The 72,089-nt window shown below is 28.2% G+C and overlaps 4 protein-coding genes and 2 pseudogenes across 4 annotated transcripts; 2 read left to right on the top strand and 4 right to left on the bottom strand.

The window, feature by feature from the left end:
• The first annotated feature begins 12,345 nt into the window (after positions 1-12,345).
• LOC112681503 (tubulin glycylase 3A-like) lies at positions 12,346-30,712 on the top strand. The gene is made up of 9 exons (XM_025551757.1): positions 12,346-12,603; positions 14,552-14,690; positions 14,983-15,203; positions 20,649-20,846; positions 22,637-22,831; positions 25,751-25,964; positions 26,074-26,164; positions 29,458-29,885; positions 30,333-30,712. The coding sequence occupies exons 1-9, from the start codon at positions 12,346-12,348 to the stop codon at positions 30,503-30,505; spliced, it is 1,917 nt and encodes a 638-aa protein (XP_025407542.1). The 3' UTR covers positions 30,506-30,712.
• An 818-nt stretch (positions 30,713-31,530) lies between these two features.
• On the bottom strand, positions 31,531-40,430 carry LOC112681427 (33 kDa inner dynein arm light chain, axonemal-like). Its single transcript, XM_025551685.1, has 7 exons — positions 40,006-40,430; positions 39,707-39,847; positions 38,939-39,047; positions 33,244-33,520; positions 32,749-32,894; positions 32,098-32,295; positions 31,531-31,706 (listed from the first exon to the last, which is right to left on the bottom strand). The coding sequence occupies exons 3-7, from the start codon at positions 39,038-39,040 to the stop codon at positions 31,659-31,661; spliced, it is 771 nt and encodes a 256-aa protein (XP_025407470.1). The 5' UTR covers positions 39,041-39,047; positions 39,707-39,847; positions 40,006-40,430; the 3' UTR covers positions 31,531-31,658.
• On the top strand, positions 35,615-38,149 carry LOC112681418. The gene is made up of 3 exons (XM_025551677.1): positions 35,615-36,240; positions 36,323-37,971; positions 38,062-38,149. Exons 1-3 carry the CDS (start codon positions 35,712-35,714, stop codon positions 38,128-38,130), a joined length of 2,247 nt encoding a protein of 748 aa, XP_025407462.1. The 5' UTR covers positions 35,615-35,711; the 3' UTR covers positions 38,131-38,149.
• A 1,689-nt stretch (positions 40,431-42,119) lies between the features above and the next one.
• On the bottom strand, positions 42,120-44,034 carry LOC112681628 (annotated as a pseudogene).
• Positions 44,035-46,615: 2,581 nt separating this feature from the next.
• On the bottom strand, positions 46,616-47,636 carry LOC112681675 (annotated as a pseudogene).
• A 35-nt stretch (positions 47,637-47,671) lies between these two features.
• LOC112681540 lies at positions 47,672-50,990 on the bottom strand. The gene is made up of 3 exons (XM_025551790.1): positions 50,725-50,990; positions 49,507-49,626; positions 47,672-48,233 (listed from the first exon to the last, which is right to left on the bottom strand). Exons 1-3 carry the CDS (start codon positions 50,912-50,914, stop codon positions 48,181-48,183), a joined length of 363 nt encoding a protein of 120 aa, XP_025407575.1. The 5' UTR covers positions 50,915-50,990; the 3' UTR covers positions 47,672-48,180.
• Between the last annotated feature and the right edge of the window lie 21,099 nt (positions 50,991-72,089).

Here is a 72,089-nt window from a genome sequence, read left to right as displayed (position 1 = left end):
GAATATACATAAAAAAAAAAAAATGAATCAACTTCAGTTTTCTTTTTGTTGAGTTATTAATTTATTATTAAATTTAATTAAAAATAATTGTTTGATTTGGCATAAGTGGTTTAGTATTAAGAATGTAGGAAAATTGTCTTTCAATCTAACATTATTCTAATTGTTATTTAAAAATTATTTATTTTTATGTTATATACATATACATGTATAGTATATTTATGATTTCTCGCCTATATCATTGTTACCAAGTTAATTCCAGTACTATAATAGTAATAATATTATGTTTGTGTGTGTTAAAAATATTAAGTTAGCATGTGATATAATTTGTGTTGGGTGTGGAAAAATTATACTACTTATGTTATAATATTGTATTTTGCAGTTATCATATTAATATTATTATAAATTATTATTATTATATTATTATCTGACTACAGACTAGATTTTTATTATTATTCTTAGACTGTTGCTATACTATTAGCCTAGTGTTACTTAGTCAAATATTTAATATATAATTTATGTTATTTAAAGATTACGATATAAATTTTCCCATTGAGCTTTTTAGTTGTTTAAAGTTATGTACTTGTTGACAAAAGCATACTATGCACACTCTCATGTCAGATTTATAGATATGTTAATTATTTTGTTAAGTTATTTATTTATCAGTTGTACACCTATAGCTTTATTATCGTGTGAATTGTTAAGCATATACTACATGTATACATACATGTATTATTAATATTATTATTATTATTATTATTATTATTATTATTATTGTTGTTATTATTATATTATAAATTTGTGTTACATATTTTATTTTATAAGTGAACTATGTTCAGTCTCTGGTAAAATTGACGCAACACGATTTTAGTTGGAATTCATCAATATTATAACTGCACTTTTCATAATCAATTAAATTGCATTTTAAAATATTAAAACCATTTAATTTAATAGCCATGACTTGACATATATTAATTGCTTGTTTTATTTTTTGCACTGTAAACCACTATAAATTCAATAACACAAAACAAATTTTTAATTTTTAACAAGCAAAAACATTTTGAAAAATTATAATTATTAATGTGCATGAAAAATATTCGCAAAATGATTTGTAGTTTTTTTTTATTAAGAAATTAAAAAAGCAACAGAATTTTAATTGAAATTATTTAATTGCTATACTACTAATATTGATATGTTTGTTGCTACTTTTTTACCAGAGACTATTAGTTTCACAAATATATTATAATATATAAGTAGTACAACTATAAAATATGTTTTTTATTACTATTAATTTTATTATATTTGAAGTCTAGTCGAGTCTTTAAGTGGCGCGCCTTTTTTTAATTCCACTCATTATATTATGATCCCACAGCGATATGTTACTGTTACCTTTTAATTGTTTTATATCGTCGCCATCTGTGATATTGAAACATCCATTTTATGTTTACCCTTTCCCACCACCCCCTATTTTTTAATACCAACATTTATTACATTTAAATTAAATTTTAATGCATAAAAAATGCTTTATACAGTTTTGGACATTTTTTATATTTTAAATCAAATATGTTATGTAACTGTCCAGTAAGTGACTGAATAAATTTAAACCACCTCTTTTGACCAACTGTTATATAATATGCATAATTGCTATTTATTTGTTAATACGCTACTCTAAATGTCATGCTGTACATTTTTGTTATGATTCACTGTTATAATGAAAATAATTTTTTTTTTGTCATTTATTTGTTACCAATATAAATATAATATAGTCATTTTAATACCTTTATATACATATAGTATCCGTTTGTAATATTAAGATTTGTGTACCTTATATTAAGAGTGAGAATAAGACCCACAATGTATTCGAACAAAGTAAAATATACATTTTGACTTATAGTATCATATTATGTATTTCAAATTAATATTGAATATAAATCCTGACCTTATCAATCCTAATTGAATATTTAACAGAAAATAGGTTGAACTATTTTTCTCTAAAAAAAAAAAAATTAAAATTCCTTTTTGCTCTACAAATAAATATAATTTTCCTCTAATTATATTTTTCAGTGATTATTTATTTGTGGACTAAAATTTTGAAAATAAAACTTTGAATGAAACTAGTTGCTAGTGATTGGTCGTTCCTGTAGTAATAGTATGGTACAAATATTTTGATCTGCGATTTGTAGGCCACTGAGTACAATATATAATTATATTAGTTTTGAAATTTCTATCAGTATTGGCTTGTTTAATATAAAAGAATAATCAATTTTTCACACTTAACTTTATATTGTATATAATCTGTTAATAGTTGCATTAATATGGTTCATTGAATATCCAAAAATAGTACAAGTTGTATTTCAATTATGTTTTATTTCATTGACAACAATTTTACTTTGAAATATGTTTTATTGGGCTGTCATGAATTCTCTGGAAACCATTCAAGTTTAAATTTAAGTAATTAAATAGATTTGATCTTATAAGAATGGAAATTACAAACCAAAATTATTTTAGCAGTATCAGACAATATAAATAACATAAAAATAAATAAATATTGGGGCAGAAAAACCAAAGAAAGTACTTCAGGGCATTAGTACTGGATGGAATTTAATATAATCTAATGATTGAATGTTTTATTGAACTTTAAAGTTCTATTTGTGGTACTCATGGATTTTTAGATTATTTTCCCAAAAAACTAACAGTAGATGAATGAAAAATAATAAAAGAGCTTTGCCTAGTATTAAACCTTTTTGAAGAAACAAAAACTGTAAGTTGAGATAAATATATGATTGCATCTATTGTTATAGTACAATCACAAGGACTTATAAATGTACGAGATGAATTACATAAGCAAAATTATGATCCTAGGGTTAACAATGTTCTAAAAAAATGTCTCTAGGGTAAACAAGATAAATATCGCTGGAGTGATATTGCAAACATAAGAATTCTAATCCACGGTAAATTTCTCGACCCACAGTTCAAAAATGTTTGTTACATTTACATAAAATCAACAAATAAAAATTAACATCACTGAAATCACTAATACTATAATATCATCTCATAAATCAGATATATAAGCAGATGACAATAAGACATTTTCCATAAATGATAGAGTTCAATAGATTCAAGTTGTTAAAATTCAACTAGCAGAAACTAACACATCAAAGGCTATCATTGGAGTACAAAGATATTTAGAAGATGGGCTGCAACAGCGAAATACTAATACACGAAAATGGTTGGAGGATAATAAATATAACTATCCACATTTGAGTTAGGTTGCCAAGAAAACACTATGCTGTCTTGGAACATCAGTACCTTGCGAACGTGTTTTCTTAAAGGCTGGGTTATTGACCAATGACTGTCGTGATAGACTCAACAGCGAAAAAGTGGTAATGCTTCTTTTTTTTTTTTTTTATACCAAAATATGTAAAAAAAAAAAATAATAATTTTATATACATAACATATTTATTTTATAACTGTATTTCTTTTCATTACCAAATATTTATGACGATGACAACAATATAGTATTTATAAATATTAAACAATTATTTATTGTTACTTATACAATAATAATTAATTTCAGTGTACTCACATTTTGAATATAGTTTAATCGTTTATATCCCATTGCTTCATCCTATTGGGTTATTACATTAGGTACATCCAATAAAACATTCATAATATTGTTTTATTAGTCATAAGTTAATATTGTATCAATTATCCGTATTACACTAGTGACATTCAATCATCGTTTTGTTTCGATGGCCGAGATTGATTTTTGTCTTTCACTGATAATGCTGCATACTTGTCATAGTGCGGTATACTCGACATTACCAGCGCGCCCTCTCGTCGGCCGCCTCGGCAGCGCGATCACCTCTTCGTCGTCTCACCACCCGGTGGGTCGCGTACACACATCCGTACAGCGCTACGTCGACGCATTTTTCACACCTTGCGCAACCAAGCCCATTCCCCGGAATCGGAGCCGCGCTCACGGCGATTAAAGGACAACACAGTTGGCCAAACATCAGGGGTGCATTCAGTGGCGCACACTCGTTCTTACCGGCATGGGTCGAACGTATTATATTAATACCAACCATCCACCCATTACCCATAAACATTAGCAAAGCGACTTCAATAGAGGTAATTTTGGAGCTTGAGGTAGAGGACCTAGCATTTTAAGGCATTGAGTCCAATCAAGTTTCACGTGTTCAAAATTGAAATAACTTTTAGAAAATTGCAAATATTTTTAACCACCCAATTTTTTTCGGGGGAGTCCACTGACCCCCTTGACCCATAAGGTGTGCGCCACTGATTGTATTGGTACACCGTATACCCGTCTGCAGATTTTCGATTTTTGGCGTAAACCTAATGCAAAACATCATTTTACGGGTATACGGCTCCTAAAATAACTGGTAAACCAGATAGAACTTATAATTTATTAATTTAATAGTTCATTGGAAAAATTTTTTATGAACTATGAAGTTTGAATGAAATATTTATATGTTGAAGATTACAGTGTACGGTGTACGGTTTACGGTTTAATTACAGTTTATTGTATTTCAAGTTCAATTTAGAAAATAATATTTTGAAAAATAAATGTTATTAAGTACATAGGCGCAAATAGAGTAAAAAATCCGGGGGGGGAGGGCTACAGCCATCCTACCAAAACTTAAAATAACCTATAGATTATCCACACTCTTATATACCATATTAATATATTTTAGATTCTGAACAAAGTTTGATTTACTGCAATGCATAGGCGTGTTCACGGGGGTGGTAGGGTATGCACTTGCACTCCCCGCGAGATGAAGCGGCCACTGCCGCAAACCCTTACAAACTTTTTGTAAAATCAACGTGAATCCGCATAATTATCTATTATAATGCATATGTATACAATAACACGGATATCCTGTTATCATTTACCTATATCACTATCACGAATATATATAACAAATATATAATGGTCGCCTAGGTTAAATATCTAGTCGAATACATTAAGATAGCTGAATGGATGTGTTTAAAAGGTTTCTTACAAAAAGTCTTGGAGTTGTTTTATTTTTTTGCATACGATCCCTGAGTATACTCATTTAACGAAAGAACGGTTAAACTATACTCGGACAACCTTATTGAATTCGTAAGAATTATTATGGTTTGGGTTGCACCCTCTGCGAAAAAAGTCTTGACACGCCTATGTTGCAATGTGTCTTTTTTTTGTATGTAACACTATTATAAGTTAAGTGTGCTGTATGCAGTATGCCATGTATAACATGGAGTATTTAGAGGGGGCTAAGCCCGTAGTTGCGCCTATGATTAAATATAATATAGAGTATGGACTTCCAGCTTATGGTTCATAAACCTGCACCGAGTAATTTATAACGCGTGGTAAATTCTATATCTTGTGATATTGTATTTTATAGTCTTATTAGAAGTTATAAACATGTATGGGTTTAATTACATTTATTCGAGTTTACCGAGAAAAAAAAAATGTCAAACGAAGCGAGAACATATTTTTATGATTAATATACATATTTTATTAATGCGTATACCTATAGATATATTTTTATCAATACATCACTACCAAACATAGATTGTCAAGTTCGACAACGGTCTTAACTCTGCTCGGTTTGTCACAGGACCAAAATACACTGACATGTTATATCACCGATTATATCTCACCGTACCAGAGTGACGTTTCGGACATGTTCACGTAGACGCGGTCGGACGGTTGCGAGTACATCCTTATAGCCATCAGTCGATATACACGTCAAGGTTGTACCCAATGGAGGGGGGTCCGGGTCCAGACCCCCCCCTATTGAAATTCTACATACTCAACGGTTTAGTAGTAAATAGTATAATAATAGTATATAGTGTATTTTAAATTCCTAATATCTTCAATATACAAAATTTATAGATTATATAATATATCTATAACGTATAATGTATTAACAGTAATTTGTTGGTATTGAGTTAAACTATAATTATAATTAGAAAACAGATAAAATAAAAATTTTAGACCTCCCCCCCATAAACATTTCTGGGTACGCTCCTGGTACACGTACCCGCCCTCAAATATGTCAGCTCACGCTGTCACCGAGAAACTAGTGCCACGACCAGACCAGACTTCAACGTTTACTTACACCTAGACAAACTTATGATTTGCCACCCCATAAATGGAAATATACATCAAATATTATTTTTACATAAATAATAATAAAATAGACTTAATTCCGAGTTCATTATATTTATTTAAGTAAAATTAACAATTTATTAGATTAATGCATTTGTAAACAAATAAACCACTAGGTACTTATTTAAATAATACAAAACAGTTTTTGAGTCTTATTTTTTACTATACATAATTTGATATGAGTAGGTACTAGGAAACGTAATATTTTTTTAAAAATTATACATGGTTTAAAAATATTAAATGCCACCCTAGGTGTGGGTCTATGTCACCCCTTGAGCCGGTTCTGGTCACAAAGTTTTTCGTGTTTTGGCATTACAGACATTGTGACCAAGGAAGACAGTTTTTAATCGGAACTTTTCTCTTAACACGGTCAAATTTACGGTTTCCGCCAGTGCATTTTGTAACTAGTTAACTAGGCGACACAAATATCGCCCAGTGATTATACTCTGTCGTCAATATTTTGAAAGATTGGACGAAATAATGCGAAAAAAACGTGTAATACTATAATCGTACTATGGTATTACATTGACTATTTTGAGAAAACATTTTTTGTCGTCCAGTGAAAATTCCTTATAAAATGCACTGATTTCCGCCATATCCATACTTCTCCTTATCACCCGCAAGCGAATGGCCTCACCGAGTGAATGCATCGGTCATTGAAAACCGCATTGACCACCAACAGTGCAGCAAAGTAGGATAGAATGATATTCAACGCTACAGAAATACTTTTAATAATGTAGATAAATAGAAAAAATATTTTATTATATATTTATTTAATAAATTTGAAATAATATCTTACTTTACTTAGTGACTATATGTTTATTCATAAATATTAATTATATTAATTAACAAAATTATAAAAATTAATTTTATTCTGTTTCAAAATTACTTGTCTCATCATCGTTTATACTTGAAAAATTTTCTTTTAAAATTAAAAGAGATTTTACTTCATCAGGCAAAGTTGAAAATGTTTTTTTTTCAACATTTCGCATTGAAGATATGTACGGATCGGATAACACGAAAAAAAAAGTATTACCTATATGTTCATTTGTGTTTATCCTTGAATTTTTCCGTGTATGATGTTTTCTATAATTCTTGTAGTTTTTATTCTGAACTTCGTGTGCCTCATCTGATAATTGAATAATATTAATGGCTGCGGCAAATAAAGACAAACTAATTTTATATTATTAAAAAGCTTAGAACTTCCTTATTAGTAGGTTATTTAACGAGGATCGTAATTGTGACTATAATTGATAAATGTTATAGTAAAATCTATATAATTAGATTAAAGTATCTTTGTTAAGTTATTTATTACATATATATCTACTTTTTTACCGTGGCTAATCAGTAATCACTGCTAATCATAAATTTTGGCCTGGTGGTGGGAAAAAATTGGCCTTTTTAATTGTTTGCACACCCTTAAAAAAAACTGAAATGGTGCCGTTGTAGTGCGGTAGATTCTCCACTAGCAGCCCACTCTTCGGCCGCCACGGCAGCACGATCACCTCCGTACGTTGCCCGTGGTGGCACAATGACAGCCGCTAGCTCTCTTTCATGCGAACCTCCGCCAAAACCGGTTGAACCGTTCGCGACTTGTGGTAAAAAAACGCTCGTTGTTGTCGGCCAAGCACACTGTTGTCGGGCCATTGTTTTATTTTATTATAACTAACTTATACTAGTGTTTGTCTTTCGCGATTTGTTCAATAAATCCTATTAACGGTTATTTATATTCCACATCGTGTGTTCTTCTTTTTATACCTCAAACATTGATTAAATATACTTGTATATTTAATCAATGCCTCAAAGAATTTCGGGAAGATTTGGTGGTAATCTCGCAACAAATTACAGATTAGTCATATATATATATATATATATTTGTATATAATCTATGGCAGCAGTTCCCAAAATTTTTTGATTTACGTATCCCTAAAACAAAAACATTTATTCAAGTTTTCCACGGAGAAATAGGTAACATAACATTTTTTTTATTATTTTTATAAAAGCAAATTAATGTCGATATTAAAATAAATATATGATAGCATATTACAGTGGTTCCTAAACTATGCACCGCAGTGCCCTAAGAACACCACGACCACTATCTAAGGGCTCCATAGTCTACGGTTCATAACAAATAGTTTAAAGTGCTTAAAATTGATTTTTCCTTATTGTTTTCGTAAAAACTTTATAGCAAATAATGTAATATTTTTTATTGTGTAATCGGATAATGTCATTTTAACCATATAATATTTATATATAATAATTATAATCATTATAACAATAATTTTTAGTTATCTATTTTTTAAGTTTAAAAGTGCATTAATTTATAACTAAGTAAAATTTTATTAAAATTAATAAAATCGGTTATCAATAAATTTTTTTTTTTGTTCTTTCTTTAATGTTATTCACAGCCAGAGCACCGTGGTTTGATTGTGTTCAAAAAAAGGCACCGCGGAAAAAAAAGTTTGGGAACCGCTGGTATAATATACAATATAAATATTTGACTTGGGCTTTCCATAATAAATGGTTCCGCCTCCTTAGAAAGTCACGCCTCACACTTTAGGAATCACTGTCTTATGATAATATCTGATAAAATTATTTTCATGAACAGTTACTGAAAAGCTGGGCTTACACGACGCGAATCTGATGCGCGAGGCTTGATGCGTGAGTGTAGATTCGGCATATTTCGCCCTGTCTGATCTTGCCTCAGGTAATAAGCAAGTCAAGCGAGGATGCCTCGTGGCAAAACGGAAGCTTAGTCGGTATTTGGATGCGCGTCAAAGAAGATTCGATTCACATCGTGTGAATTACTTTTTTGAACGTCTTGCCTAGCACGTAGCGCCATGGATCAAAATCAATGTTTTCAATTTATTGAGTTGCTTCATTGTTGCCTCGCATAAACTGGGGCTCCCCTGAATCACATGTTTTCGTGCATAGATACGTATCGTGTAAACATTTAGGTGAATTAGATGTCTCGCGAATCTTGCCTCGCGCATCAGATTCGCGCTGTGTAAACCCGGCTTAATACAAACATCGCAAACAACTTTTTTAGGATTTTGAACAACAAACTTAATAGACTTAATAGTAAATAATAAAGAAATAATAAGAAGTTTACAAACTACGAGTATATTACTGTTTACAGTAGACAATGTACTACGAATTTATTTTTTGAATTGTAAACTGTGAGATTACAGGTACTGAAACATTTCACAACAGTTCACCAAAGAGAATAGTTAATTTGAACTATTCGTTTACCAACTTAATATCTAAGATTATAATATAATATTGAATGTTGTAGTAAAACCATTGAGATAAAGAATACTCTGAAGCGCGAAATCCTAAACAGAAAACAAACTGCTGCACAGTAGTCTGAAACATCAATTTAGACCCCATGTTTGAAATGTGAATTTTTTAATTTTTTTTTTTTATGATGTATAAATATACATTCCTAAGGAACCTTAATACGGAATTTGAAGTTCTTATGTATATATAAATCAACGGGACTTACATAGTTTTTTTTTTACATTTTTTATGGTATTTTACGCTATTTTATTGAAATATTTATTCTTTATCATGTATTTTTTTCTCGATTCAATATTTATTTTTTAAATGTTTTAATACAATTAATTTAAAGTTCAATTTCTTCAAAATAAATGACAAATATAGTTATGCACATTTAAAATTATTTTTATTGTTTTTAATTTTGATAGACTGCTATCTGTGGGTGAATGTTTCAACCATTTAATGCTTTGTTGGAGATTGTTTGGTAATTAATTTGTTTTTTTGACCACCATTTTTTTCAAATGATGGCCAGTTTGGTATTTTTAGGTTCCATCTTTTGTTTTTGTTTTTACTTGTGTCTCCCTTCAATGGGATAAAGTTTATTTTGATAGGTCTATGGTCACTGCTTAATAAATTATATAAACGGGGTAGTACTTTCCACTATAATCTATGTAATATGGATGGGGGACAGAGGGTTAGATCTAGGCAGGATAGGTTTCTATTTGCTACGGTCAGTGGTGTATATAGAAATAGTTTTCACTATGGGCTAATTTTTTTATGAATACATAATTTTTTAAAAATAGTGTATAAAATAGTGTATAGTGTATTACCACTAGTTGAGCATGATTCTTTATCACTTTATCAGCTATTTATTATAAAAGTACGAACAAGAAATTAGTCATTATATAATATTTTATTATAATAATATTTTTATTTTTAGGCTTTAAATCATAATTAAATAATCATATGACGTATAAAAATTAAAAACAGTATTTGAAAGACCTAAAATGTTTTCACCTAAATTTTCACTATAGGCCATGGCCCATATGTCCCCCTATATACGCCACTAACTACGTGTATGTGAGTGGGTCTTGAATCATTTAATAACACTAAATTATTTATTTCCAGCAGTTTTTCGATTGTTTTACCTCTGAGGTCATTTTTGTCGGAGCCTCATAAAATGGGTTGTGTGCATTGAAGTCGCTGAGTATTATTAATGGTGTGAGAAGTTGTTGAATGATTTGCTCGATGTTGGCATCGATGCATTTTTTTGGTTTGGAAGATATATAATACAAATTTTAAATTTTTCTTTAGGATTAATTTGAACAGCTAATTCGAGTTCTATTTTTTTTTAAAGAATCATTTGAGCTTCCATTGGATAATATTTAAGTTCGTGCCTGTCATCATGAAATTATAGATGTGTTTTTTGTTTTGATTTGATAGTTGGTATTATTTCTCTGGTGCCAGATGTGGTTCAGATTCCACTTCTAATGCTTTAAATAATTCGTTTGTTATTCGGGTAATGTTGTTTTTTGTTTGAGATTTGTTGATAGAAGGTCTTTGTTTTTTATATTTTAAGAATGTCGATTCCTGTTATTCCGTGTTCGTAAATGGTGTCTAGCGGGTTTTCTTGAGTAGAAATATTTTCTATTATGTGCTTAAGTTAAAAGGAATTGCTGTTGACGTGTTTACTACTTTCTAATATGTGTTTAATAGGTTCAAAGTGTTCGTCTAAAAAACGTCTATGTAAATTTGAGCGGGAGATATGAGCTGATGTGTTGGTTTCCATAGATGTGTTTTGTGTGTTTTTTTTATTTGTTGGAGTATGTACAGATGGGTTCGTTGTTTTTTATTTTTTTTTTTTATTTTTTTTTTTTTTATTCAATAAAAATAACAATAAAATTTGGTTGTTAGAATTATGGATGTGTATTGAATTAGTGGGATGGGTAGTGTTTTGTTTGTTGGACTTGTTGGGTCCGCTGATGATATTGTTAGTAAGGCTCGACATTTTTAAGGTTGGATTCGCTGTGTTATTGTTCTGGTCTTTGTATCTTTCCTCGGATATTGTATCTGTAGTTAAACTGGTGCTTGATTGACCATTATTAATTAGGTCAATGGATATATTTTCTGTGGATGATGATGTGTTGGTTTCATTTTTTGCGTTTGATGGTTGTGTTATTTCCAATTTATTTATGTTCATTTTTTTGCAAATTAAAGACGTGTGCTCAGTGGGTTTGCAATTGAAGCATGTTGTACGATCGTCTGTGAAAAAAATTCGGTGCTGTGAATCATTATCGTTAATTAATAGTGATCCTGGTATTTTTGGTGGGTCTTCGTGTTTTATAAACATTTGTCTCCGAAAACTTAATATGTAATCGTAACCTTCGTTGGCGATTCCAGCTTTGAGGCAGCTTAATTGGAATATCGGGGTTATGTTAGATTTTTTTTTAAGTGATCGAGAATATTTTTATTGGAAATAGATGGGTGTTACGTTAAATATTACTATCCTTTTTGCTGGGTTTATAAGTCTGCGAATCTGAATAATCTGAATAAAATCATAATGTAACTGCAATTATCATATTACGTTTCGTAATATTATTGTCGTGGTAACGCAGTCATTGAACTATACAAATCTCCAAAACACGCAAACGTGATATACTAGATTAGCATATATTTTAACTGTTACTAGAATACTAAAATTTATAACACGGTCACTGTTGTTAGAATCAAACACAAACCCTCAGATAAAATACTATCAAAACGTCATGCCTGACCGCAAAATTGAAACGAATAATGCAAATACGACACATGGAAAGGGACGAATGTACGAAACCGAACGACACGGAGAGAAATTCATAGCGCCCGCATTGCGCGTGTGGCGCCATACGAAGATGGCAAAGGACTCGGTTCCCGGGGCGTCTAAGGACTTGGTTCCAAGGAAGGCAAATAAGACGGCTCAGAAGGTGGCACAGGACTCGGTTCCAAATGCAGTCGAGAGAGAAACGGCTAACATTGGAAATTACCTGCATATGATACGAGAACAGTTGACAAAAGAATGTCAGTCGTACGAAATCGCGTCAAACAGCGACATCATTAACGATTCTGCGACGGTGGCTACGATGAACCAACGAGTACTGGACGCGATAAAGGTATGACTATATAAATATGATTAGGATATAAATTGAATAGTAATAAATAATTTAAAATTAGTTACTAAAATCAAAATTAAAAAAATATGAAAGAATAACTCAAATATGACAAATATGACAATAAAACACTGTATGCAGAGGTGTGGCTATTTAATAACCAGACTATCAATTTAGCGATAAATTGTGTATAGATAAGGGAATAATGTTAGTATATTTATAATCCATAAATATCACTGCATTGAACAATACTAATTTGGTTAGATTTCGTTTCATAGCCTACGCGTGAGCGTCGTTTATATTTACTTCTTACGTAATGGATGTTGAAATAATGTTGGGCATAAAAAATAAACAACGAATTAATTTAAAATTTTCCAGCTCACAGTGCCTTTTCTGTCAAGTTATTTCTAGTTAAAAATTTAACACTCTCATATTTAACAGATACGAAAAAAAAAAATTTCGGGTAAATTAAATCGTGTTCTTTCAAAGGAGAGCTGGAAACATTTACAAGACATTAACAACATACTGTTTGGGGTTTCATCAAATATTGATTATCTTGGGTTTTATTTAAACGAAATAGCTTGAATGAAGTATGTTCCAATCACTGGAACAGTGAATATAAGTGTTTGTTTTCGATGTATAAAAATATTTTGTCTGATATTAGAGATTCACAACTGAAAAACTTTTAAAATTTACGTTACATTGACGTGTACATAACGAACTATAAATATGTATAGAGATACAATACTTATAATAATAATAATAATAGTATTTTCACTAACGGAAATTAATTAAAAGCCTACAACAACTAATTCCGAGTAACTCAGTAACCCTATATTATAAATAATGATTTATTATATACTTGATGTACATGGCATATTTGTACAACAGCCGTTATCATTCAATGGATAACGCTCTTAAAATAGCGAACTGATCGATAAACGTCCTGTATATATACGATACGAATTTTTTTTCGAAACGGCCGGTGTTCACCTGCACGACTATATTGAGGACATTATAGCAATAGTTATAGAAAGAAATAACATTAATTTTAGATTTTAGTCAGTCTTGTGGATAGTTATATTTTGGGCTCTAACGCAAATGTGCGATTTTATCGTATAATCATTTAAAACACTTACACGGTATTGATTGTTATTTAAGCGCAAACTAATCATCGTGCGAAATCGTTTCGTTGTATGCAATTAATTAATTTAACTTCATCAAATCGTTTAAAATCGGAAACACAAACACTTTTATCAGCAGTATTTAAATTGCTATCGAATAGCGCGGTACATTTTATAAGTGGACCGAAAATCTTTCCTTATTGGTTTGGCATCAAGGTACCCATTATTATTCCGTTGCTACGCTAGAACGATGCAACGTTTGCGAATTTTCCATAGTTATAATAACGCCTATACGTATATTGTGAATATTTATCGGGAAAATTAAACTTCGTAGGTACATTTTACCTTATAACAATCATTACTTATACAAATGTGAGTAACATTAATTGCAGATAATATCACATGTTGCGATGAGCCTACTTGAAACAATATTTCATTATATTGTACGAATTAATCTCGAAATAATAAATGTTATTATGTATATACAGTAAACTACTGAAATCAATTTTGCGATTTTCATGTTTAAAATATCAAGATAAATTCGTTGACAATTTGACCGTAGGTCACTCTTTCAATAACGATGCGAAGTCAAAAATTGTTAGCAGTTTTATAGAAACTCAAAGATACATTCAATTTATGTTTAAACGCTATAACTACTACGAAATATGTATATATATATATATGTGAATGTATATATAAGAAATATGTATATATATATATATATGCCAATAAGTCCGCACTCATATTTTTATACGTATTTATATTATAACTTTATGCGTGCAATGGATTTAATGTGATTTAAAATGTACGAATGAAATATTTCATAGGCGAAAAAAATATTTTCGGTACAAGGATATTATCCAATCGTTTCGGAAGAAATGAAAAAAAGAGGTTGGATTGAAAAAAAGGACCCGGGATTGAATCCACTAGATTATAAATATTTCATTACTTTAATGTCGGCAACGAGTAAGTATAATAATAAACATTGCAGTTAACATTTCAGTTTTCGACAAAACGAAACACGAGTAAAACGTTCTGTAATCCTTTCGACGAGGTCGGTAAACGGTGGTTCGGAGCATATTGCGTACAGTTTTTTTTTCTGGGCACAACCATTCTAATGTTTAAGTTTTTTTAAATTTTTTCATTCGACAAACAAACAAACAAACAAACAAACGTTTCGTCGATGGAGTTAAAAAAAATGTAGCGCATTGAAATCAATAGTTAAACAATGATCGGTCGACGAACGATTTCTGTGCAGATTACTGCGGGACGTTCGATATCTCATCGCCGCCGTCGTTGAGCGGGATGTCCGTGAGTGCCTTGGTCGAGGAAATTTTAGCCAACGATCGCGCGTGGCCGTTGGTTAGGGACGTGGTTCCAAGCTACGTGTTCACCACGAAAAGCAGTGCCGAACAGAATGAGGTCGTCGACGGTGCCACGGCTTTGAGCCAACTGGGTCGTTTGAGGTTTGGCAACAAAGTATGTACACGCGCTCGTGTTATCGCGCGGGCGGTGATCGAGAAAATATATAAAACAAAAATATTGGTGAAACGGTGTATCGGGGCTACCGACACCCGAATCTTAAATGAATACACGGGATACTCTATTACATTATTTATTGAATATTAACAAACATTATACAAATTAATAAGGGGATATTCCGGGCCGCGCGGCTGGCTTGAGCAAGCGGCCGCACAGTGGTTTGAAATGTATATTTAGCTTACATAAAATTATTTTTTGCGTTATAACTATAGTTATTATAGTTATAACCAGTGGCACCCAGACAGGTTACCAAGGGGTGCAATTACTTGTGGTCTCGTCGGGGGTGGGTTGGGGGATATATAATTGAACAACTTGGATACCAAACATTATGGAGTATGGCAAGCCAATAACATTATTATTATAACACAAACATTATATCTATACGGCACTGGGTGTAGACATTTTAATTGTAATAAATCTTAATTTGCCATATAATGTTTTTTTTGATCATTAGCAGTACAATTAATTTGCAGTAGTACAAATGAGAACATAAACAGATCACTGTCTGTTACCGATTGTGATGTAGAAAAATTAATCCTATAGTGAGCCTGGCCACTACTCCCATCACATCTCCATTTACACAACAATTCATATTTGCCTATTATTATATTAATATCATTTAATGTTGGCATTTTAAAAAGGCGCTCAACAGTGTGATTCAACAAATCCTGGAGAAGTATTTCTGCGCTATTTCCTGTATGATAATATTTTTCGGATAACATTGTTTTTTAGCAATAAGAACTTTTTCATATGGTGGATAAATATTAGACTTCCGATTTTTAGAACCAATTCTAATGCTAAAATATTGTTTTTTTGTTAAGCGATTACCAATAAGAAATGCTATGGCTTCATTAGCTGTGTAATGAACGGAAACAGATATATTATTACTTTGTAATGACTTTCAAATTTTCTTAGCATGTTTAGGAGTTGATGTAATCTCTTTTTTAATTAATACTACACTTCTATTTCCAGATTTAAACAATTTAGATGTCACAGCATATTTTAATTTCGGAGAAGTATAAGTTTTTACAATATCCTGTACTTTTGTTTTTTTTTACTCTTTCAGAACAAGAATTGAAATCTTTTTTCGGACGCCCAGCATGATTACTATATATTTGAAACTCATAAATATGTAGAATAAATTATCTTTAGAGCCAAATGGAATGTTTTTTCATAAAAATTTAAATCTATTGCATTGAGATCATTTTCAATTTAAATCTACTGCATAAGGATGTATTAATTCTGAAATTCGGTCTTTGTATTCTAAATCCTATTGTTGCTCATTATATTTTTCACAAATTTTACTAAATAAAAATGTCCTTGACCCAACAGAATAAGGATTTAATGTGCTTATTTCATGTACCATATTAAACAGATCTTCGTATGTGAAATTGATTGTTTGCATACCACTACTAAAATATACTAAAAATCAAATAAAACCCAAATAGGCAATTAAAAGCAAGCGAAAGTTATTAGAATTGATTAATTAATGTATATATTAAATGAAAAATATATGGTACAAGTGTTACTATTTGTTACTTTTAAGTTATAGTATTTTTAATGTACAAAACCTTTTTTACTGTTAATATTTTAAGTTTTAGAATATAAATGTTCATTTGAATATCGATATTAAAATAATTTTATTTATGCTTACCTCCATTTACAGTTTCCATGCTATACAATGTCTATTGAAAAATAATTTTTAAATGATTGGTATACTTTCAACCACAGTCGAACATAAAATAAATGAATGTTCGATAGTGATAAATAATACAGACAAATATTTGTATAATTTTATAAATAAATCGACTTAAGTAATGTGCATGACAATATTTTATCAAATTATAAATTGTATAAACTTTTATACAGGTAACATATAGTGCAAATTTATTATTTAGATAATATTTTATCATACTTTAAAATTAGTATTTTATGTAAGTTAAATATACATTTCAGACCACTGTGGGCCGCGGCGGGCGGTATCGGGCCCTACGCAGGCGCGACTGGGAGATCTGGATGCACGATGGAAAGCAGGCTTAAACAAGCGAGCAATACATGATCACTTTACCGGCGACCGCTTAAATAAGCGCGCCAGAAAGGTTTTACAAGTGTTGGCCCTGAAAAGGACCTTTTTCAGTTTCGGTGAACAGACCCATGAATGCCGCTGGAGCCGGATTCGTGGTTGTTGTAATCGTCGTCGTGGTTATCGCCGCGTCGTTGCCGTCGTCGTCGTCGTAATCGCCGTTGGGCTCTTCCAATCTTCTTATCTTGATATCTGAGATGTTGATAGTAGAGATGTTTAGTTCGTGAACGAATAGTTCATTTGAACTATTCACTTTGATGAACTATTCTGAACTGTTTCAGACTTAATAGCTCACAATTCGAAAAAAATTGGTAGCATTGTAGAAATGAAATAGTTCACGAACTTCTTTAAAAATTCTCTGTGGTTCGTTGTTTGAAATCCGGTAAATTTAAACAGCTGTTTACAATTAGATAACAAATACTTAATTGTCCATAAGTAGTGTGAACTACTACTGAACTGTGTACTGCTGTACTAATAGTGATAAAAGGCAGAGGCGTGTCCAGCGGGTAGGCCTGGTAGGCCCGGGTTAGGGTTTTTAACCTTTAAGTATACCCAAAATATGCATTTTAAAATTATATTTATATAAGTACACGAATACTGAATGTAAAATGTAAGTACATTAACATACTGCGTAGACAATTGTGTGACCATATTTTTTATCGATCATATTTTTTGCTGTAAACAATATACATATTTGTCTATAAATAAAATTAATTACTGTAAAATTTATCGGCAATTCTCAAACGCTTCTTGGAAATACTCCATATTTCTATATAGATCAGGGGTGGCGAACCTATAGCACGGGTGCCAAAAATGGCACGTTGACCAAATTTTAATGGCACGCGCAAAAAATTGAAATTATTAAAAATTGTGAAAAAAAAAATATACTATTTATAAAATGTTGATTGTAAGAAATTAAAATAAACAAATTGTAGACTTTTTAAAAATGACAATATTCCTTATGCTTTCATATTTTTCGTCAACTTATGTTTGTGAAAGCTTATTTGCCATAACAAATTTAATTAAATCGAAGAGAAGAAACGTTTTGACCAATGAAACCATTTCTGCTTGTGTTTCTACTAATAATGACTAAAATTTGTTAAAAACAATGTAATAAATCTGTAATTTTGTATATAGTCTTAGAAAATATAATTTTCTTCGGACACGTGAACGATTTTCAAAACCTAAAAAAGAAAAATTTGGCATTTGAACTAAAAAAGGTTCGCCATACCTTATATAGATATTACACGACCCGACGACCGTCGTCGTTTGGTCGGCGATCACCGCCGTAGTGTTGAGCGTCAAAAACTATGACATTGCTATTAGATAACGAATATTTTATTTAGTACCGACTTTTAATTTATTGTCACGGTTGACAACCGAGCCCGTGAGTGAGAGTCTTCGTTTTGTATTTTTTTGTGCATATATTTTAAAACTATTATAAATTGTTTTTTTTTTTGTATTTTGTTAAAATTGATAATTTGTAATAAAATAATTAGCCAATTTTTTAAACCTGTTCCTAAATCAACAAGAATAGTAAATGATTAATGATGATATAGTAGATCTACCACCAAAAAAAATTGTAAAACTAAACGACAATTCAATTTCTAACGATTCATTTAATGCAAAAGTTCTCGATATTAGTTTAAATTGTGATAAAAAACCTATACAGCCAATCATTAATTTTCCCTGTCGAAAAATTGTTGAGAAACAATGTTGTTTTCAAAGTTATTGGTATAAAATATACCCTTGAATTGAATATTCAGTTCAATTGGGTGCAATTTTTTATTTCTATTGTCGTCATTTTGCAAACATTTTGTCATATTTTTTGAATATTAATAGTACATTAACTAATTATGTTATAACTTCAACGGCTGGTTTTAAAAGTACTGATATTGCAATGCCAAATATGCAAGTTATGTATTCTACAGTGGTAGATAATATATTAAGTGAAATGAACAAAAGATTTAATGACCTTTCCGATTTTTTAACTGCAATATCAGTATTTAATCCGACATTAAACAATTTATTAAATAATTATTTTGTTTTAAAATTTACGAATTATTATGACGATGATAAATATTTTTCGGATAAAGTATTGAGTCAATTCAAATTCAATGTAAAATAACCCGCAGGGGCTTCGCCCCCATACCCCCTTCCCATACACAAGTAAAACTTTTAAACCATTAAAAATATAGATATGTTTTAATTGTATTCAAAAAACACTAAATAACGTATATTTAAAAATAATTAATATTTTATTTTAATGACAAATAATGTATTTGTATTAGCAAAGATACTCAAAATATCATCGCTTTTTATATTTTTCGATATATCTTTTTCAATATATAGTAGATATTGAAAGATTGCTGAACCTATCTTGAATCAACAATATCCTTAGCCAAGTTTTTATTTTTTTCATTGCACTGAAACTTCTTTCGCAAGTAGCCAAATTATGTAATTGGTATTGTTAATACTATTGTAAATAGTTTTTTATTATTTCTTATTTTACGATTTTCAAAAAAAATGAACAGATAATTATAAATAAATTATAAAAACAACGAATAAAATTTCTAACAAAGTTTCGATTTTTGGGGGGCTCTTAAAATATTTGGGGGGTATAAGCCCCCCAAGCCTCCCCTGATATCCGCCTATGCATTTATGACTACTACACGTTTTCATAATTCAGCGCTGATATTAATCGAGAGTTCATTTGGGAGTTGTCGAAAGATCCTACTAAGATAATTGACGAGTTCGCCAAAATGAAAAACCGGCGAATTCAATTTATTAAATAAATACTCATATTATAAATAGTTCTTAATATTAGTACGTCATGTTACAAAATGTGATGACTATACAAATTATTTTTATAACCAGGCCTGTCCTGAAGTTTGGTCCTAGACACGCCTCTGATAAAATGAATAGTTAATTGCCAAACAATATCAGTATGATCAATAAAATTAGTGAATTACGTGAACTTAAGAATAGTTCATATGAACTATTTACTTGAATGAACTGTGAACTATTCACAGAAATGAATTAAACTTTCCATCTCTAGTTGATAATTGTGGATAGAAGAATGGAGTGTCAATGCTCAGAAAGGTTTCCGGTATTTATATCTAATTGAATATCGACGCTCCATCCTCATTCGTCGGTTTCCTATCTCCCATCGACGATGTAAAACGGCACTATTCTTATATTTTATTTGGTCGCCTTCGTGCCGTTTTACCTCGTCGTATCGTTGTTCTTTGTGGCCCTGAAAAGGGCCGTTTTACTATACATGCGCTCCGTTACATCAGGCAGGACTGGGCGAGACCGTGGCGAGTGTGTCGAGCGAACGAAACGTTCGATTCCCGAGGACCTACGGCATCTCGAACTACAGTTTGCAGTTGGACGTGTTCGTAAAGGATTACCGATTGACCGCGGTCGTGGGCTCGTTGAAGTATATAGTTCGTTTCAAACGCTCGGAGAAAACGATATTCAGCAAGAACGGAACGGTAAGCTTGTGCGAATGGATTACGGCGAGACCCTGAGGCCGAAACAGTGTGTGCGTGTGTTTGTGTACACTATTTATGAAAGTGTATCACATTAATTATCATATTGTCATATTAATGACTCATGATATTATTAATTTATATTCATAACTTGGGTAAATATCATAATTATATTTATTTCATTTTTTACATTTTAAATAAAATATTGTTTGTTAAGCCCGTTTTAAGTTAAAAAAATGGATTTTCTTTAAATATAACTCATTATGTGATATCATAATGTTATTATTACTCTAATAAGTACTTTAACAAAATAAGTTTAAATATGTTTTATAAACACAAATAATGTTTTACCATAATAAAAAAGATTAAAACAAATTATTTTCGATAAAAATGTACACAAACAGATTTATATAAAAACAATACATTCCTTATTTAAATCAGAATTTTAAAATTTTAAAAGTTAACAGATTTTTTTTTAAACTGTTTTATTTTTTTAAATTATACCAATCAACTAATAGTTTTGAATACATAGTAAGTCTTTTAAGACTAGATAATATTATCGTTGCAGAACGAGAATCACAAATAAATCGAAATTTTTGTTCTTTGATATTTTTTTACTCCATCTATAGGCTATGAAAAATGTTAACAGGTATTGTTCTACTATTCTCTACCGCAATGTTTTCGTAATCGCTATAATTATTAATAAATAACCCAGGAATATAACTATTTTTCTTCTAATACGAGTAGTTTGTGAAAAATATTTTTATATGTTTTTACTAATGAGTATTATTTGTAAATACTTTAAAGGTAAAATTTATATGATAAAAGAGAAAAGTATTCTTATAATAAATAGTTTATTAAGTGATCATATTGTAGATTAATACGAATAATAATGAAAAATTATTAACGTACTAATAAATGTAGAACAGTATTCCTTAAACAATTGCCTTAAATATTATTTAAATGTTTGAATAAAAAAACATTTTCAGAAATCTGTGATAGGAATCTTTTAACATGACCTTTTTATTATTAAAAATCGGTCAAGTAATATCAAAATGATTAAAATATGTACAAATTATATATTTTGAAATTATTATTTGAAAATGATTTCTAGAAATTTAACACCTGTATAAATTATATAAAAGCATACATTAAGCTACGCTGACTAATGAAAATATGTCATTTTTAAAGAGTAAAATACACCGAGTTTTGATGTATTAACATACCTTTGTGTTTCAACCGCATTATAGTATGACATTAAACAAAAACGTAAAATAAAATATTTAAGTGAAATATTAAATTAACAAACACACGTACACACACGTACACACGTACACACACACACACACACAGACACACACACACGTACAACAAAAAGAGCAGTGTTTTGGGAGACAAATAAATGCACAGAATAAAATTAGTCAATAAGATAAACGATTGTATTCCGTAAACAATTAATCTTATTTTAAACCATGAATGTGAAATTATTTAAATTAATTGATATTTAAATACTAGGTTTCCAAATATATTAAATATCGCGAAATAATATAAATGTTGAGTAAATATAAAAAATAGACTCGTAAATTATTGCTAAACCTATACAAATATTTACGAGTAGTGAAAACCTCTCTTCACCGATAACTCGGAAACGTCCTCTATAAATAAGTATTTAAAAATAAAAATATTCATATATTTAATTATAAAAATGACGATTTGAGACCAATGGTTCTTTATTGAGATAACAGCTATTATCGCAGTTAATGTTAAGATATATTATGTGTTTCGTCTTACAGATTCCGTTCGCAATGATTAACTTTATCGAACTACGTTGTCGTGAATTCATACACGCTTATCGAAGCACAAGTAAAAGAGATATTTTATGGTTTACCACGGAGCTAGTGGAAAGTTGGAACGATTTCATCGCGTGGAGTTATGAACTCTTAGAACGAGGCCGTAATATCCGTCTGCTTCAATGGTTTCAAATTAACGTAAGTATCAACCCTTTTTTATATTTCAACTATGTGTATTTTCGAATTTTAATTTACGGGAAATTTACGTGTACCACGAGACAATATTTTTAAGTGATAGATTTTTTGTACTTGTTAAGCAATATCAACTTTTATAAATGCTTATCATACGATACACTTATCAACTTACACATTTCATACGCTGCATTAATTTGGAATTATTACAAAAGTAGTAGTCCTTTTATTGACTATGTTACACCAACAATTCCAGAAAAATTTAACTAATATTTGTATATAAAAAAAAAAAAAAATGGTATTCCCATTTCTAAAACGAAAATTGATAATAGTGTCACAGGACACTTCTCAGTAGTTACAAAATATTTATATATAATTTTATATAGTACATGTATCAGAGGCGTAATTAAGGGGAAGATAAGGGGGATATATACCCCCCTCCCCAGAACCTAAATATTATGTATAATTATTTAATAATTTGTGGCTTGTGAGATTACATGTTTATGTATGTACATTATATTACAAAATTAATTTAATATTTTAATAATTATTGTTTAATTTAAAAGTGAAATTTAATTTTAATACATTTAATATTTACATTTCGAAGAATTTATTATAATATAGTATAGGTACTAAATTGTGTAGAATTTTAAAGCAACATTTATTAATACATTTTGTGTACCTATTTATTAGTTAAAGGATTTTTGATGAAATAGTACTCCTAGGTACCATTCACCCCGAACTTGAAAATCTAAGTATTTTGTATGTAAAATATGTCTTTCCCCCCTAAGAAAAATTCTTAATTAAGCCACTACTGGAAACATTTTTAAATTCTGTTGAACTATTTTCAAGGGTGTGTAACACAGGATACAAATATTTCCCAAGCAACAAACGGGTATTATTAGGATTAGTAAGGGTATAAGAAGATTTTTAATAATACAAGCGGTATTTTAAAGGGTTATCTAGAAATGCGCCTATTGCCTAATTACTTGAACAAAATTAATTTTTTATTCCCCATTATCTTCCATATAGTAATTTTGTATCGATAGTTCAAAATAGTTGTATAATGTTTTTATGTGTATATTTCATATTGTTATACCAATGTATAAAGAGAATATTGTTACTTAAGAGATAATACGAATGAAACATATTATAGAAAATAAAAATGAAACATTTTTGTAAATAACAACATGCATATTTAAATGTTCAGTACTTCAAATTAATAATAATAATAGTGATAAAAATCAAAATTAACTCTGGATTTTTAAAACATATATAGTATGAAAACTAAAAATAATTACTGTATAATTGTTTAAAAATACTATCATACTTAGTTAATGTATCTTATAAATATATATATATATATATATATATATATACATACACCAATTAAATAATTACATGTATGGTATATTATTTTATAAATAAATATGTTATAATATTATTTGATTTGTCTTTTCTAGGCAAAAATATCAAACTTAAATTACTTAACTATTTACATTTTTTTAAGGCTTAACGTTAAATTTCGTTGTTAATATGTTGTAACTGTTGTAGACTTATTGACTATCGTTATACTTAGAATATAGATTAGCTATATTAAATAATTGTTTGTTCATTGATAATTATGAATTAACATTGTAAATAACTAAAAACATTTTTCAGTTCTATTTTTTATTTTTAACTTAATTTGTGCAGGTATTACAGTAATGGAATAGAAGCGTTATACCTACAATATAAATAATTTTAAATTGTTATAAATAATTAAAAAAATCTACAAAAACACATTTCATTTTTGAATAATAGAGTAAGCAAAATATATACTGCAATAACTGTGAGGTACAGTATGACAGTAATACATTTTAATTTCTTAACAGTGATGTGACTGACAGATTCCCAAATAGGATATTAAATTAATATTTATATAATGTACCTATATAAATTTAAATATTAATTATTACTGGTATCAGTTGCCGCAATACGAGTCAATGAAATATTTACTTAATATATAAACATTTATTATTTTATTACTTTATTAATATAATATATTTATACACGATATTAAAGTAGTTAAATCAATGAGTATAACTTTTACATTATTTTATTATTAGAAGAAACTGTAAATTCAATTACAGTCTGAACTATAAAAAATTTTGGTGATAAAAATTAATAAGAACACGTTTAGAAAGGCACTAGGACTACACTTTTACAAAAAAATAATGGGTTGTCACAATCGTTGGATGGATTGGGTTTTTTTTTAAAAATTTCAAATTTCTATTTGTATATTTTTAGGTCTGAGTTTTTTTTAGTCTTTAATTTAACTTTCTACTTTCCCAATATCATATTAAATAGCAACAACACAATGGGAGTTTAATAGTTACTCAAAAATTATTATACTTAATACGAGTTAAAATATTTTTTGTAAGTATATCATTTTGGGATAAAAATTACATAAAAAAATATACGGTTTAAATTGGAAATATATATGTTTTTGAATTCAACATTGAGAAGTATTTCCATTAATACAACGATGTACATCAATACACAGAGATAAGTACAGTCACATAGAACCAGTGGCATATATAAGGGTAGGATGTGGGAGTCAGACCCCCCTGGCCTTTTTTTAAATGTTAATGTTCTTAGTGTGAGGTCATTAGAAACGTTAAAAAAAAATAATGATAAAATAAAAATTATGATTTGTTTGGAAATGATCACCCCCCCCCCCCCATACAAAAGTTATGTATACGCCACTGACATGAATGTTTTCCATAAATCGTAGTTGGGAAAAATGCATAATAATAAGCATGGAAAAAGAGGTGTGGGCGATTGAAAAATCACTCAGTCCTTGCTTAACAGCGTGAAACCGTCTTTATTTCGCTGTTTAACTCTTGCGCTTATGGATTTATTATGCTAATGACCCGGTTCCAGGATATTTTTGAGCGGCTCGACCATATAGCGCAGACGATTAAATCGTACTGTCCGCAATATTTTATCGATGGCGAGACGAATCTGTGGATTCTGAAACCGTCCAACAAGTGTTCCGGTGCAGGGATACAGCTGGAAAGAAATTTCGAGAACATTAGGGAATTTCTTAAGAAACCGAATGTAATCAGACAGAATTACATAATACAGAAATATATAGGTAAAATCATTGATTATGTGACGACAATATGAGAGACATTGGTCTGTAATCGTTACGCGGTACATTACGACGTGATGATAACAATGTAACAATGATTATTGTTTTATAGAAAGACCGTTGCAGATTTTCAAAGTTAAAGTGGATCTACGGCAGTACTTTTTGATCACGAACACACGTCCGATAAAAATTTGGATGTACAGGTAACGAACAATATTTATTAACGCGTCCTGTAGTCGTTCCGCACCAGCTTTAGTGATATTTAAATAACCATAAGTGTTTTATAATAGAATGTGCCGGCCGCAGTGCAGCGTGTATGTGTTATACTCAGTGATGTAAATTGTATAATACGTATTGTAAAATATTGTATTATACGTCATATATAAAAAAGTAAAATACAAGTGGTATAAAAAAAAAAAAAAATCAGTGATAATTGATAAATGGTAGATATCAGTAATAAAACGACGGAGTACGGCCATACAAGTAACATGGTTATTGGTAGGTGGTTGCCGGTTGGCATCGATCGTAGAAAATAGATTATAAAGAATAAGCATCATTGTCCATTATAAAGAACTATTCTAGACATAGACGATAGACCCATTCACTTAAGTTCCATGATTCTAGTCGAAATATTTGTGAATCGTAGTGATACGTGCGATAAGTGCCAAGTCATAATCAGTAGACAGTAGACAGCAGTATAATATTATACTAAATTGTATTAATTCTATTTAATTTAAAACGTTAGTTACTGTGGGTCGACCTAATAATGTCCGGCAGTTATATATTTAACAATTATGTAAATATCATAACATTTTTGTAGACTACTGTATTATACAATAAAAAAATAAAATACAGTATTTTACATCACTGGTTATACTCGTAGTACAGAACTTTATGTGTTTATTATATTTACTGCAGCTAACGTATGTTATAGTTTAACTACTCTTACTCAACTTTGGCAATTTTACAAATATTGTAATTTAAATATCTAACATTAAATTATTACGTTTGTATTCTAGTATAAAAGTAATTGCACCGGTACAATAACGTAACTCCAATTAATTATAACGTGTCTGCAGGGCCGTGGAGAGAAATCAAGGGCCCCAAGGACAAATTAATCCGGGGCCTTCTCGTACAAAGTATTAAACTTGCCACTGACTTCCAGTGTCATATTTTAAAATATGTATACCAAAGAGATAATGTAATCGCAGTCACGACGAATTTTAATTATTATTATAAAAAATATGGTTTTATATTATTAAGTATAACGATTATTTATTATAATTTTTTCTACTATGATTTAAATATGTGAACGATATGATATTATAATTTTTTTTTAATAATATATTATATTAATTTTGTACTAATACTTGATTTTCTTCACTGGCGAAGTTTATATGAATTACCTATTTTTTTTCCGGTGGAGTTTACAGTAAAAAAAGGTACTAGTGGCGAAATTTACATGTGCCCCTGTAGAGCATATGCTATAATTATCGGTGTATACTAGTTGCGGTCACTCAAAATATATATCAAGTATATATAGTATATACGATGCTATTTTTTTTAACAATAAAGATTAAAAATTTTCCTTTCCATTTTATAAACAGACTTAGGACTGTCCACACAATTTTTATTCTGTAGGTTTGAAATCGCTGAAGTAATTGTGAAAAGTCACGCGGCAACTCCGGGTGAACATTCATTCTTGCAGTGTGTATATTTTTTCTAGTCAATGTAACGCCATTTGACCCTAGTACTTGACATCTCAGAATAAAAAATTTTGGAGGGACGCTCGTTCAACTGCTCCACTGCTTCACGTTTAACATTGTAACTAACCTTTTGCCGTACCATTGATTGGTGATCATCTAGTTCGTGATTATACTACTATTGCAGGGGCGTATACAAGGGAGGATTTAGGGGTCAGATCCTCCCCCCATAGGTATTTTAAAAATTATATAAAATAGTATTCTTAATGTAAGGAAATTATAAGGAAACAAAAAATATTTCAAGGATATATTGTAAATTATTATTTTGAAACATTCAATATATATATATTTTATAATTTATTATTTAAATGTGCAAGTCCTTTGACTTAGGAATTTTTTTTCCATAATAATTTGTTTGCAATTAATCCTCTCATATAAAAGTTTTATGTACGCCACTGTACAATTTTAATTATTTTATTTACAAACTTTACAGATATGTAATAGGTATATGACCGCAACTAAGATATTACCTACAATTCGCGTGACTGCAACTGTTATATGTTCTTATCTCGAAAATCATCGCTGACCGCAATCGGATACAGCTATAATTATTTGGTAGGTTATTTGCACGATTCATGTTAGTGATCCATAAATAGCTCGACACCATGACCGAGACATAGTGGACTTTGTCAGGCCCCGAGCCTTTTTTAAAGCCCGGTTTCCTGGGCTATAATCCCGGCTGCCCCCTCTTCTCGTCGGTCCTGCGTTCCTGTTATTGAATCTTTAGCACGTATCTGCGTTTAGTGTTTTACGTAGTTTGAAAATATTATTTTAATCATAATATCTAGTATAGAGGGTGATGATTTTAATCAATTATTCATGTTATAACACGATAATGTTCTTTAAATTCATTATATATTTATTAAGATAGTATGGTATTATTCCAGATAATGATTAATGTGCATGAATAGAATAGAGCATCAAACCTGCAGTAGTTCATAATTTAAAATTTAAGATTGAAAGAGTTAAAAAATTAACCATGCGTACATTTTATCTAACCGTTGTTATTTAGATTTCAGTTTGAAAAATATAATATAGATAAAAGTGTAAAATTATATTTTTACAACATACTATTTTATGGCTGTTGTAGGCAATTATTTATGTAGTTAGTTAGTTAGTTTATTATATATAACCTATCCTCTAGTAAAATAATTAATCTAAATTGCGAAGACAAAATATGTTTTATTCCCGTCACTTATTTTTAAACGAAGTAATTTGAGTTAATTTTACGAGCGTAAATATAAAATGAAATTAAAAGACTTAAGGTCCAACGTTTTATTAAAAAAAAAAAAAAAATTAATTAATCAAAATAAGTCTATATCATCATATTGCGCTAAAATTATTTCAATATCACTTTACCAAAATAAATTAAGTATAAATAAAACGCATTTTAACTAATTGCATAAATTAAACACAAATTGTTTTATTATTATGTTAAATTCATGTTAGCTAATTTAAACGTAAGCTATGTAAATTATTATACAACATATTTCATTCGTCTAAACATTTCCCGCTGCTGGTTGAATAAAAAAAATCCAAACGGATTGCTTCATAAAAAAAAAAAAAAAAAAAACGTAAAAGTCGAGTTTTTTTCTCGTTAAATAACGAATTTTACTTATAACATTATAAACTGACATAAGAAATGCGCGAGTATGGTATTCATAATGTACCAATGTATATATTTACATATTATACAGGATATAAATATTTTAACGGGTGTGTAACACGTGCAGGGAAGGATACGTAAAGTTCTGTTCGTTACCGTTTTCCGTGAACGACCTGAGGGACGGGGTTCACTTGAGCAACGTCAAGGTGCAATCGAGATATAGAATGTTCAGAGCATCTGGTGTGCCGGAGGAGTGCATGTGGGATTTCGCGCAGTTCAAACAGTACCTGGCGTCGATTGGCAAGGGTAACGAGTGGGACGCGTCGATATACCCGAGCATGTGTGAAACGATCACGGTCGTGGTTCTCGATCACCTCAAGCGCAACCTCGGCAAAATGCATTCGTTGTCTTCATTCCAGTTGCTCGGAGCGGATTTCGCGCTGACGGAGAACCTTGAGCCTTGGCTAATAGAAATCAACAGTAATCCTGGCCTGAGTCCGAATACGTATGTCATTAACAACGTTGTTACGACGTTGCTGAAGGACATAATCAAAGGTACTGCGATTAAACAGCAATATCGACGTTTCGATTATTGCGACTATCATGATAATAACACGGCGAGTATGTTATATTATACTAAGACGACAACGTTAAACATGATGCGATCAACAGACGTATAGCCATATGTATCAAAGCTTCACGCGTCACTCTCTAGTCGATTATTTATTAATGTCTACACATCTACGTGTGTGTTGACATTATAACGTAGTATCGTGCTACTGATACGTGTCGCTTATAGAATTGACTACGTTGTGTGTTTACAACCAATGCGGATATATTATTATTATGTTAAAATTAAATTAAAATTATGGAAAATGATACGGTTAAAAATTAAAACGTGCATTGAAAAGAAAAATAATAATAATAAAAACAAAAAGCTTATTTGTATAATTCTTTGGTAATGCTTGTTTTTCAAGATTTCTGTGTTAATTGTGTTTTTAGTTACTGTAGATTTTCCACTCGATTCAACTACAGATACTGGACTTTTCGAGCGAATTTGCACTAACACATCTGTAAAACACGGCAACTTTACGAAAACCGACACAAAGGAATATTATTACCACCAGCCACTCAAGAGCACTATAAAACACGGCCACAAGTTATTGAAAAAATAAAAAAGATGATTATCACATACGTGTTCCCAGCCCCCCACATTGAAATTCTCAAATTTTTTTTGGCCTAGAAAATTTTTTTTTAATAAGTGATTTTGATGTGTGGAGAGGGTCGGAGACACATGTCTACAGCCTCCTCACCTATTTTTCGTAACTTAATTAAAACACTTGCAAATACATGCTAATTATATGTTAAATATTTGCCAAAAAAAAAATTTGAAAATTTCAATGTGGGAGGGGGACATGTACGTATGATTATCATATTATTACGATCATACCATAGCAACAGCATGTTAAATTGTTCTTTAAAAAATAAACTACAGAGTTTTTATCTTAATGACTTACAAGTTTATTGCTGTAAGCCCTCTGTCGCATGTAGGAGTGTACATTAGAATCATCCGTCTAAGCATTGTACACTTTTATAAATTTGTTACGTCTTACTATCAAAATCGTACATTCATTTTGCAAGTTCAACATTTGGTTCGTAACAACGTCATCATTTTAACTTTTTTTTTATATTCAACATAGATTAACAAATGTGGTATCGATGGATGCGCTCTTATTGTATGAATATTGCTATGAAAGATAATTCCAATTTTGTCCAATTATTAACGATTTTAGAGAGTTTTTGAAGTAAAACTTCTTTCTTGAGAACTAGGTGGAAAATAAGACGACACGAACAAATGAAACAGCAGGTTATGGTGTATGGATGCGTGTGTAAAAGTGCGACATCGGTTGAATGATTAAATGTCATATGAGCGAGTGTGATAGCGCGTCATTTGCTGAGTGTGTTCTTTATGTTTTTTTCTATTTCTACTATCCTCTTTGTGCGGATCTTCGTATTCTGGGACCGCTTGTGGAGGGTTACTTTGTACGGGGCATGCAGGCATTATACACGCATGCGCGCTTGTTGTTTGATTACTTGCAGTGAACATAGCACAAAAAATACACGCAAATATATATTTCATATTTTGTATACGTGATTTAAAACAAAAAATACAAACAAATTAATAAAATAAATACACGGCTACTCCCGTAAACATGCCAATGAATTAATATGCTTAAATGAACACATTTATAATTTAAGAAACACTATTTAAAATATAATTATTTTTGATCATTTTAATCTAATAAACATCAACTGTTGTTAGGTTTGTTACTTATTCGCATAATTTTTCGGATCAATGATGGATTCTATTTGAACCTGTAATCAAACATACATAATTCCTATATATGAATGTAATTTTAATGTACATTTACGCAGTTAATTTTAAATTAAATTTTTATAAATATGTACAGGTACGTAATACATAGGTGTATTATATACTTTAAGTAGTCTAAAGGCCATGTGAATTTAAGCTAAGTTTTTGTATTAGCGGTTTGATGTATTATCAGTACTAATTTATCATATAACTCAGTAATAAAATTGCGCACAAATACCACTGATATGAGTCAAGCATACAAATACGATATCTGCGTGCATCAGATGTACGGAAAAAATAATAATCAAAACTGATGGATGCTGAGATATAAAATAACACACAAGTTCAAAATAATTAATGAAATAATGTATGAGTAGGTCGCGCCACTCTTACTTTCATTATTTGGTTGGATTTTTTCAAATCGTCTAAGTCTTTAGCGTGACGTGTTTCTTCTGCATTTACCGCTTTGGCCATCTCGATTTTGAGTTGCTCCGTCTTCGCAATCGTTTTATCAAACGCTGCCTCTAATTTTTCATTTTCGGTCTTCAAATTTTCTCTTATTGTCTTCAAATTGTTCATTTGACCTTTTTGCTACGAAAATACCACAGGGTTAACAATTATAAATATTTTTCCATGATGCCATGAAGTTATTCAACCTAATGCATGTAGTACTATATTTGATTGTAAGTATGGCGGTATATTTATGTTACTTATTATCAGTATTTTATCATCATCTGAAAATGTCATCACCAATAATATTACTATAAGTTATTATATGTTAATGGCAGTGTTCCATTTGGGAAAAATTAAGTAGAGGAGATCAGTTCAACGATTAAAAAACTGCATTTCACGTTTGAAATTATTTAACACAGACCCGTGGGGGGCTTATACCCCCCATACCCCCTCTCTAATTTTTATTGCATATGTTCCTTTTCGGGCATTTTAATGGGTGACTTGTCATATGTCATTCATACCACTTTTTACCCATTAAGATTTATTTATGCATATAATAAAAAACTATTTAGATATTGCTTTGCTTATTACCAACAATGATTTTCGGATTCCAAATGTTATTACGCTCTCGTACAGCTTTTGATAACTGTTTAAATTTTTTTGGATTTCATCACGAACTCGGATTAACATGCTGCCCCTTTCTGGACAGTTTACCGTCACTTGTCTAATAATTTCGTCTGCATACATAAAGCCATAAATAATATTAAACTCAATTAAAATATAATTTTTAAATAACTAAAAAAATATGTAATCAGTCTTATATAAAATTAAAAATTTGAATCAAACTATACATTTAACGAATTTCAGTTAGGTGTCTTAAGACTCAGAAGAATATTAAGTAATATTGCTGATTTTAGAGGGCTCGATATAAACTTGATTAATGTCTCAAGTTCATTATTATATAATTAATTTTTTTCAAAATTCTGTTTCATTTTAGAATATTAATCATAATATTTATTTTCGAAATGTTTTACTTATAAATTTAAATTAATAAATAAAAATATAATATATTGTTTTCAAACTTACTGAAACATTGGAAGTACAGTTGCTCTTTTATCGGACAAATGCCCACCTCTTTGGCATTGAATTGTTTCAAATACATGTTCAATTTCATATTAAGATTTTTCATATCCAATTTAGTACCTGGCTGATTGGATAGCTTTTGACGGTATAATTTCCCATCCTTTTCCCATTCCTTTGCTGGCAATATTTGATTCAAAACGTCATCGCATTTTAGGCCTTGGTTAATATTCACATCTTCTTCAAAATTTAATGTTGAAACATTTGAATCTGTACATTTTTCCTAATAAATGATTTAACATTTATGACCAAAAGTTAATTTATAGCTTATAGCATATATTTTAAAATCCACGTTTATTTTAAAAGCTATTTATAAGTATCTATTACATAATATTATCTTTGTAAATTGAACTTCGATAAATGAAAAACAAAAGATACTTTACGCTGTATAAAAAGTATTTTTATAAATTATGAACTTAAAGACAAAAAACAGTATCAAGCTTTTCATTAAAATTCCTGTTTTAGAATTTCCAAAATATTATTTATATTCAATTTTCTGTGTCTTTTTCTTAAAATTTATCTTGTTAGTCAATTTATTTTTAAGATGATAAAAATATATAAATTACTATCAACAAAAAAATAAAATAAAAAATAGTCATTTGTATAATTTATTTACGCTATTTACAAAGAACGTGATACATTTTAATTTATAATGTATTGGAATATAGAGATTTGAGATTTATTAAGATGTGTAAGAGGGGCGTAGAATAAAAAAGGCTGAGAATTACTGTATAGACCTAGATTAAGACTACGTGTTGTCTATAAATATTGGAAAACTATAGAAACTTATTTGAAACATATTGAACAATATATTCCATGGGAAATGAGTAATTGTATTTTATCATGTAAAAATTAAATAAAAAAGGTAAATCATATAAAAAAATTTTAATTTCATTTAATTTTAATGAAATGTTCCTTAAGCTATTATAATTTAATTTAAACTAAAAGTGTGCTATATGACTTGAGCAAAGTATTTAAAAACGACTATGTAAGAAATTTTCCAATTGATTTTTTATGAATTGGTTATAATATCTAGCTGATAAGTATTATTTAAATTGACAACACTAAATAAAATAAGATAAAATAAAACTATAAAATGTATTTTTAAAATCATTATTATATTATAAATATAAATACAAATGTATATAATAAATAAATATTATGAAATGAAAATATTGTGTATAGAGTGTTGATAAGTAATATCTGTAGGTATCAACATCTTTTCGTCTACATTTTAATATAACCATATATATATATATATATATATTAGGGTGGTCGTTATTTATAGAGGTACAATTTTTTTTTTCAAATTTGTACTCCATGACCCCCTATATTTGTTAAATAGCATAGTAAAAGTATAAATGTGAAATTCTACTATTATTGGTCAGGGGCGCATCCAGGATTTTTTTTAGGGGGGGGGCTAAATTTAAATAATTTTAATATTAATAGGTAGTATTTATTTTGAAATATGTACAGAAATCTTAAAGCTGCACACAATGCTGTTCTTCAGAGTTTTCCACAGTGTAAAATAGTTTGCTGTAAATCCCATTTAGAACAAAGTTGGTTCAGACGTTTGCAGAAAAATAAAAGTTTATTTAAAGAATACTCAAATGATTCTTAAGTAGGAAGATGGCTTAAATAAAATAATTGATATACTATAGTTGATAATTTTTTTTATAATAATTTAAAGTCAAATGTTAATTATCAATAAACCTAATAAAATTATCATAATGTTTGGGGCTAGCCATTATGGGGGGGGGCTAAAGCCCGTTAGCCACCCCCTTGGGTGCGCCCTTGTTATTGGTCAACTCCTTCACGTGCCCCCCGAGGGTTGAAGTTTGAATAATAAGGGTTGTCGATCAATAATTTACATTTATCTTATGAAAAAATAAAAATTGGTTAAATATGCATAGAATAAAATTTATAAAAAATTTTATTCTACATAAGAATTATTCTATTCATAATTCTTGTCAGATAATTATTTTTTAAATAAATAACATTTAAATCATTTTTAAAAATAAATTTACAAAAATTGGTATTTTAATATTGTTTGTGTTATTAATGATTGTAAATGCTTTATCATTGTACATAATTGACAATTATTGAATATCGTGGTTAAAAATAAACTCTTGTTAAGAAAGTACAATTTATATTTGTTCTATCGTACTGATATTAAATAATATTACTTATATTTACACATATTTCATTATCTTATCGTTGGATTAAATAATAAAGTTTTGTTATATGAGATAAAATTATTAATTTTCCTCAATACATGTACAATAAGTACATTAGTACATTGATGGCACGTGAATGCCATTAGTTATTAGTTAGTATATTCTATAGGTGTGTGGATATCGTTCAGTTTAACAGTATTTGTTGTTCATGTGGTTATTTTTCTATAATTGTTAAAGATGTCACGTAAACCTGTGTTTTTAGTTGGTTTTATGCAAAATCAAATCTATGGGGGAAAATTACACTCTAAGAGAGATGTTTTAAGTGTACTGTTTTATAATATGAGAATGGTAAATCTTAATTTACACGAAAGTGCGTCGTTGGTAATTGACGAATGCTTAATCTTTTGGAAGAAAGCTCGTATTCCTACAAAATATCGATCGAACTGTATTATAAAATGTAAAACATTATATGAAGATTTAAGAGCCTTGGAAAAACATAAAACTCGAAATAGTGAATTTGCTAGAAATAGAGAAAAAGAATTCGAAGAAAATCTAAACGATTTATTTGACATCGCACATGATGACGCACTAATTTTAATTAATTTGGAGGAAGACAAAAAATTTTTAATTGCACAGAGAAAAAAAGGCCGTGAAGGATGTATGCTTGGAGTGGACATAAAAGGTACAATAGCTGAAAGAAAGAAAAAAGAAAAAGAAGAACGGCAAAAAGAACGAAGAGAAAAACAAAGTTCAAATTTTAAATCAGGTAATACAATTTTTTTAAACTTCTATTTTTTATACGTTATTCGAATATCTAATATCAATTATTTTGTACTAAACATTTCTAGTGGACAATTTTCAATTTAGATCATCTGATTCCGATTCTTCAGACCTTTGCGATTGTCTTCCTAGTACATCAAGTACCCATGAAAACGTTCTAATTGATTTTGGACCACCAAAATCGAAAAGAGGTAGAAAAGAAATTATGTCCCCGAGATTGTCTGCTGCACTTGATAAATGCAAGGTAAGTGACAGAGATTGTGTTCATTTATTAACAGCCGTTTTGGAAGCACTAGAAATAGATTCTAGTGAATATATTATAAATCGAACATCGATTAAAATATCCCGGGAAAAATTTCGACAACAGATTTCTGAAAGGATACGTTTGAAGTTTAACAATTTAAATTTAAAATCATTAGTGCTTCACTGGGATTCAAAAATATTACCAGATATCACGAGAAAATCAAAAGTTGACCGACTCCCAGTAGTTGTTACAGCACTAAATATGGAACAGTTGTTAGGAGTTCCCGAAATTAAATCTGGTACAGGTAGAGAAATATCTTCAGCTCTTTATCACACTCTACAAGAATGGTCACTTGAAGATACAATCCAGGCTTTTGTATTTGATACTACTGCAAGTAATACAGGCATATTAAATGGCGCATGCCACCTATTAGAACAAAAACTTGATCGGAATATTTTGTACTTGGCATGTAGACACCATGTTTATGAAATAGTGTTACATGGTGTGTTTACTACAGTAAATTTAGTAAATAGTACAGGCCCAGATATTATTATATTCAAAAAATTTAAGAATGAATGGAGAAATATTGATCAAAATTCATTTTCAACATGGTCTACTGACGAAAATGTAAAAAATATTTTAAAGGGTATTAGTGACGAAATTTTAATATTTGCAAAAAATAAAATCAAAGACAATCTTCCCAGAGACGATTATAAAGAGTTACTCGAATTAATAATAATATTTTTAGGAGGTGTTCCTCCACAAGGAATACATTTTCGAGCACCTGGCGCATATCATCTTGCGCGTTGGATGGCAAAGGCAATATATTGTCTAAAAATATTTTTATTCCGAACACAATTTAAAATTACTAAAAAACAAGAAAAAGCATTAAAACGTATATGCTGTTTCATAATAAAATGTTATGCAGAAGCATGGTTTTCATCCACAAATGCTATTACAGCACCTTTGAATGATATTTATTTTTTAAAAACATTGAATGCATACAAAATGGATGACATAGAAGTAGCAGAAAAAGCAATATCGAAAATAATAAATCACTTATGGTATTTAAACGAAGAAAGTGCTGCGTTTTCAATTTTTGATGAACGAATAAATAATGAAACTCGAATGAAAATGGCTCAAAAAATTTTGCAAAAACAAGTATCCGAAGAAATTGCTCTTAAAAAATATACTGTCAATGTTCAAGAATTAAATAATTTTTTAAAGAAAGATTTACCATTGGATTTATTAGGCACAAATTCGATTAAATTATTTGAAAGATTTAACATTCCAAAAGATTTTTTAGAAGTTCACCCTAAAAACTGGAATGATCTAGAAGGATACCAAAAAGGAAAGGAAATAATTGAATCTCTCCGGGTAGTCAATGACACAGCAGAGAGAGGGGTGAAACTTATGGAAGAATTTAATGACAAGTTTACCAAAAATGAGGATCAAAAGCAGTTTGTTTTACAAGTAAGAAATTTCAAATGTATTAAATGATCTATAATATCTATTTAATACATAAATAAAAGATAAAATAGTTGGTTTCTTATTTTTTTTTAGACAGTGCAAGATTATCGAAAAAAATATCCTGGTGCTAGTAGAGAAACACTTAAAACATCGTTTGACTAAAAAAATGTTTGAAAGACAGTAATATATAAATTATTTTGGTTATCATATCTTAGAATTAATATTCTATATATATTATATATATATATATATATATATACGGTGGACCAGCTAACACCCTCCCATCAGTTTAAAGGGGTGCTTCGTATTTACTACAGATGATATTCCCGAAAGAGTGCGCTGTTTACAATAGGTGTCCTGTTTTTATTATCAGCTGACCGACGGATGCATTTTATTTTGCAGCATACCGATTACCGGTGATCAGCATAATATAATATTATAACTATTATAATACCTATATTATTATTATTTATTAACGGCTGTCGACATACTTAAAATGAGTAAAAACAACAAATATTTTGTTCCTGGTTGTGATGTTGGGAATAAAAAACATAGGAAGGAACATAGGTACAGCTTTGATTCCCAATATTAATTATCCATCACTTTTTACAGCTCCTAAAAATTATGTAAATATAGAAATAGGTACTGGTTTAATCGATGCTTGCCACTCAGGTTTAGTTAACGCCCCCAACTAATATTTCTTGTATTTTCTATTATACAGCAGATAAAAAAAGGTGTGACGTATTCAGGGTTTTTCTATGATTTAAAAGAATAATATACATTTCTTAAAGCTTTTATTTTTTGAATAAAAAAAAGTTATAAATTATAAACCCATTTCATATGCTCTACGGTACACAAATATATTTAAACAAGATTTACATACCCCGTAAATTTAATCTCAATTATCCCTCTCTATCATTATAAAGACGCCACTAGATAGCAATAGTTAAATCTAAATATTAAAGTTTACTTGTTTATATTGCATTTTATGTGTCACCAACTCTGGTTTCTCGAAACGTATCAAGTTTATGTTAGCTGGAAGTTCTACTTCTTCAACTGAGTCCATTTTCATTAGCTAACTGTTATACGAACAACAAAATTAAATTAAAAGGTACTTACATACAAGATAATAAACTAATTACTAATACCATAGATATTATCGATTATATGAATAATAAATGGAAATTTGTATTAACGACTATTATTATTATTATTATTATTATTTTTTTTTTTATAGAAGTTTTTAACTACCGTGACTAATAATACGACGTGGAAATTTTTAGTACGGTAGTTGATACCTTTTTGTTTTTAAGTTATAGCAGGTATAAGTTTGGTATAGTTATTTATTTTCTGTTCAAAAAATAAGCCTCCGGTAATCAGGTTCAAACCGAGAAAGATGACTGTGCGATAAGACGTAGCTCGACCACGAAGCACTGACTTTGATTTTATTATACCTATAAACTATAATAATGTATTCAAATTACTATGAATTAATTTAGTTTTCGGGTTTTTATTTTCAGTATTGTCTATCAATGTTACCTATCAACTTGGTAAAAATATAGATATGTGTAATAATTGGTGTTGTTTTATTTACATATTAATATATATCCCCATTATGAGCAATGAGTCACAAATTGCCGTGGAATTCGCGAAAATGGTAAATCATTCTCGATTGTGTAAGTATTTAATTGCTATAATAACTTAATTATAAGGGATTTTATGGGAATTAAGTACTAACCGGCTCACACAACTTTGGGAGGTTCTTGTAAGTTACTTGATGCGCTATCACAATATACTATATGCCGTTTATTGCGCTGACTCGCGATGATGAAGAAACGGGATTCAGATGATGCAAAAGCTTATTAATATGTACAACTGTCTAAATAAATAATACAAGACGTATAATAAATTTTCATACATGTAAATAATGCACTGAATAGGCACCCAATGATAATAATAATAACAATGATAACATAATTTAAAAAAAAAAAATATATAGACAGTGATAATACAATTAATGCAAGTAATAACGATAACCTGGACGTGACGATATTCAGGCACTGAGCGTTGAGTTGACAGCTCACCAACAGGCCAACAAAGATGGTGGTTTCAGCGAAACAGCCGTTGAGAGGACACGTGAAAAGGGGCGTCTCTCAGGTGGCACAGTGGACGTCGACAACACAATAAATAAAAATGCCGGCAAAACGACAAAAATAAAAATCCAATGTATCGAAAACAAGTTGGCGGAAAACAATGCGACAATAGATCCGCGAACACAACACATACAGACGCGGAATCGAACGTCCGCAGCAATAGCAGCTCGTGAACCAAACGAGGGGTGAAGCAGATATTTTCAAGGTGTATATAAAATCTCAACCAAGATTCTTTAAAAGAACGAGAATATACCTTTTCATTTGAATACTAAATATTTAAATTATTTAATGAAATTACAGGTCGACCGTCGTTCAATATCTCACGTTTGTTATTTTGACTACGGCGGGTAAACAGTGTTTGTAGTTACTTCATAATAATGTCATTATACGGAAACATAATTGTTATAATAGTTTATTGTTATTAAATATTAATATTAATAAACTATTATAGACGACTTCGCAAATACTTTATATAATAAAAATGTATTATGTATAGTTGAAAATGATCATTATTTGATAAGAATTTATATCTTTAGTTAGTGATAAAATTATTACGGTTATGCTTACTATGTTTACTCGATACGTAGTACTTGTCATTAGTATTTGTCATTCGCACTAATACCACACGTGTAAACATGTATAAGTAGTGCTTAGCATCAGTAAAACTGTGAGTGCAAGTGAATAGAACGGTTTGGTAGAGATGAGGAAGTAAGATTAAGTTAGGTTTATGAGTAAAATATTTAAATTAAAAATTAAACTGTTTAACTTCTTCTGTGTATCTTGTCGAAGGAGCCATTTCCTCGTTCATATTCGTTTTGGTTTTTTGCCTTAATTCAGTTTCCAGTTCATCTATTAAAGCTGATATTATTATGTTTGAGTTAATACATTGTTTTATAATACTACGACGGTCCATTTCATTTAGTACCTAGTGACTGGTGTCTATATTTATTACGTATTTTATTAATAATATTCACTACAAAAATAAATTATATCTTTATGTTATCACTTATTTATTATTGAAGTGAATACTTCTCAGCGTTAAATGCCCCCCCCACCCATCACTCCTACTTACTACGTGAGAGTACCCACTGTGCAATGGAATATTTCGGCAATTTTTTTACAATATTAATTTGTAACTTGTAATGTTACATTTAAAGTGGCATTTATGTAATTGTAATGTGTATGGAACTGCTTATGTCCTGAAAAAGTAACTTCAATTGTAATATGAATACAATGCTTTATATTAACGTTCTATACACGTTACCGGTAACATTCTATGAACGTTACAAGTAATAATCTATGCACGTTACAAGTAACATGAAATTAATGTTACTAGATAACATATGCATCTTAACCAATTCTTTAATGATATTAATATTATTTTTTTTATTTAACTATAAAATATGAAAAGGAACAACACATTTATTTAATTAATCAAATTAATAATAAACCAAATGTTTTATTATACTTAAAAACATTTTTTTTCTACAAAATAATACAATTACATAAATGAGTGTTATGCTTAAAAAGTATGAATAATTAACATAAATATACAAACAATTTAACTTATATGATAATTAACATTACAAATATATGATTCATAGACCATAGTAATAACTTAATATACTTAGATATCACATTATATAATTACAGTAAACTTAATAATTAATAAAAAAACTACATTTAAAATCATACAAATATAAAAGATATGTTTACATAATAGATAAAATATATTTACTGTAAATAGATAAATATGTACCAGCTAAAATCAAATTGACACAAAATAAATTAACAATTTTAATAAATATAAATTATGAATTTATCAAACATACAATATAATATTATTATTTGAGAAAACTACTGTGGTATATCTAGATCATAACAATTCCATAATTATATTCTGTTTATCTATTGGAGTGACTTCTATAATGGTAAATATAAAAGTACAAAATAAATTGTTTTAAGTTTGCAATATCAATTTTTTAAGTGTTATATATTATTGGACCTGGTTGCGTTGTATCTAAATTAACCATAGGATTTAAATTGTACACTGAATGAATTTCATTTGGAATTAATGTACTGCTACTCTATTTTTTCAACAAAAATACATTTTTTGATAACTAATCAAATTTATAGTAAAAATTATATAAAACATGAATTATATTTTTATCAGATATTAAATATTTATAAATAGGTACTTGACCTTAATATTTAAATAGTTTAGGGTTAAATCAGGATGAATTAAAACAATTTAAACAAATAAATAACTAAAAATAATTAATTCAAAAATTCTAAGGAAATAGTATTATATAAAGGTTTTATATTTTTTTTAATTTCAAATTTGTAATCATTTATCAGTTCTTTGTTAAGATCCTAAAAATGATGTGTACTTTATTTACCTGAGGTATGTTAAAACTATAAGACTATGAAGTATTCAATGGTATATTTTCTGAACTTGTGAACGGAATTAAATTTACATTACTTAATTCAGTATACTGATGCTCAGAAACGGTATCTACAGTAGTTTGTTCTGCCATAACAGATTTTGGATCTTTAACAATCTTTTTCTGTTGAAAAAATATTGATACCTATAATTAAAAATAAAATAATAAAGTAATTATAAAAAAAAAAGTAATTAATTGATTAGGTACATTCATCACTTGAAGTGTCAGAATCTTCACGTATCATTGATGACTGGCCATATAACTTTTTGTTTTTATTTTTCATATTTAGAAGTTGCTGTTCCACTTCAGATGCTGATTCTTCAGACAATTCAACATTCCTTACCATGTTTTACTAAAATCACCTACAAATTGTTTATGTAAATATAATAAATTTAGCTTTATGTACTAGGTTCATTTTCATTAATTCTATAGATAAACTTAATATATACATACTATATTCTTTGCCATTTTCAAAAAGATTTATTCTATAAGTATTCCAATCATCTTATGGCTCCACAGCCTCTTTTAAGAAATCACTAGTTACATTAAATGTTCTAGGTGGCCATACACATTTTTTCTATTCTATTGTCATCATTATTGACAGTTTTCAAAATCCAATTGGTTGGTATGACACTAATCATTACTGTCCGGAAATGTAGTAATCACCCAACGTTTTGTGATTAGTTTCTATAACAATGTAGGAATGCAAAATTAATAAAAATAAATGAATTATGAAAGTTAATTTGAACAGGTACCTACTACCTACAAAAAAAATTTCAACAAATATGTTGAAAAATTATATAATAAATAGCTAGAAAAAAATGATCTCAGACTTACTTTTTAATTTTTAAATGACAAAAAAAGTTATAGGTACCTATATAAACATATGAACAAAATATTGACTAAAAAGCATAATAGACATAATTACCTATCTTAAAGCTGCAGGAGTCGAAAATCCACAACTTTGGTAATCCATTTCTTTCCGTAGAGACGAGTAAGTTATGAAAATATCAAACAACGTGAATAAAATATAAATACGAAAGAGAAAAACAACAAAACATGAACAATGTCGGAAAATAATAAGTGAAATAGTCACATGGGTTATGATGACTTAAGTAATATTGTAATAACTAGGTATTAACAAATATTATTTTCTCTGGCATCCGCAGCAAAGACTGACAAATGGCAATAGTCAATAAGTTACAGTGCCCACTACCCAGCTATTTCGCGCGCCGCGCTGTCTGCGGGTTCGGCTTCACCGAAATCCGAATTGGAAAAACCACTGATAGTTTTTATAATAATGGGATATAACTATTTAGGGATATTGGTAAGATTATAAATAAAGTGATAATATTATAATTGCTGAGTGCTGCTGTGTGTTAACGAGTAAACAAGATTATTTCAATACAACAGTGGTGAAATTTGGAATTGGTTTTGGGGTGGGATTGGGATATAAATTTATACTATCGTTCTAGTGGGGCTATGCCCCCTACACCCCTTTTAACCATTAAATCTCATATATCTCAATATTATATTAATTTATTATTATAAATTAAATGGTATAATGATGATTGTAAAAAATGTTAATTATTAATTATTAACTTTTTCTAACATTGTACTTACAGGTTATTCTACAGAAATCATTGATCTAATTCTTTGTTTTTCCTAGGAAAATATTCTTGTGTTATTGATTTTTAAATTTATGGATATGGGTATGCCATAATAATTACATAGAAATAAGAAATACAAAATTGTATGAAGATTTAGATTATTTCACAAAATAGTTCAACTCTATTACAAGTTTTTTGCTAGGTCGGTCTTGATCTGAATTACATTTTGACAAGCTGTTTTCTTGATCAGTTTCTTTAAATTTTTTTGAAAAAAAGAAATAAAAGCATTCGACTGCCTTTTCATTTTTAATTTAATAATTGAATATGTAATTTAGTAATATATTAAATTTACATTATCGCACAATAGACACATATCCATAGTTAAAGAAAAATAATATTATTTTATTTCTCGTTTTACTATATATAATATAAATAATAATAGACATTGGTGTTGTACTTTTGCTGATCGTTTACAGTTTTATAATATTTCAAAATAGTTAATACTAGTGTTGCCAGTTATAATTTTTTTAAAAAGCTATGAGTACTATCACAAAAGGCCGGAAATCAGCTGAAAAAAAAATCGATTAATAACAAACATATTAACGCAAAAATAAAAATATTAATACTATTAAAATTGTTGGCAATTTCCATTTTTTTCTTTAGTAAAGCTATTAATCTTTTTATCATATTTTACAAGTAAATAATATTATTAGGACATTAAATATAATAAAGATATAAATAATAATATAATAAAGATATTAAATAATCATAATTCATAGTTTATTAAATTTTAATGTTCTGAGCAGTCCAACATTAAAACAACAAACAAGGAAATAAAATAATAAGTAATAAAAATAACAAAACAAAATAGGTAATACTTAAAAAATGTTAAAATAGTGAATTAAAGTCTTTTTAATCACGAATCTACAATCGTGAGACGAACTAAGAATTACTAGTCCGAGGTGTAAAGTGATAACTATTAACTAGATATGAATATAAATCTTATTCGTAGTTAACAATCACCACAGATAAATATAATTTGTTATGATAACAACCATAAATATGGTTTATCATATGGAATGATAACGAAGGGAAAAACTCATGATATCAATATCGTTGTGTAATATTATACTTATATACACAAACAATTAATTAAAATATATTACATATAACTTAAATCAGAATTAAGCTAGTTAAAAACAATTAATGGCTAGAAAAAAAGCTAAGAACAAGATTGTGTATTTTTTCAGTCAGATTGAAATGAAAAAGGCCAGATTTAGCCTTAAAAAGGTCAGATTTGGACTTAAAAAGGCCAATATGGCATCACTAGTTAATACCTTATACCACTGAATAAAATAATATAATGATACATTGTTTGTCGACGTCGTCGAAAGCAATTTTCTAGGAAAATAAACCAAGTAATACTATAATGCTATAAATAGTCGAAAATAAGACCCAATATATATAGTTATTATAGTAATATGTCAAGCACTGTGCTCATTCCATTAATATTAATGATTATAATAAGAACTTTTAGATTATATAATAAATAATTGATAAATAACTAACATTAATATTTGTTTTAGAAAAAATTTCAATGTTTCACGTTTTTGTAAAATATTGCATGCTTTAAGCACTAAAAAGAGTAGTAAATTGTAGATTTGTCAGTGTTATATTTTAACTCTGAGCTATACAATTTTCTTGTCTTATATTATAATTGTTGAACTATCGTAGTTTTATATTAGTAAAATAAAAAAAATCTCAACTATGATAATATCCATGTATTCTTATTTCTTATGTTAAAATCTTTTAAAGCTTAGTGCTTACGGAAATTTAATTATAATTATTCTAAAAAAAAAAGCGTCTGGGAGGAATATATCCCTATATCCCCCCCAAAATTACGCCACTGCAATACAACAATAATTGAACATTGAATAAATATTATTTTGTAACAATACATAAATGTTAAACTTTTAACATTTCAATAACGTTACTTGATGATATATTAAATATTATTTTCGGTGGCGCCGAAGTACAAAATTACATGTATGGCATTGATCTCCGACCACCACCCACCCACCCCCACCACAACACACACAATCACATAACCCACTTATTAAATTTGAAACCTGTCAAACAATTTTCCACCCACTTTTATTTTTGATTAACTCTCTTTTCTTTTCCAACTAATTCGTATGTAAATATTAATATAAATATAAAATATATAATAATAATATTAATAATAATATATAATATATAATATAATATAATATAATAATATATAATATATAATAATTATATTTAATTACCTGCCAATTGCTATGATACCTACAATAAAATAAAAAAATACAAACAAAATGTCAAAACGCAACCTTTTATATTATATTATATACAATATTAATAATAATTATGTTCTTTCATAACAATATTATCATAAGTATTAAATATTTATTAATAAATCAAACATTTAGTTAGAACACTACTTTTAGCTGCAAATAACAAAATTACATTTTCATTATTAATAATTATATCTTGCTCACATGATATTTTCATTAAACTATCGAGACGATCTTGTAACATAGTTGTTCTTAACTTTGTTTTTATAAGTTTTAATTTAGAAAACGTTCGCTCTACGCTACAGCTTGTTACAGGTAATGTGATGGATAATTTTAAAACTAAATATAAATTTGGAAAAATATTAGCTAATTTAGCCAAACAAAATAATTTAAATAATTCCCTCGTACTTGCTATGTTATGATAAACAACTTTTGCAGAATCTTCTTCCGCATTATCATAACTATATGCGTTTAACTCTAGCGAATCTTCATAATCTTCGACTATTAAATTTTAGTTAAGATACTTAGGAAGTAAAATACTGTTTACTATTTCAGTAAAATTTTTTCAAAATTCAATATATTCTGTCAATAATGAGTTTTTATCGATTTGTGAGTACATGGTACACAAAGCGTCAAAGGCATCCCAAGGTACAATGTGTGGATTATTTTGAACTTCTCGAATACGTCTAAATGAAAGAAGGGATTAGTCTTTTAGAGGTCCTATATTGGTGCTTTCAAAACGTCCACTTAACTCTGCTAAAAGAATATCCATTATGACATTGTATGTATCAATTCTAAATTTTTTCATGGGGCATGATATAATTTCATCCTGACAATGTTCACCTGAAATTAATATTACATTTTGAAATTTAGAACAATCATACTTTCTTAATAAATTAAATTAATAATTGATATTTATTTTGAAAAATATATACACCTGATTTTCTTGGAATACGTTTGGATCGACTAGATACAAGAGGTAAAAAGTCAACAATACTATTTTCAGCAAACTCATCAGTCTTTTTTATTAATCTTTTAAACGAATCATCATTTCTAAGTTCTTTGATTTGATGAATCACATTATTTAAAATATTTGTGGCCATAAGCATATCCATATCTTGGGACTGCAATATGCTTAACATTCTTACAGCTATAATAAATTATCTTATTTGAAATTAAATATCTTCGGCAATAGCTTCAATCAACTGATTTTGTCTTTGCCATGAAATAAAAGATGTTTCACGTTTTCCATTTTGTTGAATACAGTTAATGTATTCCGCTAATGGTCCGGAATTTTTAGACATTAACATAACCAAGTTCTTAAAATTACCTCAAGAATTTGAAGACCAATCCTCATAATGCCCACGAAATGCCAGGTTATGACGTCCCATGTATATTACAATGTCTATAAGCTCTAATAAAACTTGTCTATTCATTGCTATCTGAGTTTTTCTATTATTTTCAATTGAAGGCAAAATTGGCACATTGTTTTGACGTAACTTACATTTTAAAGATGATGTTACATGATCTGGAGTTAATTCATGTCTTTGAATAGCAAATGAACAATTTTTCCATTTATTAAACCCTTCTTTGGTCCAAGATTTTTCTAAATTACTATGCAAATTGGTTCCAAAAAGCATGCAATGAATACAAAATATTTTATTTCTGCTTAATGAATAAGACAACCAATCACGATGGCATTTTGATTTATCAGACAAAATTCTGTAATAAAGTTTATCATTAAAACTTCTTTTTATCTTTTCATTGTTAATTTCATATGGAAATATTTTATTAGGTAAATCATCTTGTAACGGTTGACAAGGGCCAAATTTTAAGATGTAATCTTTAATTTCCGGTGACAAAATAGACATTTTAGCAAAAATTGCTGGACAATTTTTAATTATATCCATATCCATATCATTTAAAATAAAAGTTGACAGTTCAAAAATTATGCTAAGTAAATAGACTCATGGTAACATATAAATTTTATTTAGAACTTTTTAATCCAATGAACTATCAAATAAAATTAAATATCAATATTAAGAACACAATACACATATTATAATGATTTACCTATTATACAACTGATAATAAACATGTTGATTATGTTCGCAATAAGTCATTTATGAAAATAGGTCTTTTAAAGCCCATATGTATAGGTTTCTACGATAGCTCAGCATTAAAAACTTTATATTTCTCATTAGTTAGATCTCAAATAAAATATGCTACATTAATATGGTTAGGTTATGGCACACTGACAATATTAGACAATATACATGCATTTCCTTAATTCAAAATAATTTTTTAAGATATCTGTCATATAATTGTAATATGAAAAGAACCCCTTAGTCAGGAATCAGGATATAATACAATTGGTAATTTATTTAAAATTGATTCTTTAAAAAACATAAAATAGCATTAAATTTAAGATTTTTATTCAAATTATTGCAAAAGATGACTTATTGTGTAGAACTTCTTGAAGAATTAAAATTTAAGGTAAATACAATTAACTCCAGAAATAAACCTACATTTTATCTGTCAAATTTTAAAACTAAATATTTGTCACATAGCCCTGCTAAAATTTTAATGTCTGCAGGTTACAATGTATTACATTTTGATTTGTTTCCATAGATACCTACTACTTCTGATAAACTTTTCTTTTTTTTTTTTTTAGTGTTATTTAAATAATATTTACTAAATTAATTATTAGTTTTAATTGAATTGTATTTTCTTATCTTATTATTATAAATTATTATACCTATGTTTTTTTTCTTTTAGCTAAATACATATGGTTTATAGATACCCCCTACATAATATTTGTTATACCTTTAAAAAATGGAAAAAAACATGTTATTTCGCTGTTCGTATATCACTATTACTTTATCTTATGGATTATTATTTATATTATTATTATTATAGGCAAAGGTACTAAAAACTAAATATTTAAAATATATAAATAGGTGCATAAAAAATGACAAATAATTTAAGTACATACCTTTATTTTGCAAACATGAGCTTATCTCAGTATCTTTTTGAATTTCACATTTAACCAATGATTCTTTATTAACTGGGGTACTTTGGTCTTCATTTAAATCATTGTTCACATCAAAAATAGCTGAAAATTTGTACCTATTCAATTAAAACTAGTTGTAGTTGTATATTCAATAAGGATATTAATCATCAAACAGTTATGAGTTATATAGGTACATATTCACAATTAAGTATATAAATACTTAAAAAAAATTCGTTTAATATGGATAGGCACATACCTTTATTTTGCAATCATGAGTTTATCTCAAAACTAGTTGTATATCCAATAAGGTAATTGATTATCAAAAAACTATGTGAGCATGTAATATGTACAAATTATCATTTGTTAATGCATAAGTAGGTACAAAAATGTAAGTACATAAAATAAAATAATATATAAAATCAATCATCAGAAAAATCTTTTTTAACTAACATATTTTTTTTTTACATAAAGCATTTTTTTACTTTTCTATATTCCAAATTAACAGTAGTGGGATAAATTAATGTAATTATCAGGGCTAGGATTTGTATGAAATAAAAAATTGTAAAATATGCATTTTATTTACCAAAATATGCAAAAATATGGATTTAAATTTTTATAAGATAAATACAAGAATATAGTTATAAAAAAAAATATTTATTGAAATACATCAGTGGTTGGTTGTTTGTCTTAATATAATATAATAGAGAAATAAAATAAAATAATTCAAAATAAAATTTATGTTTGATAAAAAAATCAAGTTTTATACTTTTATCAGCAGGGCTAGAATTAAATACAAAATATACTATAATACATTCATTTTTTGCATTCATATAATTGAAATGTGCAATAATATCCATTTTATCCAAAATATGCAAAAACATGCAAAATAAAAACACCACCATTTATCTCATCATGAGGTGATTCGTGGACATTATTGACAAAATCAATATTCAGAAGTCGCAAAAAAATCATGCTGTGCATACATATCCTAACCCTGGTAATAACTAATAGGACATAGCCACATAAGTAGGTTATAGTACAATAAGTTGGTAGTACAGAACTTATAAGTAAAAACTAATCATATTAAATATTATAATTAAGATTAGTATTAATTATTTAAAATAATTCATATTTATTATATATCTGTATTTTTATTTTAAAACAAAATAAAACATTTAAATAAATGATGTAGGTACTTACTATTTTTTACAGCAGTAATTTGGTGAATCAATTTGCTTTTTTTACTCTTGTTTCCAGAAAAAAACGATTTTATATCATGAGAGTTTCTTTTAAATTTTCGTACTTTACATGAGTTAATATGTCTATTCCAATTTTTATCGTTCATTGATGAACTTAATTTCCCGCAATCACATTTACAAACAGAACTCATAGTTTTTGGTATTAAATAAATTACTTTATAAGGTTGATTTGTACTTAATATTCTTAGACAATTATAATTTTTAACTTTAAATAGTAGTGGTTAAAAATTAAAAATTCTTAAAAGTTAAATAATAAAACCAATTAAATAATATAAATATATGTAACGGTCTTTTTGAAATATAGCTGGCTTATTAGTTATTACACTAAACTGAAGGTACAGTTCATTTTCAACGATAGTGTATCATAATTTACAGGAATTTTTAGTTATTTATAAACACTATAATGGACTAAATGTTGCATTTTTGATAACATAATAGACGCTAATAATCATAGAAAAGAGATTAGATTATTATTAGAGATTATTATGCTAATAATGTAATATACGTATGGTAGTGGAGTTAGTGGTCGCTAGTCGGCGAATGTCTATTTTGGTTGATGGTTTTTATTTTTATTTTTGTTCTGTCCAAAATGCGCCATTAGTTGTTACTGTTCTTACTAATCAGTAATGATCGTATTATTATGAACTATTTGGTGTTAATTGATCAACGAAATAATGTATATGTAATACCAAATACTCGCAGTGGGCAATATACTTAATAATTTGTGATCCTATTTCTATTAATTGTCATCATTTTATTTTCCTCTGAAGCCCCCCCCCCCCCCCCACAAATGTTTATATATATGGCAGCTGCTATACATAAACATGGACTTCGGCACCACTGATTATTTTTATGGAACAAATTATACGACATTGCAATATTTTTACTTAGTAACATTTTATTGTGATCGAAACTTAACATAGCAGCAACATTTTGTAACTTAGATTGCACAGTGGGTAGAGTGTGGAACGGTATATCGTGGTATAATTGACCTTGACGTGCGGTCTGATTGGTGTATGCGCGGGCACGGGCAGATAGATATCATTATAGATATTTGTATTTAATAATTAAATTTGTAGACGTTGGAATTTCTGTAGTGTGACTAGATAAGAAAAGTTGATTCTTGTAGTGTGATCACACTAATTTTTGTATTATTGATAATAAATAGTTATGCTGTAAAGTGTAAAAGTTTTGCTATTAATATCTCCACAGACTACATAGATAAAATGATACCGCCATAAAAACCCGCTTATAATTATATTGTGGTGTCCACAGTTTATACATAATTAATATAAACTATATATTTTATTGTAATAGTTACGTCCTTATGCAGTTTTTGAAGGAAGTTGAACTAAATATATAATGTTATAATCGTATATATCTCTTCTCAAAAGAGAACATACCGCTTTCACGCATGTAGACTGACGGCTGTCAACCGTGCCGAGGCCAATTTCTCCCACTTTCATTGAAACGAGACATCGATCACACATGACGGTCGCCGATCAAAGTTTGCCGACGAGTATACACCTAATTCAAAAAACTTATTTACAATTAATAGATATCTGACAGGCGCAGCGGCGTAGCATGTACAGTTATATAGGGATGCACCGGGTGTATAGCAGGCGCGCTCGTCGTGACCGGCGTTGCTTAGATAGGAGCTTTCGACAACTGGTGGGGGATGCGCGCCGCCGAACCAAAACCAGTCGCGCAAGCAGTATGTTCTCTTTTGAAAAGAGGTATAGTATAGACCCGTGGTTCTCAAACAGTGTGTCGCGACATACTAGTGTGTCACGTATTTCTTTGGAGTGTGTCGCCAAAATATTATTGATTAAAATTATAAGCTTTCAAAATATGAACGTATATTATTACGGAATTATAATGAAATAATAAAAGCCGCATATAAAAAAAAATTATAATGATATTCTTATTGATTCTTATTTTTTAGAAATATCATAAAATATAACGTTAAAATCTAAATTTTTTTGTTTCTCAAAATGATTCATTTTGAATTTCTCTGTAAATTCAATACACAGGAATAATAAGAATTGAAAACTTCGTTTTATTTTCAACATCGTACATGTCTGAATCAGCATATTTGATATTGGAAATAACAAAAAGCAAAAAAGATAATGACAGTAAATTATACGAAAGTTTGTTAACCATTTGCCCATGAATTGAAGACCTATGTAGGCCTGCATATTTATGAACTAATACGGTTTTTCATAAAACTTTCTTTAAACTTTTTAATTTCAATCAAGAAATTAAGAATTTTTTTTAAGTTTTAAATTTTTAAATAAAATTTCCAATAATAATAAAATCCACTAATTGTTTCAAGTGTGTCGCCATTTTTATAGATCTAAATTAGGGTGTCGTCATACAAAAAAGATTGAGAACCACTGGTATAGACGATTATAACCTAACCTATATATTGTATTTAGCATTATATATTATAAAGTATTGTTATAAAACAAATTCCAGTTGCCTCAATTTTTTGGCCAGCTCCTCTATCACTTCATCAACAGTAATTTCAACTTTCCTGTAGACAATTCTACAAATATGTAAGAATTTTAGTTTATTTTTTATTTTTTTGGAGAGGTCCTAGAGGGGAGTCTAGTACCCCTGGACCCTCCTCCCCATAAATACGCCACTGCTTAGAGTATAATATTAAATAATTTAAAATAATAATTAATAATACAAATTTATTTGAAGTACTAACATTGATTTTGGGGAAAAATTAAGAATGTCAATTGAAAATACCGCTGTGCGGTGGCGGTAAAATCGAGCATGCTGTGGTTTTTATAAATATCGCACAGCAATATTTTACCGCGGCCGAATTACCGCTGCAGTGTGCGGACTTCTGTTACAATACGTGTGTACAATTTTATCGCCAACGCCACCACCACCACCACCGCGGCAAAGTGTGGGGACTTTAATACGGGTTACGATACTAATTGAACGGCCAGGACTGCGAGCAGCACATATTGGTGAAGAATATTTTGTTACTTACCGTAAAACATAGTTACAAGTCGTTCTTTGTGAATATGTTTTACATGGACTACATTCAAAATAATTAGAAAAATGTTCATACTTCATTAAGGAGAATCAAACCAGATTCAAGTTTATTGGAAAGAGTTGTACTTTATCTTATTTGCCGGGTAGTGAGTATGTTGCCATTTAGATCAAGCTCTGCGTTTTTCAGCAATAAGTTGCCTTAATTATAGTGATAGATTGAGTGTTCGAGAATATTGTGGACTCTGGGTAGATGAGTCTATGGTTGCTTTTTGAATGCCATCAGAGAGTTTGACAGTTGCTTGGTTGACATCAGTAGAAGATTTTAATTTTATATTAGCTTCGTTTTAATAAGTATTAATAATAAATTATATAACAATTAATAAGTTTTGTTTGAGATTATATCCTTGAATCTGTTCCAGTTTGTAGTACCCGGAGTAATGGTTGGTCTATTTTTCTTCAAAGAGGCATGAGCTTCGATTAGTAGAAAGACAGGTGTATAATCAGAAGCTGGGTAATTTAGACTTATAATTTCAGTGGAAAAGCGATTTGGAGAATTGGTGATAAAGAAGTCAAAAGTGTCGGGATAACGGTTGCCATGTGAGGGTATCAGAAACAATGTTGCCGTCCATTTGATTAATTAATGTGTTAGATGTATAATAAGCGGTGGTGAAATAATTTTAATGGTTGAATTTTTATTTATTAGTGATTTGAGGATTTTGGTGATAGGCGTTGATGGATAATTAGATTTCATAATTTCATAATTATGTAGATAATTATAATATAGATATTTATATAGGTAATTTATAGGTTGGCTTTGTGGAATGTTTTAATGTAATTTATGTCTTATTCTGAAACAATTTAGTATGATTTCTTGTCTTCTGAAACTATTTAAGGAAGGAGGCCATGGCAGAAATGACTGTTTAATTTCATTGAGTTTAGTAGTCCGTTTTGACCAATAATGTTGCTACTTTAGAGGTATGATATACTTTTTTTTTGCATCGGAATAGGAGAAGCCCATTAGTGAAACCCAAAAGCTCATTATAGTGAGACTTTTAGGCGAGTTATGTGAAAGTTTTGCGGCCTCCACTAGCTTTTACGTTGCCTACTATGTCCGGGTATCTACATTAGGATGACCATGTGAAGAAAATAAAAAAACGTGACAGCTGTCATTTCTCCCCCACCCCAAAATAAAAAACCCTCATCCATATACATTCTTACATATTCACACAAATCTCGAGAGTTAAAGTCTAAATTTGTGTCATATCAACAAATTATTTTCTTTTTTATTTACCCTTTTTTCAGTAAAATAACCTAGACAATAAAATATTTTCTTTTAATTATTCATCAAACAACACAATGTAGCATTTCGAAACTATTATATTTTTTAAATAATATGGAAATAACGGGATTAAAACGGGACAATCTTCTAAAAACGGGACAAAAAGCGTCACATTCGAATTTTGTCGGGACAACGGGACGTTATGATCAAAAAAGGGACAATCCCGTTATAAACGCGACGTCTGGTCACCCTAATCTACATAAATGATATGTGTTTACCAACATATCCTGCAAAGTGACAGGAGTTTTGAATGTTCCTTGCTATATCTGTAGGTGTGTATGTTTTGTAAACTTGATAGTGCGCCTAGGGAATTGGATAGTATGATAAAACGTTTGGTCGTCACCTGATTGAATAAAATATTTAACTGCTTCAAGTATGACTATAAATTCGGTTGTATATATTGAACATTTATCTGATAGTTTAAGTTGAATTACAGTTTCGCCACATATGATAGCTGCTCCTACTCTTTGGTCAATTATCGATGCGTCTGTGTAAATTTGTGTATGTGGTTGAGAGCTTGGGCTATTATTTCTTTAAAATAATAGTTGTACACGTTGGGATTCGTATCCTTTTTTGGGAGTTGGTAAAGTTTAAGGTTAATATCTAGAGAGATGGACCATGGTGATTGAATACTAAGTGCTAAAGGTATAATCTGATCTAGTTCGAATATATCCTGTTTGTTTTAAAAGATTGTTTTAGGGGAATAGAAGATTTCTTGTGGGATTCTGGCTGCTAAGAGTGATTTCCGTTCTGCCCATCTCAATGTAAAAAAGGATTCACAAGTAATGTTACATATGCTGTCTATGGGGCTGGATCAGAAGGCCCCTATTAACAGTCACAAATCTGAATTATGGATAGTTTCGAGCATTTTTAGGTTTCTTTTTTATTAAATTGAGTCCATTAAAGCAAGTTTGTTTTAGATATATAATTTATAGTATCCAAGACCATTAAGAGTCAAATGTTATTCCGAGAATTTTGATATTTTTTTTATTTTTTATTACATGTTTGCCCATTTTAATTGAGATTTTATTTTTATTTTTATTGTTGAAAACTGTGACTTGGGGTTTTCGATTTATAGGATAATGAATAACTAATTAGTTATAATTTATATCAACCAAGGTTAACGAACTACTATATTATAATTTATGTAAATGGTTGTAAATTAGGTTTGTTAACTGTATAAATGCTTGAAATATGGTGTATTAGTATTCATTTTATTTTATTATACATCTGTTATTATTTATCAGTTGGATACTTATTAGCCATTTATTATTATTTTTATTCGTTATGTTTTTTGAAGGTAAAGTGGCATTGTTATTTTTCTTATTCTAGTTACTCATATTTATATTTATAACGATTGTTGTCTGTTGGAGTTAATTTGTTTTTTTTTTAATTGAAATACCTCTTGAAACAGATGATGATGATTATGATTTATTTTTACAAGTTTCAAAGATTAAACATTAAAGTTTTAAATTATTAATTACCATTTACATTAAGTATAAAAACTTGTTATATTTTTAATATTTAATAATTTAATATGTTTATGTTTATCAAATGTTACATTTTATTTTTGTTTTAATTAAGAAAATGCATTTATTCATTTTTTTTATCTTTTTCGTTATTAACTGTTTAGTATTAAACATTAATAATTAAAACTTGTTATATTTTTAATATTTAATAATTTATTGTATGTATGCTTATCAAATGTTACATTTTATGTTATTAATAAAACTTAATACATATATACATATAATTTAGTTAAAATTTGATGGCTTAAAATTAATACATTTTTGATATAAATAAAAAAAAATTGTACATACTAATTTAAATTTATAACCCATTGGTATCTTATAGTTCTTCCATTCTCTCATTATTTCCTGGGTTGTTGTGGCCTTTTGAATTTCATTTAATCAATGATTGACAGTTGAACTCCAATGCCGCTCAAGTTCTGGAAGACTACAGTTGTCATGGTTAATTTGATTTAAAATTAATTGTATATTTTCTTCTGATTCTGTTATAAATTATTAAAATAATATTTTTATTTATAATAAATATTATGATGTATATTATTTTTTAAATATATTTACCATAGTTATTGGTAGTCCATCTATTAAAGTACGATTCCTTAGGACGCGACTGCCGCAGTGCGGCCGAGATTTTGGACGCACCGATATTACTTTACTTATTTTTAAATAGAAACGGATTTCCTAGACCGCCGCAGATGCGCGCGACAGTCGCATGCGTCAATAGACACGTTGCGATGACTGCTTTGAAGGCAGTCAGATCACACGAGACGCGCGGCCAGCATAAGCAAATATATTATTATTTAATTAATAATTATAATTATTAGCTTCTTTTTCCACAATATGTTATCAAAATTACTTTTTCCGTACGAAGAAGATGTAATGTTGGTTGAATTGGTCAGCAATCACCCTTGCTTGTTTGATTTAAAACATCAAGCATACTTTTTCTGCAGATTAAGTGACATGATATTTACGTCCTACACTGCACTATATATAATATTTTAGGTATTCACTATACACAATAAAATTAATAATTAATAATACACTGTTGACTGTTGAAACGTAGAAAAACAACTGAAGGGCTCTAATAAATAATATTTTATTTTGTATGAAAAATATGAGCAGTGCGTCTCTCACGGCTGCGTTTTAAGTTTTTAAGAAATCCGGGATCGGTCGCGAGTCCAAAATATCGGCCGCACTGCGGCAGCCGCGTTGGCCGCTCATCTACTGACACGCCCTAAGGAATCGCATCTTTATAACTCATATTTTTAGTTGATTTGTCCATTGTTTGAGTTTTGGCTACATACTTTGAAATTAATTCGTTTTCAAAGTTCTCATTGTCTTGTACTATTTACAATACATCTTTCCTTTAGGTTGTTCTTTGATTGAATTCGATTGGTCTTTGATAAAATAATTTTCCTACGAAATTGAATGAATTAAATTATTGATCATATATGTTATACATTTATTTATTCATATCAAACCTTTAATGCAGATGGAAAAATTTACTGTATTTGGTTTGCAATATTTTCAGTTTATACCACAGGTATTAATATATTTTTGTTATTAATTCTTGAATTATTATTTCAACTAATAAAGTTCTTATGTTGTCATTCAAACTGTTGTGATTTTTATAATAATAAACTATCATAGCACCTCGAGTAGAATTCAATAAATTGCATTGTTCAATGTTTCCAAGGTTTGAAGGTTTACATTGAGATTGAGTTCTACTTTAATTTTTAGCTGATGATAAAATTTCCAATGCAGACAAATTTAAAGAAGATGAAATAATGGGAAATTTTTATATTTTTATTTGATTCATTGAGTCTAGTATAACATTTTTGCCATATTTCAACGTTGTACTTAAAATTTATCTGAATTCCCAAATTAAATTGTTTGACTGATAAAGATATTTCAGATGAATTTATCTTTGATATAGTGGTTATGCCCACTAGTTTAGCTAGGTACGTATAAAATAAAAGATACAAATTTAACACTTCATTAAAATTGATTAAAAGTATTAAAAAAATATTTCATTAAATCTTGTGCTATTTTATGATTCCGGATATCATCTCCAGCAAACTTTACTTCAAACTTTTAGTGGTTATGAAACGGTTTTAAAACGGCCTTGAGAATACATAAATTATATGACTTCACTTACGCTGTTATATATTACAGTTTTATTTTGTAATTTATTGCAGGTAACTTTCATGAACTCCAGTTGAACATCTTAAATTGTACTAATATTATATTAATATATAATTTATTATGTGAATATTTATTGTTAACATACTTTATTTGAAAATTTTTTAAGCATAAGTTATATTTATACTAACATTTATATGTTTTTATTAATTAAGTATACTTGCGGTATTTATATAGTATGTTATTCAATACGTATCTAGTATTTAGTAATTAGTATCAATACTAATTGCTGTATTCAACATATTGTACTTGTATTAAATTAAAGATAAATTTTAAAAGATTGAAGTTTTGTTTGTTTTTGAAAATGTTCATTGGCTAAAAAATTAATATTGATGGTATTTTATTAAAATGTATAATTAAAAATATATTACTCTAAATAAAACCACACACGGTTTTCCGTGCCCAAGTTTAAATAATATTTACGTAAGTAAATAAATATATTTTATTATACTACGAAATTACATTTGTTTGATATTCGCCTAAGAACTAATGATGTACACAAGTATTGGAAAAATACTAAACAGATACATTTTCTGATCAAAGAAATCATCGTCAAAAAATTCTGAAGATTAGCATAGGTTGTATTATGTGGTGAATGGTGACAATTATTCGAATGATATGAGATTAAAGTATAATTTTTCATAAAACAAATAGGTAAAATGAATAATCAGTTATTGTAGTTTGATTTAAATGTTATGTACAACTTTTTACATAGTATATTTAATTATTATTTATTAATATTTCTATATTGGTTTCTTCGATCATACATTTATAGAAGTTTAATTAATTATGTACACACACATAAATATAAATACATGGTCGAAGAAACCAATTTAATAATATATTGTTTAGTATAATATAATCTTTTATTTTTATTTGTGTTTGTACATAATTAATTAGATTTAAAAAGAAGTAATTATAAAGGACACTATACATAAAACAATTTGTTGGCGAACAGAAGGGTAGAATATAAGTTTTCTCGCAAGCCCTTTCAGTTTTTTACTCTCGTGTGGAGCATGGCTAAGTGACATTGAGTATGTGAAATGGTCGCAAGTTGCTAAGTATTGAAAACTATGCACTATACACTATATAAACACCGCAGTGGCGAAGTACAATATTAGTACAGCAGAACACCATTTATCCAAACTACACTAAACTAGTAATAGGGTTCGGATAGTCAACAATACCGGTTAAATGGGTAATAATAAACTTGTAAGTAGTCAAATATATTAATATAGGGTGTTTCAAAAAGAATGCTGAATTTAAATTTGCTATAAATTAAATTGATTTATTCTAAAAAAACTTAACAAATACATCATTCTCTTCAGAAAAAGTTAAGGTTTAACAGTGAAAAACAATATCGGGTATATGACCCTCCATACTAACCCTACAGGCGATTATTATTTCCATAAAATATACCATCACTGAATAACACATTGCCCCATCAAGTTCTTTGATGACATGACGAATTTCTTGTTTAAGTTCTAAAACATTTCGAACTTTGTTCTGGTAAACTTATGACTTTGTGTGTCCCTGAAATCAAGCTACCTGAAAATATATTACAATATCACTAATATTATATTATTTAATGTATTAATATTAAACGAAGTAGTGGGATTTTTTTCTTATAGATTTACATAAACGAAAATGTTCTTCTATTTTTCATACAATATAAACGAGATTCATGAAAAATAAAAAATGAAACATTATATTATGCATATTAGTAGAAAATATCACCAAAACTTAAAACATAGTTCTAAAAATCTAAAATATTTCAAATATGCAATAAATAGCAATATAAAATTTAATTTTTAGAGTTCTATAAAACAAAATTAAAGCACTGTGATATTTTTATCAGTATTCCATAATAATTAGCAAATGCTATAAAATCAGTGTCCTGATTATAGCTATATACCGTTATTATTTGCAATTGCCATTTATTATATGGTCCCATTAATCGTCAATACATGAGCATAGAAAAACACAGTAGAAATAAAATTAGAATATAGATTCCAAATTTTTTTTATAGTAATACATAGAAGTATCATATATAGTCTACGCTTTAGTAGACATGCGAAATGGTTTCCTTATACCTACGATGATACCATGTATAGAAATAGAAAATTATTTTTTTCTCAACGATATAATTATTAAAATTAGCATAAGCAATAACTTAAAAAATAAAATGTCACATACCCCTGGTCAGCCGCACTCACTAAACAAATTATTCAATAAAAAAATACGACGATCATTCGCGAGGACTGCAGAAATATTTTGCAGGTAAAGTTTCCTATTTCTTCCCTTTATAAACCAATGATAAATCGTCGTTTGGACGAACGAGAATTATGGTAATTGTTACGTTTCGATGATGAGATCGTTGGACTTGACGATTTTACATGAACATCCATATTTCATATAAATAAACTAAGATAGTTAAAATTATTCAAAATGCGTTATAAATGTTAAAACTATATATTACAGAAAATGAGACGCAGATCCAGGCTCTTTATTTAAGGAAGAGCTATTTAATTGTAAACGATATTTATTACACACTTACTAGTGAATATATTTTGCAACCATATTTTATAAAACATAAAAAATTGTATAATACCTAATTACACCAATCAATAACTATATAATAATTTATAATTTAGTTCTTTCTTTTAATATTAAACAAAACTGAATTTTTCCTTCATTAATACAATATAGTCTTAATAATCCAATACATATATGATCATATAAAAACAACTAGGTAGTAAACTTTTAAGAAATCGGATGAAAACATAACTTATTCATTTATCAATTAACATACAATTTTTTATTTAGTTTTGATAATTAATTATGAAATAGTTCAATTTATTTAGGTACTAATAATTATTATTATCAACAAGCTTACTATTTTTGTTGAAATTTCAAAAATATTATCTAAAAATAAAATGATAATGGAATGTAGTAAAAATATGTCAGATTACTTTCGGTGCCGGATTGACGTAGTAACAGATTATCAAGACTATACACTGTATATGTTTAAGTAAAAAAAATTATGAAAAAATATTTATGACATCATAAATATTAATAAATAATTATAATAAATACATAAATATATATTTTTTTATGATTTTATATTAATTTCCTGGTGAATGATTGATAGTTGAGCCGTAGGATTGCGTTTCTGACACGAAATCGGTCTTCAAATTACTTCAAATCCATAAACTAATAAACATATTGCATTAATATTTTAATTGATAAACACAAATATTATACATTTATAATTGTCATTTTGTGGATATTAAAAAAATATTCAAAATATTATTAAGTGATTTTTTGTGGTATTTTGGTCGAAATTACATTTTTAGGATATCCGGACTCTGATAATTATTTAATTTTGTTTGTAATTATTTGATTGTGAACATAACAATTTAGTCAACTGGTACTGGTACTAAAAGTAATAAAAGAGTTTTATGGTAACAAATATTTATTTACATTATAAAATAATTTTCTTAAGGAAGATTGTGTTAATTAGCAATAGGCAACAGCTAATATATAATATAACGAATACGGCGAAATCATATTTTACAGTCTTTATTTTAGATTTTTCACTGTTACAACTTAAAGAATAAGAAAATATATATAATATGCATTTAATAACCAATGACTTTTTTTTTTATCGAGATATGACTGTTCCGACTATGTCCTTTTATCCATGTTTGCAAAAAATAATATGAAAAAGTGTATTTAATAAATACGTTCAGAAAAGATGAACATAAACAATGTTAAAATAGAACTTTAATCTTCAGTGTGTCAGTTAGTTAAATGGAGAAGTAAATTTATAAGTACACAATGTTAACACCAACAACCGTAATTTCTTTTGCCTTGTAACTGAAATGTCTAAAATCAACAGAATTAAACCTAACTCAAACGTAAGCATAAAAATATTTTTTATGGACTACGTTTCCCGCTACTAAATTTACTCGTGTAAATAGATATTATATAAATGATGATTAATATTACTATGCAAAACCCTTGATTGTTAATTTGTGTAAAATTATACTTTACCAACTTAATCGATATTAAATTAATGACTACAATAATATCTAATTTAAATTTAAATTTTAAAATTTAGAACAAAATTAACATCTAGTTAAAATTTTATAAATAATATTAATTTAAATTGTTGACTAATATTTTCGAAACTTTTATATTTATCGTTTAATATTTAAATAATACATATATTTCTTGTAACTGTTTATTTTGATTTTTTTTTTTTTTTAATTTCTCATACATTTCTTTTATATTTGACTATTTTTATCATATTTTAACTTACTGTAAGTACACCTTAAATATTCTCTCCCAAATTCTCAGAAAAATAATTGACAATGATTATATTAAAACATACAACAAGAAAATTATCATATAATATTAATTATTAATTTTATATTCTCTTTCATTGACTTGGAATTTTATTTATGAAATTAATATATTTATAAAGTCCATAATTTTCTTTATTATTTATATTATGTATAATAATATAAAATGTATTGTCTGTACGCTTTAACCATATTGGTTTCTTTTCATTACTAAAATATTTAGATTTGAATAGTACATTTTTTAATTCAATTCTATAAACATAGTACAATAATAATAATATGATATTAATTATTCAATACATTTTTTAAATTAAATATACCATTTTTATGACTTCATATTTTTTTCTTCAACATTTATATAAATAATATACCATATCCATTATTTATACTGTACACTGAATATAAGCCATTTTGATAATTTTTCCATTACTTGATTTCTCATATACATGTCAATTTTTTTTATTTTCATTTAAGTAATTATAAAAATATGACTGTAAAAACTATTCGTTTCATACGAATAATAATTGATAAATAAACTGAAAGTTTAAAGGCGTAACATTTTAAATTAAAATAACAAAAACAAAGTTGAAATTATACAAGAATAAATATAATACAATGTAATAATAATACGTTATTTTAACAATAACGCAAGAATTTGAATTGAAAAGAAAACCTACAGATTTCGACAAGATTAATAAAGAATTCAAAATAAGAATATACCAAACAAGAAATGTTGAAACGGCATAAAACGAATATATATACATGGAAAATGGTGTCAAAACGATATAGTTTTATTTTTTTTTTATACTAGAGAGAGGAGTTGATATGATCGAATGGCCATTTAATATTTGACAAATATTGGTGCACATAGTAGATGTTTCAAAAGTGATAAACACTTCTAAGACAGTTAAAATTTAACATTTCTTTTCAACGATACACGTTGCAGTCATATAATTATTTATGATTTATAAATTTAAAACTTTGTATTCTTGTATTCGTTGTGTGTAATTTACACTATAAAGTATAAGTTATAAACACTAAACTTATAGCATTATTATAATATAATATTATGTATGTATATATAGGAATATAAAACAGTATAATACAATTAATTATCTGAAAAGTAGTAAAAATATTTATTTTTGATGATGCATTATATTCGTTACATTTTGAACGAAATGTCCTATTTTCTACTATTTTCTATTTCCTATTTTCTACTGAAATATAAAATATCAGACTTTCGTATGTATGACATATTTGATAAAAACCCAAAGGTTTTTCAGATTGCATCTGATAGGTAGGTATAATACAATGCATTAAGGGACCTCGCTACAATCATCAATTTTAACTCAAAAGACTTTAATTTTCGACAAAATTAAAGTTAGTTTACGTTTCCGATTTTAATTCTGAAAAAAAAAATTGAACTCAACAGAAAATTGTCAATTGGTCGTACGAAACACTTTGAAAACATTAATCTTATATTATTGTAAACTGTAATTAAAAATTTGAAAATATGACTTTTTACAAATTATAATTAAAATTAAAAACAGAAAGTGGTTCCGTACGATTTACAAACATTTTTAAGCCGAATTAAAATATTTTTTCGGAATCAAAATCAGACAACATTAACTAACTTTAATTTTGTCAAAACAATAAGTGAGTTGTTGTAAAATTCGTATATTAAATTTTATAATATCATTTTCGAGTTTGACTTGTGCATGCGCGTACGAGAGTGACATACGTCGGCGGCTGCCGTCAGTGCATAACAGCCGTCGTACGATGTACAATATTACTAAGAAACGAAAAATAAAACTAATATTGTAATAATTAATGACTATCCACCAGAGAATTAATAATATAACCAATCAGTGGTATATATAGAGGGGGTGCCTGTAGGCTATAGCCCCCCCTAAATGTTTTAAAAAACTTAAAGATTATTTTAAACGTATGTTATATTTTAATGATGCCTTATGCTTATTTAGAATTTGCATCCAACGTCAAATCGTTATGGGACATTCTGTAAATGAAATGTAGATAAGTACCTACTGTGTCTTGTTAGTAATTCTTATATAGTAGTGGTAATTTAACTCTGTCCATAGTAGCCCCTCCCGAAAATATTTTCTATATACGCCATTGTAACCAATAATCAGAATCTAATCACTATACTAATGTCGTGGTAGTCGTGGGACAATATAATACAAATTAGTAAATTACACTCAATTTTTGTTTGGCCGTCAGACGTCAGTCGTCAAGTATAGTTTTGGGTAGTGCAAATTTTAAATTTATTGTGTTTCTTTTAGTATTTATATCACAATACAATGGGTAAAAATTGGCATTGTAGTGCGAAAACCACTATTCGTCAAAACGAATGTATGGTAATATTGCATCTTTACTAAAATTATCTAACATTTTTAATAATGTACGTTTTAAATGATAAATGCATGTGTCATGAATCATAATTATTAATAATATTTTATAATAATTTATTTATTATTTTACTAATATGAATTTAAATTTTATAAATGTTTTTATATATTTTTATTACTAATTATATATTTTATACAATCTATTCTGGTTAAACCAAATAAATCAAAATTACAATATCACAAAGAAAACTGCACTTAAGAATAACGCAGGTGTGCACCTAAAATAAATTTGAAATAATGATACAAAATAATGTCAATTATACAAAAAAATTGAAGTATTACACTACATAATATGTTTCTTTTTTTTCAATATTTAATTTTATAAAAATAATATAAAACAAAACATTTTTTCAAAACAAGAGTAAAAAATTTATAAAATGCACTAAAATTTCTAAAAATTGATGTTACAATCGAGAATTACTGAAATATTGAAAATATGCAAAATAAAATTTGTACCATTGCATTCTGTGTGGAATAAGTCAAATTTCTATAAAAATCATCCTCGAATACAAATATTACATAAAAAGATGCAAATGCATCAAGTTCCGGTACCTATTAATTACTATTCTAATATAAAAAACAAATTACATTGTTATAGTTTCAATTAATATTGAAATAAATTAATAAGCTAATAAGTTTACTCGTAGGTAAGTTTACCTATATACCTATGGAAATTTTGAGAAAAGAAAAACAAAGAAGACAAAACCAATCAAGATCCAAAACTAAACAATTTCGGAAACAATTATTTAAAATTGGAACATATATTTCATACGGGAATGAAGCCAGAAAACCGGATATGGACGAGAAAGAATTTTCCAAACAAAAAGAGGAAGTGCTAAATGAAATAAGATTTCTGGTGAAAAACCGTGAAGAAATTGAATGACAGGCTATTAACTAATATAAAAACATAAAGTGATTTGAAACTAGGAGGAAACTTTTATCTACCTCCAACTTCGGTAAAATTATTAATCGTCGACTTGGCACTGGTTGCAAAAATGTAGTCAAAAGTATATTGTGTATAACACAATTCACTGCTCCTCAAATTTAATGAATGTATTATCTATCAATAGTATTGTTCATAAATTATAAATTAATAGTTTACTTCATTAAAAAGAAATCTTGATAAAATATTTAAATTTAAGCATTTATTATTTATTCTATGATATTTCTATTACAAATAATACTAGTTACTACATTATAATAAAAATAGTCCTAAACTATATTTTAATATATTATACTAATATAGTTATACTTGAACTATTTATCAAAATATATACAATATGTCAATATACCTATTTATATTATCTGTCGAACAAATAATAATAATAATAATCTAAAAAATGATCCTGATTTATATATTATTTATACATATTATCTACATTGTAAATAAAAATAAATGTATTATTTCTATTTGGTATCAAGTATTTTTATTTCATAAGAGTAAGCAAATAAAATAATACGTAGGTATATTTTTATATAATAGTATAAATCAATTTCGTAAAATTTCGTATTGCACCGATTGGTGCTTATGGTTTTGTTATGCCAAATCATACTATTGATGGCATTCATTTTGGGAACACTGGACACCTTGTATGTTCAATTTAATTCTACTTACAATAAACATGTGCAAGTTAAAAAAAGAAAATAATTTTGATCTACAGCAAATTGGTACAGCCTTTAAAATTGATTATATACAGTTTGATAGTTAAAGGTAAGAGATTATATAAGGCGCACAGTGGTTGGTAATTTAATTTTAGTCGGACAAAATGGAAAAATAGTAGGATAAAAATGAGATACACCTATTTCACTTGATATTATATCTATTACACTATAAATATTAACATTTATTAGCCTCTGGGATGCTAAGCAGTGTTGGGACTTATCTAGATAAATTTATTTAGATAAATTATCTAGATAGATTTTTTGTCATCTTTTATCTTATCTAGATAAATAACGCTAAGTTATCTAATTACTTATCTAAGATAAAATGTTTACTTATCTAGATAATTGTCTGAATTCTTGCCAAGATTAGAGTTATTTTTATTTTTGTATGGAGACGAATTCAATAAATCAGCGATCATCAAAATCGGTCCAGCCGTTTTTGAATTATAAATTCTGTAATTAACCCGACTTTTTTTTATATATATAGATTTTGTATTCGTGTATTATTAATAAGTAATTATTATTTCTTGGTATGAAATTTTGTTTGTATTTTTATGTCGAAAAAATATCTTTGGTATTTTTAAACTTAATTTCTTATTTTTCCATGGAAGTTCCAAATATAGTTATTATTATTATATATATTTGATTTTAGTATACACTCATAACTCATACACTGAATAGTCAATACTTCAGTCTTGGAACCCGTAAGGTCGTAACTACTTATAGAATAATGAAAATCATCAAATTGAGATTATATAGAAAACAACATTGTTAACTTAAAATAATCTCTTATGTATTCTGTATTCATCCTGATACTAAGCAATTTTCATTGTTTTTTTTTTCTTTTTTGGTGTCACATTTTAGTGATTAATTATCATTAAATACTGTGCTTTATATATAAATACTGCTTAATGGTACACTACATTACTACAATATACATTTAACACTTAGGTACCTATTGATAATAATGATTATAATTGTGTTTTTATAGATATAATAACAAATATGAATTATTGATCAACAAATAACATTTTTTGAACATATATTTTTTTTTCTAGATAAAAATGAAATTATCTTTTTCTAGATATTTTAATTTTTTTTATCTATTATCTTTATCTAGATGAATTTGGACATATTATCTTTCATTTTTATCTAGATAAATTTTGCATTATTTATTCCCAACACTGATGCTAAGGTAGCGATAACCACTTTAAAAACACTATAAATGTAGAAATATTAGAGCCAAAATGTATAATATACGGTTGATTGAAAGAATATAAATTCATTTTATATTCATATTCATATTCATATTCATATTCATATTCATATTCTAATGTTTAACATTTTTTTAAAATGCAATAAATATTACTATTATTTCTTCACAGGTTGTGTTCAGAGTATCTTTACAATTTATCAAGAATTAAACCAGTAATTATGATTTAAAAATGGACTTAAATTCAAGTAAAGTTTAAATTCATATTTTACTTTTAAATACATACTGTATATATATATATTACATTACTATTTAAAACCTTCATTAGTGTTTTTTTTTAAATTGGATAGAATTTATATAAAAAGCAATCTAAAATGATCATATAAATTAGTATAGGTCTTATACCACAATTTCTTACCATTTCAATGACATTATTTTAATTTGCATCGAGTTGCGTCCGTAATTAACAAAATGGATTTCTCTAGATATTTTGGTGGTTTAAAGGTTATTGTTGTTACATTTCAGTTGGCGATAAAGATATCCAAATCGTGTACAATGATTTGTTCTTATGCTTAAGAAAAAAAATGCCCCTGGATCCAAGAACTGTGAAGTCCAACCAACATTTACTTAAATATATTAAAAATATATATAAAGATGATAATTGGGAAGAGACGTATGAAAATTTAGTTTTGCAATACATTTCCAATTTCACAGCCAGTTTAAGCTAATTTTGGATAAAAAACTTACGGAATGTGCACAGATTTAATGAATCCATCATTGATTGGCTAAAAAAAATATTTGTTATACCACTAATTATACCATTAATACTAACACCACTCTCACTGCCATCAATATCAAATGTTGGTAAACCTCAAAAATTGTTCTGATAGAAATAAAAGACGTAAAGTTCTACAACTTACTAAATCTTATACTTCTCCCGAAATCGTATTTGTCGCTAAAACTAAATTATAGAAGTCTACGAGCGGTTTGTAGTATAGTAAATGAATCATTATCCTCTCCAACTCAAGCCATAAAAATTTAAAAAATAAACATGTCATCACTTGACAATATCATCATGCCATATTCATTTGACGAGGCCTTATCATTTCTCATAGATAATAAATTAACGAAACAACAATATACCGTAAATCAGTGTAAAGTACGTAGAAATCGTAAAGTCACGTAAAGCAAATATTTACCCGAGATACGATAATGTTTTAACGGCAAAAAAAAATGCTATCCACCAAATATTCAAACTACAAAACATTCTTTTAAAATTAAATTGCAGCACCTTGTTGATTACACTATCCAGAGAATATTTTCAATTTCGGATATGCCAGCCATAGATTTAACAATGAACAATTATGAAATATTATATAAATGAGGATGTGATAGAACAGTAGTCAATCTCGATATAAGCAAATTTTTCATGCATCTTATGACGTAGATGATTCCGATATTTTTATGTTTTCATTGGTTCTTTTACAGCTGAGATGTACAAAGATAGCCAATCCTAGTAATGTAGTTTAATGGAAAAATCCCCGTTCATCAACTATTCGTTACTGTCGTCCGATAAAATTCGATTTCAAAAAGGAAACTATTGAATCGACATTAGAAGAAGTAAATACTGTCGAAGAATTAAATATATTATAATATATAATAATATGTGTGTAAATATTATATATTATATAATATTTACTTTACACACATAGACACGCAACTAGACAAGGCTGCAATGAATTGCCTATACACAACTCCTTAGAAATGGACGTGTTAAAGTCCCCTTAATTTATTTTTCTTAAGATCGATTTTATTACATTTTCTGGTAGTTCATATAAGATTATCAGATTGAATTTGTAAGTTAGTCGAAGTTTATTTACAGAGAAAATTATTTGATATGATAAAATAATAAATGATTCATAATACTGTTTCGTGATCTATGCATTTAATGAACACTATATAAATGTAGGCGAAATCTTCTCTAGCGTATATATGATAGTATCCAGTGACTCCTGATTTGGGATTTTATGTTGAATGTCGATGACAACATAACCAATGGATTCAGTTTCAAATAGAGAACGATTATAATGATCGACGGACGAATAACGTAGACTTTATTGTGATAGACGTTTGAAATAAGATTCAACTTTTTAAGACAGAGATGTAAATAGTTGTGATTGATTTTTAATTTTTATTATTATATTATTGCTGTACTTTTAGTGTCAATTTGATTATTTTAAATTTAAGTCTATACTTGTATTATTTATAATTATAATTGTGTACGTATTTTGATAGCCGGTATAGCTTATATTTAAACACAAGATAGAAACAATAAAATAATGTGTGCATAACGTTCGGTGGGCAAATCGACTGAACAAATAATAAGAAATTTTAAAAATAAATATAAATTTAAATAAATTTTAAAAAAAATATTACGAAGTTATCAAAAGAATAAAAATCTGTATTAATGTATTTTTACTTTCCACAAATTGTAATAATTATTTTTAATTCTTTCAATCTCTAATTATATTCAATAATCTGTCGACAAAAATGTTTTTGACATCTTGAATGTTAGTTGTAAAAGTATGTTGTATTATTATTTGTTGTTGCCGAGCGGTGAGTTAACATTGAATTGAACTCTTATTTCACGAATTACTAATTAAAGCTCTAAATCGTCTATGATGGGAAATTAAGCCTTTACTAGAATTTATTAATATTTATAGTATTATGTATGATATACGTTTATAATATGTCTCCATATAGGTACTATCTGGTTATAAAAATGTGTGACGAAAGTAGTGCGAGTTGTATATGCTGCAGACGGGCGATCTGGATTTATGACGCCATAAGAGGATTTTTACGTCCACTGTAAAAATTATTTTTCACCGGAAGCTGTGAAATGCGTATCTGAATTTTTCATCAAATGCAACGGAGCAGTTGCAGTACCCGATCGCGCTAATGATATCGTCATCGTCGCATAATAATAATACTGCGAAAACGGCCAAATGGATGTTCGTTTATGAACTATTATACCCCGTACACTATGGTCCAGGTGTTCTTGAATGGCTGACAAACGGGCTATATCCGGCTCGTGAATGTATTTTAACCGACAATAAGGGGAAAATTACAAAAATTGTCCATTGTTAATTTTTATTTTTATTCGTTTCACATAACTTATTACATTGAATTATATTGTCGTTAGTTTCAGTTTAGTAATTAAAAAATAAAATGAAATAAAAAATATATTATATCATTATTTTTTTTTTAATAAATATATAAGATAGATATATTTTTTTTTACTAAGAAATATTATATACCTTTGACCGATAGGTATCATTGTAATAATATAATATATAAAATTGAATTTTGGTAAACTCCAAAATTTTCCAGTTTCATAATGTGATCCTTAAAAAATATGAGCATACGAAATATCTTACATAGTTGAAGTATGCTCGGCGCGTCTTTACAAAACACGGCAAGGTATTTAATATACGAGTACGTTGTTCACAAATCTATTGGATATATTTTTTCGCGATCCGTGTTATTACGGTCGTATTAG

This window comes from Sipha flava, unplaced genomic scaffold (assembly GCF_003268045.1).
Source record: "Sipha flava isolate LNK unplaced genomic scaffold, YSA_version1 102_pilon_pilon, whole genome shotgun sequence".
In the NCBI taxonomy this organism is placed as follows: domain Eukaryota; kingdom Metazoa; phylum Arthropoda; class Insecta; order Hemiptera; family Aphididae; genus Sipha; species Sipha flava.
The sequence above is the reverse complement of the archived record's forward strand: the minus strand, read 5'-3'. Positions and strand labels throughout refer to the sequence as shown.

Bases quoted from the DNA above. Each gene is read 5' to 3' on its own strand.
- LOC112681503 (XM_025551757.1), top strand. From the start codon at position 12,346: ATGGCAAAGGACTCGGTTCCCGGGGCGTCTAAGGACTTGGTTCCAAGG. The intron at 12,604-14,551 runs GTATGACTATAT...AATATTTCATAG, and splicing joins GAGTACTGGACGCGATAAAG to GCGAAAAAAATATTTTCGGT. The intron at 25,965-26,073 runs GTAAAATCATTG...ATTGTTTTATAG, and splicing joins CATAATACAGAAATATATAG to AAAGACCGTTGCAGATTTTC.
- LOC112681418 (XM_025551677.1), top strand. From the start codon at position 35,712: ATGTCACGTAAACCTGTGTTTTTAGTTGGTTTTATGCAAAATCAAATC. The intron at 36,241-36,322 runs GTAATACAATTT...AAACATTTCTAG, and splicing joins AAGTTCAAATTTTAAATCAG to TGGACAATTTTCAATTTAGA. The intron at 37,972-38,061 runs GTAAGAAATTTC...ATTTTTTTTTAG, and splicing joins AAAAGCAGTTTGTTTTACAA to ACAGTGCAAGATTATCGAAA.
- LOC112681540 (XM_025551790.1), bottom strand. From the start codon at position 50,914: ATGAGTTCTGTTTGTAAATGTGATTGCGGGAAATTAAGTTCATCAATG. The intron at 49,627-50,724 runs GTAAGTACCTAC...ACAAATTTTCAG, and splicing joins AATTACTGCTGTAAAAAATA to CTATTTTTGATGTGAACAAT. The intron at 48,234-49,506 runs GTATGTACTTAA...ACTTTATTACAG, and splicing joins CTCATGTTTGCAAAATAAAG to AATTTTGTCTGATAAATCAA.
- LOC112681427 (XM_025551685.1), bottom strand. From the start codon at position 39,040: ATGAAAATGGACTCAGTTGAAGAAGTAGAACTTCCAGCTAACATAAAC. The intron at 32,895-33,243 runs GTAAGTTTGAAA...TTATGTATGCAG, and splicing joins ACTGTACTTCCAATGTTTCA to ACGAAATTATTAGACAAGTG. The intron at 32,296-32,748 runs GTAATAAGCAAA...GTATTTTCGTAG, and splicing joins GAATCCGAAAATCATTGTTG to CAAAAAGGTCAAATGAACAA.